Source organism: Hylobates moloch, unplaced genomic scaffold, assembly GCF_009828535.3.
Source record: "Hylobates moloch isolate HMO894 unplaced genomic scaffold, HMol_V3 SCAFFOLD_1, whole genome shotgun sequence".
Lineage (NCBI taxonomy): Eukaryota > Metazoa > Chordata > Mammalia > Primates > Hylobatidae > Hylobates > Hylobates moloch.
Genome location: NW_026652276.1, coordinates 211,807,083 through 211,879,171, shown reverse-complemented (window position 1 = coordinate 211,879,171; position 72,089 = coordinate 211,807,083). Strand labels below are relative to the sequence as shown.

Genomic DNA, 72,089 nt, shown 5'->3' with positions numbered 1-72,089 from the left:
GCAGCTTTCACCTCCTGGGCTCAAGCCATTCTCCTCCCTCACCCTCCCAGGTAGTTAGGACTAAAGGCATTTGTCACCACACCTGGCTAATTTTTTATTTTTTGTAGAGGCAGGGGTCTTGCTATGTTGCAGGCCGGTCTCAAACTCCTAGGCTCAAGTGATCCTCCTGCCTTGGCCTCCCAAAGTGCTGGGATTACAGGTGTGAATTCTTTCTAATAAGTTAATCAGGCTTCAAAATGGGGGACTAGGATTTGGCGGCCTTTGCCCTATACTCAGAATCCGGATGATTCTTCCTAAGAAACATCATCCTTCTCCCTCATGGCTGAGGAATCTTGGAGGCACCAAGAATTTAGTTTGAATTTTGCCATTTTATTTCCCCTCTAATTTGCTCAAATATAAGAAAGAACTGGCAAAACAAGCAAAGAAGATTTTATTTTGAAAATTAGACCCTATGTACAAACAGCGTCAAATCAAGAGTAGCCAGCAGACATCTTATTTCTTAGTGTGTTTGCTTTTGTTCCTGCTGCAGCCATCCTGGTTGGGTGATACGTGAATGTTTTTCAGTTGGAAGTAGATTCATATTCTGTATCATGGAACACAGACCACTTCTTACTGCCACTTTAAAACTTGTCAGATGAGGCTGGGTGTGGTGGCTCACGCCTATAATCCCAGCACTTTGGGAAGCCGAGGTGGGTAGATCACTTGAGGTCAGGAGTTGGAGACCAGCCTGGCCAATATGGCGAAACCCTGTCTCTCCTAAAAATACACATACACAAAAAATTAGCAGAGCATGGTGGCACACACCTGTAATCCCAGCTACTCGGGAGACGGAGGTGGGAGAATCGCTTGAACCCGGGAGGCAGAGGTTGCAGTGAGCCAAGATTGCACCCCTGCACTCCAGTCTGGGCAACAGAATGAGACTCCGCCCCCGCCCCCCCAAAAAAAGAAAGAAAATGGGCTAGGGCCATGCACGGTGGCTCGTGCCTGTAATCCCAGCACTTTGGGAGGCCAAGGCAGGAGGATTGCCTGAGCCCGGGAGTTTGAGACCAGCCTGGCCAACATGGCAAAACCTCTCTGCTAAAAATACCAAAAAAAAAAAAAAAAAAAATTAGCCAAGCATGGTGGCGTGTGCCTGTAGTCCTAGCTACTTGGGAGGCTAGGCAGGAGAATCGTTTGAACCTGGGAGGCGGAGGTTGCAGTGAGCCGAGATCACACCACTGCAACTCCAGCCTGGGTGACAGAGCGAGACTACATCTCAAAAACAAACAAACAAAAAAGTGTCAGATGCACATGCACACGTATGTTTATTGTGGCACTATTCACAATAGCAAAGAGTTGGAACCAACCCAAATGTCCAACAACAATAGACTGGATTAAGAAAATGTGGCACATATACACCATGGAATACTATGCAGCCATAAAAAATGATGAGTTCATGTCCTTTGTAGGGACATGGATGAAACTGGAAAACATCATTCTCAGTAAACTATCGCAAGGACAAAAAACCAAACACCACATGTTCTCACTCATAGGTGGGAATTGAACAATGAGAACTCATGGACACAGGAAGGGGAACATCACACTCCAGGGACTGTTGTGGGGTGGGGGGAGGGGGGAGGGACAGCATTAGGAGATATACCTAATGCTAAACGACGAGTTAATGGGTGCAGGAAATCAACATGGCACATGGATACATATGTAACAAACCTGCACATTGTGCACATGTACCCTAAAACCTGAAGTATAATAAAAAATAAAAAAATAAAAAAACCTCACTCAAAAAAGTGTCAGATGAAGTCAATATGCAATCTGTGCATGGCCAATTTGCTGCACCATCCTGCCTTTTTTCCATTTTATAAATACAGCATTTTATAGAAAAGATCTGCTAAAATCAGTTTTAAGATCTGATTTATGAATTGATATTAGACCACAAGATGTCTGCTAATGTTTCTAAAACTATATGTTGAAGCTATTTTTTTTTTTTTAAGTCTCATGAAATAAAGACCTTCCTTCACTCCTCCTAGACTATGGTGATCTCATGATAGCGAAGGTCCACTGTGTTTCTCTCTGTAGTAACACAACAAAACGGGGCTGGCAGTTCACATGCACATGACCCTGCCACCCACAGTATGGAGGCTGCAGGCTCCTTCTTTAGGCCTTGCCCCTACGGCAGCCCGGGTTGGCCTTGGTGTCCAAAGAGTCCAGAAACCATTCTGTTGTCCCTCAGGGCAGTAGTCCAGAATAGAAAGTGGGACTAAAGGAACCAGGCTGCTGGGGAGGTGAGTTTGGGAGTGTGCTGATAGGCCCCACGTTGGGGAAGAATGGGGAGACAGCAAGGACGGCCGGGATGTGCCGGTGCTGACTCGGTGCCCTGTGCAGCAGCAGAGCCCAGCTCTGTGGCTCGGGTGTTGGTTCCTGTGTCGGAGGGAGAGGTGCTGATATGCCTGATGGTGATCATTCTGAATAGTAATGAGCGTTGTTAGCAATGGCTCTGTAGTTCCCAGATGTATTCACCTACATGTCATGCCCCTGAGAAGCCCCAGTCAAATGGCCCTTGATGGAAGTGACCACAGAGCCCAAACATGTCATGTCTTGAAGTAGGTTGTTGCCTTGGGTGTTAGAGTGTGAGAAAATGAACAAATGATAAAATAAAACTTCCCAGCCATCTCGGTGGCTCACGCCTGTAATCCCAGCACTTTGGGAGGCCAAGGCGGGTGGATCACCTGAGGTTGGGAGTTCGAGACCAGCCTGAGCAACATGGAGAAACCCCGTCTCTACTAAAAACACAAAATTAGCCGGGTGTGGTGGAGAATCGCTTGAACCCAGGAGTTGGAGGTTGCAGTGAGCCGAGATTGCACCACTACACTCCAGTCTGGGCAACAAGCATGAAACTCCGTCTAAAATCAATCAATCAATCAATCAATCAATCTTCCCTTATTGGTACTAATTAGTAATTAAGATAAAGGCTTGTCTGAATTAGGGAAAGTTTGGAGACTCACTTCACTTTCTGGTATTCAGCATTCTAACATAAAGGCTTATAAAGTGTTGCTGGGTAGTTTTGCCAGTAGAGGCCCCTGTGCTTGTTTTAATGATACAGAGTTATTCCAAACTGCAGTGAAATGTTGTGGACACATTTTCTGCAGGCGTCTCAGTAACTTTGAAAGATGGTTTTTAATATAAAAACTTAGACTTTATTTACACTGCTAAATACGGACATATATATGAGTAAAAGCAAAATATTGGGACTGTTTCTAAACAGCTAAATAACAATAAATGGATTGTAAACATACATAAAATAACCTTAATGAAGGCCACAGTAATTCATGTCTGTGTAGAATAAGTTCATTCAAATCAACATTCCTCTCAGTATCAGAGTTCCTTCTATAGTATGCATAGCAGATGAAAATTTAGGCATCGTCATCTCTCTCTTTACCCGCCTCCCCTCTTCTTCCTTCCTCCCATCATCCAGTGCGTGCTGTGTCCAGGTCACTATAGTCAGCGCTGAGGATACACGGGGAAATAGCACGTGATCCTGCCCTCAGAGACCCAATAGTCTAGGTATTTACAGCAGAGGGAGATGGTGCAGGGGAGAAGTACGCTGAGCGGGCGAGAAGCAGGCTGGCCACTCTGCTTGGAGGAGAGAGAGCACAAGATTCACAGAGGAGGTTGGGTTTTCAAGTTTGCAGGGATGGCCCAGAAATGAAAAGCGTTGTAGGCACAGCCCACGTGATGCTTGCAGTTGTGAAGCTGTCTGGGGAGTGGCATCCGGCTTGGCATGTTTGCAGTGTACAGTACTGGAGAGGAACAGGGTGGCAGGTGGAGACTATCTCAGGAATGATGGGAGCTCCTAACTTTGCAAAAAGAAAAGTTCTGTGTCCGAGAAGTGTATTTTGTTAGAAAGTTTGTCTGTATCACACAACACAGGCCACTTCTTACTGCCACTTTAAAACCTGTCAGATGACGTGGGGCACAGTAGCTCACACCTGTAATCCCAGCACTTGGGGAGGCCGGGGCGGGCGGATCACCTCAGGTCAGGAGTTCGAAACCCGCCTGGTCAACGTGGTGAAACCCATCTCCACTAAAAATACAAAAATTAGCCAGGCTTGGTGGCATGCCCCTATAATACCAGCTACTTGGGAGGCTGAGGCAGGAAAATCGCTTGAACCCAGGAGGTGGAGGTTGCAGTGAGCTGAGATTGCGACACTGCACTCCAGTCCAGGCGACAGGGCAAGACTCCATCTCAAAAAGAAAAACAATAACAACAACAAAAGAAGGTATTTTCTTATACTGTGCCCAAGTCCATCTCCGTTTCCTTTTATTATTATTATTTGAGATGGAGTCTTGCTCTGTTACCCAAGCTGGAGTGCGGTGGCACGATCTCGGCTCACTGCAACCTCTGCCCCCCAAGTTCAAGTGATTCTCCTGCCTCAGCCTCCCAAATAGCTGGGACGACAGGCGCCTGCCACCACACCCAGCTAATGTTTGTATTTTCAGTTGAGACAGGGTTTCGCCATGTTGGCCAGGCTGGTCTCAAACTCCTGACCTCACATCATCCGCCCGCCTCGGCTTCCCAAAGTGCTGGGATTACAGGTGTCAGCCACTGTGCCCAGCCTCTCCTTTTCTATTTTACCTTTGGATTCAAGCCACAGGAGCCACACAGAATGAGTAGGCCTGCTCTCTGCCACATGCCTTTGTATGTAGGTGGGGTTATGCTTCTTCAAATCTTGCCCCAAGCTGTGTATACCTTTGTTTTTCCTCCTTAATAGATGTTGGCTAATAGTTTTTTTCTTTGCATAACTCAATGGTAATTCTTGTTGGTCCTTTCAGAGTCTATAAACAATTGATTGTGATCTCCCTGATTTATCTTATAGATCTCCAAGCAGTTGTTGCCACTATAGCCTCTTGTCTGTTGGCTTCCTTTCTGCCAGGTCCCTCCCTCTGTGGTTTTACAGGATTCCCAAGGTATAAGAACAATCATGGGTGTTAGACCAGCCTCTCCTTTGCTTACTGACTTACACTCGGCCTTTTTTCACTACACTTCTTCTTTTGGTCATCTTAGGATTTCAGAGAAACAAAAAAAGTAGGTCATGCTCACAAATATGCTGGGGATCCTTTTGTTTTGTTTTGTTTTGTTTTGTTTTTGAGACAGTCTCACTCTGTTGCCCAGGCTGGAGTGCAGTGGCACAATCACGGCTCACTGCAGCCTCCATCTCCCAGGCTCAGGTGATCCTTTGCTGGGGATCCTTATCCTAGAGAAGCAGTATTTTTTTTTTTTTAAAAAAGACCTCACCACTATTATACTTCAGAAGCAAACTAAGAAAGAAACACATGTCTGGAAAATGTTAATAAAAATGAATTAGGATGAACTAAAATAGCTCAGAAGAGTGGAAAGACGTACATTATAGCACAGGCGATATTGTCACAAGAGTTATCTGTATAAGAATCTGCTTTTTAACAGGACTTGCAGGCAGCTCATGTGCACCTCAGAGTTTAAAAAGCTCTGCTCTAGTGGACAATTGATGCTCCCCGAGTCACCATGAGTGACTGCTCTGTTGGTACCTCTGTTCGAGAGAAGCTAAACAAATATGCCTTATCAGCCATAAGAGTCAAATGTTGAGAATCACAGTTTAATTTTGTTTATAGCTACAGACCAGGCCAAGTCATCATGTTTGACTAAACAGCAATGTTCTGATTAGGGGAGGACGTGGCTTTGTCTCCCAAACAGATGAGATTCTTGGTGGCTTGATGACAGCATGAAGAGCTGCTCTCCTGCCCTGGAGTAGGATGGTTTCCATGACGACAGTTCTGCGCACTGAGCTTCCCCTACCCTTTTTTTTTTTTTTAACTCCCGTGTTAATCAACAATGCAGAGACTAAAAAGGGTACTTTATTTCACTTTTTAAGAATTTTACCATATCTAAATTTTACTTTACATTATGTTATCATCATGGGTGTCTCTGAGAGAAAAGTCTTTGTGCAGAAGAGTGTGGTTTTGTGAGTGATGGGCCAAACATTTCTTCATTAATCTCAAACTGGCACAGCTGAAATACTTCAGGGTAAGACCATACTGACGTAAGCTTGGTTTTAAGAATACAGTACTTCTGTTTGGTGTTTGTCCTGCTGTATATCAATAGATCTTCAATGGAAAACCTTTTGTTACATAGAGTCATTAACTACCATGGTGGTCATGTGTATAGAATGATCTTTCTCCTCACCTAGGGAAGAAGTCTTTTATTTTCACAGATTTAAAATGCTAATATATGGTGGTGACAGTATAAGAAGCACTTGTATGTTAAGTTCTTTTATAATGTGATGCAAAGATTTGGTTTGCTTGACCTTTTGCACTCTCTATAATGATCATCTATTCTCTTTTTTTTTTTTTGACGGGTTCTCGCTCTGTTGCCCAGGCTGGAGTGTAGTGGCGCAATCTCAGCTCATTGCAGTGGTGGAGTGTAGTGGCGCAATCTCAGCTCATTGCAGTGGTGCGATCTCAGCTCATTGCAGCCTCTGCCTCCGGGGTTCAAGCAATTCTTCCACCTCAGCCTCCTGAGCAGCTGGGATTACAGAGGCACACCACCACATCCGGCTAATTTTTGCATTTTTAGTTGAAACAGGGTTTCACCATGTTGGCCAGGCTGGTCTCGAGCTCCTGACCTCAGATGATCCACCTGCCTCAGCCTCCCAAAGTCCTGGCATTACAGGCGTGAGCCAACACACTCAGCCTGATCATCTATTACTTCTGTAGCAGATTAAAACCCACTAAATTTTCTTTTGTAAAAGTACTAATTAAAACAAAAAACATGATTAGTGAGAAGAGCATTAAGATCACTAAGATCAGCCCTTAGGGAAGAGAGAGTTAGCTCCAGGGCCTTTGCTTCAAGCTCTGTGAAGACCCCAACAACTCTGTGGAAGCACCTGTGCTGCTGCACCTAGTCCAAGCCCTTGTCCTCTCGTATCTGCATTGTCCCAGTAGCCCAGTCACTGGCCTAGCTGCCTCCTTGCCTTCTTTTCAGTTTATTCTCAACACAGCCAGATCATGTCCCTGCCCCTCTGCAGCATTCCACGGGGCAGGATGCTGCATGCATCACCTCAGTTGCATTCCATGGCTCTCAGAATCAAAGCCAACAGTCTTTAGTGCTGGACTATGAAACCCCTCACTCACCTCTATGATCTCACCTCCTATTACTGTTCCCTCATGTGCCCCAAGACAGGCCATGCTTCAGCCTCAGGCCCTTTGCACTTGCTGGTCCCTCTGTCTGGAACTGCCCTTCCAGAGATGTCTGCATGGTTCTCCACATTCTTCAGATCTTTGCTCATACGGCAATTTCTCAGGGAGGCTTTCCTTGAACACCCTATTTAAGTGTTGACTCCCACCTCCCACCCCCAACACACACACACATTCTCTGTCACCCTGTCTTGCTTTACTTTTCTTCATACCACGTATTGTCATCTGATGGGTTTTATCTTTTACTTTAGTATGGTCAGTCTCCTTCCAGAATGTTATCTCCTTGAAAAGGCCTTTTGTCTTGTTCAGTGCCTATCCCCACCACGTAGAACGAGGTGCACACTATTTGCAGTGCACACTATTTTGAAAGGATGAATGAAATTGACCCTCTCTAACCCCATAACTAGATATGAATTTAGAGCCAAATGTATTGTGGGGTTTCTTCCCACCAGTTTTGTTCTCATCCCTATCACATAAGAAGACAAATGTTAGAACATCTTGTAAAAATTAACCACAGCTGTGAGCCATTTAAAACACTCTATGTAGTGAGTTAGGAAATGCCCATTAATTGTTGGTTTGTTAGGCAAATGGGAGAGCACCACACTCAGTGCACACCGGGTCTCCTGTGTGCCAAGCATGCACAGCATGCCCTGGCGATCGGAGGAGGGGCAGGGGGTGGGGCCTCCTTCTAGGATCTTCACACTGCCTTGCTGTTGACCCCCTGGTTGTGGTGGCATCCCGCAACAAACCCAGGATCTCACGCACCCTCCTCTGAGAGCCACTGCTTTGGTCTGTGTGTGTATGTGTATCCACTCGCCAGGGTTGTTTCATCAGGGACTTCCTTTGGCTGAAATTTGTTTTCGTTTTTGTTTATAGTGTTTCTTGGTAACCCACTGCCGTGAGTCTTCTCTGCTGGGTTGCTACCCAAATGTGTCTTGAACTTTGTGCTATTTCTTTTTTAATATCTGAAGATTTATTTTTGCCATGGAAGTGTAGGAAACAAAAATAAAGTGAATGTAGACAATGCCCATCTAATTACTGTGACCCAGGGGTGGGGGTGCACAATGTGGGGGATGGAGCCCCTTCAGCAGAGCCCCGTGTCTGTCTGGCAGAATTATCCCTGTTTTTGGCAGTGGATACAACAGATTCTGAAAGCCCGAAGCCACCATTCATTCAAGAACATATCTGTTGAGTAGTCACTACCAGGAAACACGCTAGTAAAATGAGCTCAGTGTCCACCCTCATGGAGCTTCTTACAGTCTAGTGAGAGAGAGAGATCTAAATTAAATAATTGCATAATGCATAGTTACGTGTAGTTACAAACTGTTCAGGTGCTCTGGTGGAGAACGTCAAGGTGTCCTGGGAGCTTAGCATAGGGGAATTTGTCCTAGTCATGGGATCATGTAACTGGAGTGAGGATGTACAGGTTCCTGGGTAGGCATGTATGTCGGGGGAGGGAGGGCAGAATATGTGCATTAATTTTCAAGGACAGAAAATAAGATGTGCAAAATCTCTGAGGTGTTGAGGGATCTTGTTTATTCATAGGAGTGAAAGGAGACCAGCGTGGCTGAAGTGAGAGGATGACAAGGGAGAGTGGTGCATGGAGGGAGCAGGGCCCCAACAGGGCCAAGAGTCATCCCCTGTGTTTATCATAGACCAATGCAGAGCACTAAAGCGGGGGTATAGGTAGGACTGAGCCACAGTCTGTTTTCTATTTTAAAAGGTTTCTTTTGTGCCAGGCGTGGTGGCTCATACCTGTAGCCTAGCATCTCGGGAGGCTGAGGCAGGAGGATCACTTGAGGCCAGGAGTTCCGGGCCAGCCTGGGCAACATAGCAAGACCTTGTCTCTACGAAAAATAAAAAATGAGTGGACATGGTAGTGCACACCTGTACGTTATCTCAGCAACTTGGGAGGCTGAGGTGGGAAGATCGCTTGAGCCCTGGAGTTTGAGGCTATAGTGAGCTATGATTGTAGTACTGTACTCCAGCCTGACTAACAGAGTGAGATCCTGTCTCCAAAACAAACAAACAAAGGGTTTACTCTGGACACATTGTGCATAATGAATTGGAAGGGAGGAAGCGTGGAGGCTGGGAAAACAGCAAGAAGTGTTTTGTGTTTGTCCAGGAGAAAGAACAATGGCAGCTTGGACTAGCATGGTGGTGGTGGAGAAGGTAGGATAATGCTTGGCTAGAGAGATCGTTTTGGAGGCCATTGGCATCTAGGTGGTGACTGCTCCGATATGCTCACTGAGCAATCTGCCGTTAATTTGGCCTAATCTTTGCCTGCCTGTGAGGTGCCTATAACTTGGATTTACTGGCTTCCAAACTGGATGGAGCAAGTGTCCTGGATATCTGACAATTACATTTTTCACTATAAGTGAATACTTGGCCATTTTGGCTTTATCAGTCTCTTGTGAGCTTTGTTAACATGAATCGGTATTAATCAACGTGATCATCTCTGGCAACTTAGAGAGACTTTTGGAGCCAGAGATTTCAGAGACAGAACCTAGACACTCATGAGTTCCCAAAGGTAAATGTCACCTGCCAGAGACTATGAACAATCACCTTTTCTGGGGAATAACCTCTTTTTTTAACAAATGCTTTCCATTATCATTTTTTAAAAATTTTAAGTAAATCTTTAAAACCAGATCCACCAATTGTTTGTATCTTTGGAACAGCAATTATTTCACCTAGTGAAGGAAACGTACTGCCCACCCGAAAAAGAACTTCAGAGGGAGTGTGGTTTGAAACGTCGTATCAAATGTAGAAGGATTCAAAGTCCGGGAGAGTCTTACTCTAATTTCTTTCCCTGTGCATCTAACTTTTTATTGTGTCACCTTAATTTCTTTTGAAGCCACAAGTTATTTGTTTTTCAGATCTCTTATTATCTGTGTATGTAGTAATTATGTCTTCTTAAGATTCTGTTTAGGAACTCAGTAAAATTAGGCAGCTGAAATAATTGGCTAAAGTTCAATGAAGCCCTTTTGGCACTCTGAGTTTGGAAAATAGCAAATAATAATGTAAAACATTTTGTGTGCATTTGTACCTACTCACTAACGATATTCTCCTATTTTGCAGGAGGAAAATGGAAGAAATGGAGATACTTTTAGTGAAACAGAATAAACCACTCAACAGGTAACTGAGATTAGCAGTTTCTATATACATTTATTAAATAAGTTAATATTTGTAAATGCCTAGAATAGTACATGGCACATAGTAAATAGTATGTAGGAGTTTGCTGTTATTAAGTTCTTTTAAATGTACGTAAGCCCCAAATAAACCAATTATACAAACCAAAAATACCCAACAAAAGCAAACTCTCCTCCTAAAGCAAGTGCCAACATCATTGGTAAGTTCTGACATGGCCTCTGTATAGTCTGTTATCCTGGCTCTGAGAAACGTAACTTAAAACCTCTTTGAAACGTCTTAATCTTTGAGCACCCTAAGTCCTTGAGCACCCATTCATTTTTGTCTTTGACCTTCTAAGTGTCAGATTGGTTTCCAGTTTGAAACGAAACAAACTTCTTTGAAATTCTTGAAGATGTAGTTCAAGGGGAGTATAGCGTAGCTTCCAGGTGGCTACTGAAATGGCTGACAGTTACTAAAGATGGTGAGGATAGAGTGAAAAGCAGCAGCACTCCCATTTTCTGATAATGGCAGGTGATAACCTTGGAATAAGAAGCTCCAAACTATCATGCCTGCTTAGGCACTAACTTCCTGTAATTGTAATAAAACTGTTGGCATTGCTGAGACCTACTGACATCTTCAGCAAACTTAATAAGGGGCATATTACGTGTCCAGTTCTCTGCTTGGTGATGGGATTTGATGTTGAATGGATTATCTTTTTCTCACTCCACTCCCATCTCTCTGGATCTTCACCAATTCCTGCCCAGATAGATGCTGTAGGTCCTGCCATCCGCCTCGTCCCCAGCCTTGCTGTCTCTCCTGCCAGCTCCCCTTCAGCCCCTCAGCATCTGTTCATTCAGGGTGGGAAAAGATGCCAGGGATGGGGCTGAGAGCTGCATCTGGTAGTTAGACTTTTTCTCATGGAATTCATGTTGCATATTCCTCGGCCCTGACTTCTGCTTCATAATTTACATAGTTTATTTTAAATATGATGTTGTATGTTTTACCATGTCTTCCTTCGGGGATTTTGGGATATTACCTTTGACAGTTATGTTTCTGTTTTGGAGGTCTTGCAGCTGGCATTATTAGCTTGAGGGAGAGGTGGGGCACTGGGGGTGCACTGAATATCTCCATGGTTTTCAGACCTTTTTATTAGAACCCCCAGGAGGAAATACCTGTTACCTTAGGGCCCAGCACACATATTTGTACATGTGTGTATGTGGTTTCCTGAAGTAAGACCTTTACTATATGCAAGCTGGGATAGTTTTTTTAATTCTATCACTTTTTCTTTTCCCTTTTTCTCTCTTTTTATTCATCATAACCAGCAAAGTGGATTTCTTAACCTGCTAGTCGGTTGTTCTTTGACAAGCTTGCAGTATTTCAGTGCTATGGTAGGGACGTGTGGTTTCTTGCCCTTCTCCCCGTATTCTTCAGTAACTTCTACACCTTTTTTTTACCCCTAAAAATGCCTCAAACCTGCCTTAACTTTATTCTTTATGGGCCGAGCTCTCTCCTTCCTTTTGTAATAAGCTTCTGTTTCTGTTTTTTCACGTACTGTTCCCTCCTCAACTTTCTGTCTGAACTTGAGCATTCTTCTCCTCCTGATCAATACCTAAGAATCCTTTTGTTTACCGTTTTGAATAAGATCAATCCTTCTGTGCTGTTAGATACCTGGTTATCTCTTGGTTGGTGCCATGGGTTGTAGAGAGACATCTGCTGGCCCAAGTGTAGTGTTGCATTGTTTTTCTGTGCTGAAGTTCATCACCTTGTCATTTTTTAGTATCTTAAACTTTCATAGTGTGCAAGTGAGCTTGTATATTGGAATGTGTTGAAGTCATCTACCTAATCTCTTCAAGCATTTTTAGCATTTATCTCAACATCTAATTAATTGAAATGTAGTCATACATTATAACCCAGTTTAAGGAGCTGCAGTCTAGTAGGGGAAAAGGATTTCATGGTAAAACCTGAGTCCTCACCTTCATGTATTTTTTAATGAGACTGCAAAATGACAGTTAAGGTTTGGATCCATTTAAAACTTTTGGAAATGATAATTCACTCTTCCAAGATAAATGAGAACTGAATTTTTTTATTTGTATAAATTTGAAAGGTACAAGTGCAGTTTTGTTACATGGATATATTGTGTAGTAGTGAAGCCTGAGCTTTTAGTGTAACCATCACCTGAATAGTGTACATTGTACCCATTAAGTAATTTCTCATGCCTTACCCACCTCCCACTCTCTCACCCTTCCAAGTCTCCAGTGATTGTTATTCCACACTCTATGTCCACGTGCACACATATTTAGCACCACTTATCATTGAGAACATGTAGTATTTGACTTCTCACTTCTGAATTTTTTCGCTTAAAATAATGACCTCTAGTTCCATCCATGTTGCAGTAGAAGACATTATTTCATTTTTATGGCTGAGTAGTATTCCATTGTATATATCACCACATTTTCTTCATCCAGTCATCAGTTGATGGACACTTAGGTGGATTCCATAACTTTGCTCTAGTGGATAGTGCTGTGATAAACATATGAGTGCAGGTATCTTTTTATATAATGATTTAATTTGGGGGTGATATATACCCAGTAGTGGGATGGCTGTATCAAATGGTAGAAGAACTTAATTTTTAACTGGTGTAGGTTTGCAGCTTGGTTTCTTATGTGAGAGGTATGGTTGGTGCTAGCTATAAAGCTAGTGCTGGAAAAAGACAAAATCTGAAATCTATTGTGTCTTTACTTTGAAACTCTAGTTAGATTATCACAGTGATTCTGTATCATCCTTGTCTTAGCAAAATTGTCACTGATTTCAGATGCAAGTTTATAAAGGAATTGCAATTATGTACATACATCTAAGATTTCACCATAAATATGACAAATTTTAAAGATTATAATATGCAAAATTGTTCTTTTAAACAAAACCAAACCAATATTGACCTGTCTTTGAGGGCTATTTCTAAAGCTAACAGGCAATAAACAAGATATTGTATCCCAATTTCCTGCTTTGAAAAGATCTCATTGGAGTAGCTGGTGGTTGTAGAAGTTTCTAAATGTTTTGTTATGGAAGCCAAGCTGAAGTTGCTCATTTGATTCTTTGACTATGTCCTGATTTCAATTATGATTAATGAAGCCTTTCTGTATCCTTAAATAGAGCAGATTCACCAAAAATTTAGCCGAATATTAGTATTATAGATTAACATTTTCCTATATTTTACAATTATTTTTAATTATTTACAGTTATTTTTAAAGCACATAGCACAATTCGGATTACTTTGTTTTGTAGTATCTAGAGTTTGAAAGGATTGTGAGAAGATAATAAAGCAGACTTGAAGGCTGGTGGTTGCCGCAGTGTATCTGTCAAAATTATTTGAAAAAGTCACTCTCTAGGATTTCATTTTGATTTCTTTTTTAATTTTCTAAGATTATTTTTAATGATCCATAATGTGTTTTTTTTCATTAGATAAATAGAACCCACACAATAATAAAAATTTTCTGATGTTTTCTTGTTAGCCTTACATTAGAGGACATGAATCCTGCTTTGGACATCTGTTCCTCAAATACGTTCATTCTTCTTTGACTCACCATTTACTTTGAAGGATAATTAAACCAGTCCAGTATTCTTTTTTTTTTTTGAGATGGAGTCTCGCACTGTTGCCTGGGCTGGAGTGCAATGGCACAATCTTGGCTCACTGCAACCTTCGCTTCCCGGGTTCAAGCAATTCTCTTGCCTCAGCCTCCCGAGTAGCTGGCATTACAGCTGCCCACCACCACACCCAGCTAATTTTTTGTATTTTTAGTAGAGATGGGGTTTCACCATCTTGGCCAGGCTGGTCTCGAACTCCTGACCCCGTGATCTGCCTGCCTCAGCTTCCAAAGTGCTGGGATTACAGGTGTGAGTCACCACACCTGGCCAACCAGTCCAGTATTCTACAGTCTTGTGCATTTATAGCATTTGGGTTAGGAAACAATTAGTGTATCATCTCTTCCTAGAAAAGGGTCTAGAAAGGCCCAAGGTGATGCAGTAGTACTTTCCTGGCAGTCACATCATTTCGAAGCAGCTGAAAGCCAGTCCTAGGAAAATGACCGAGGGGTTAGACTAGTAGTAGGTGATCTAGAGCCCTGTATAAATTGAGGAAAAACAAAAAAGAGAATAATCATAGAGAGCTAATTAAAAATCCTGTCTTGGAAAAACTAAATAAGCAGCTCCTGTATAAGAGCCACAAAGACATACTCTTTCTGTCTTTCCCAAGGTAGCAACGTGCTATGTAGCTCGACATCACCAGTGTCCTGAAATTGCTCCAACGTTGATCTTGTATTTGCCATTGAACTGAGTTCATTCTCTTTCCTTTTGCCTTTTGAAACACCCTACTACTTGTTCTCATGCCTCTCTGATTATTTCTTCCAAGTAATTTTATAAGCTACACTGAAACTTGGGTTAGCAATGGGTATTTTTTCCCCCCATTTTGTTCTTGGTTGATGAACTCAGAGTAATATCTCAGCATAGGCAGAGTCAGGTGCTTGGGAAGTGGTATTAAAGAGATTTCAGATAAATACTTCAAAGCCACTACATTGGAATCCCCAATTTAAAAAAAGTTAAATCATAAAACGAGTCTTTAACTAGATTTTGGTGGTTGTCATTTGGAAGAAATTCTAAGAGTGAATTCCAGCCTGTTTCCTGATTTCCTGTTGTCCTTATTTACTCCTAGTACATGGTACATGACTGGAATCCAGTAGAAAAGCCCCAGAATGTGTATTTTAGTCCCTACAGCCAACAGTTTTGAGAATGTACAGAAAAGGAGGCTAAATCCTTGCCCCTGCTGTGGCTTCAGTTCATACGCTTTTGTCTCTTCTCTGTTCCATTTCAAAAGCTAAAGCTACGTGTCACAGGACAAGATTGTAGTGGCTTCAGAGAATGGTAGGCTTGAGAAAAAGACTATTGATGATTCAAGGGGATAAATTATGGTAGAAATTTAAACAGTATTTGGGGACATAAAATACTGTTTTTGAGTTTAGTAACCCCGAACAAGAAGAAAAACATGTATTTAAAAATATATATTTTATATTTTTCCCATTTTTTTCTGGCCATTTTTCTTTATTCATTTTCGAGAGGGAAATGGAAGTAAAAACAGAAACTATTATTTCTTTTTTCAAGACACCCAAGTTATCATGAAAAGTGTAAGAGGTCACCATCAGGTAGCTAAGCACTTCTTTTAAACGTATGAATAAAGGAAAACACAAGATGTTAAACACACACAGTAAGTGTGTTATGGTTGCTAGTTTTGAACTTCAGTGCTTAACAATGTCAAAGTGTTCCTGTGTTGCTATGAAATAATGTACCAATACATACAGAGTAGCTACTATTGTTGCCACATACAAAGAAAAGACGGCACACTCAGTAAATTATTTTAGTTGTGTTTCTTATAGTTAAGGAATGTTGATCTGTTTTATGTTTTTGTGGTGTAACTTACGTGGCAAAGAAAACAATCATGTTAATAACATTTTGTGAATATTTCCCATATGCCAAGCATTGGCTGAAAAACATACGGGTGAGTACTACAGGTACTATCATTCCAGTTTTATAGAACGTGCATGCTATAAGAAAGACAAAGTTATATTAGTGTATGAATGAACACCATTACCTACCCCTGTTGGGAATCAGTGATGATAATCTCATTAGAATATTGTGCTAATTGGCTGCAAATAATATGTCAGCAATATTTACAGCTTTAAGAAGCTTTTGGTTTTACATGGTTGATTAGCAGGGATGGCATTACACGGAAAATACAACTAGGTTATAGTAGTATTAAAAATAACTCAGGTTTTTCTAAGTTTGAAACATTAATATTTTTGATGTTAAAAGTTTTTAAGAAAACACTTGCAATTTACAGTGCATTGTTTAGTCCTCAGAGATAGAATAGTGTAATTTTAAAAAAACCAAAGTAGGGCTGGGTGTGGTGGCTCAAACCTGTAATCCCACCACTTTGGGAGGCTGAGGCGGGTGGATCACCTGAGGTCAGAAGTTCAAGATCAGCCTGGCCAACATGGTGAACCCCTTTGTATTTTGTAAAAATACAAAAATTAGCCAGGCATAGTGGCCTGCGCCTGTAATCCCAGCTCAGGAGACTGAGGCAGGAGAATCGCATGAACCTGGGAGGCAGAGGTTGCAGTGAGCTGAGACTGCGCCACTGCACTCCAGCCTGGGTGGCAGAGTGTCTCAAAAAAAAAAGTAGCATTCCCATTTGAAATGTGTATAATCAACATAATACACCCACATCAGTATTTCAGGTATGCCTACACCAATGATTGGGAAAAAATATATACAGAAGTGGAGTTGCTGGATCATATGGTAGCAATTTTTTATTTCTGGAAGAACCTCCATGCTGTTTTCCGTAACAGCTGCATTTTACATTCTCACCAATAGCGTAAAAGGGTTCCAATTTCTCCATATCCCACCACTATTTATCTTTTGTTTTTGTTTTTCTAATAGGCATCCTAAAAGGTGTGAGGCGATATGTTAAGATTTTGATTTGCATTTCTCTTAAGATTAGTGACGTTGAGCACCTTTTCATATACCGGATGGCCATTTGTATGCTTTTTTAAGAATGTCTATTCTGCTGGGCATGGTGACTCACGCCTGTAATCCCAGCACTTTGGGAGGCCAAGGCAGGGTGGATCACTTGAGGTCAGGAGTTCAAGACCAGCCTGGCCAACGTGGTGAAACAACGTCTCTACTGAAATACAAAAATTAGCCGGGCATAGTGGGGCACACTTGTAATCCCAGCTACTTGGGAGGCTGAGGCAGGAGAATCACTTGAACCCAGGAGGCGGAGGTTGCAGTGAGCAGAGGTTGCACCATTGCACTCCTGCCTGGGTGACAAGAGCGAAACTTCGTCTCAGAAACAACAACAACAACAACAAAAGTCTATTCAAGGCCGGGTGCGGTGGCTCATGCCTGTAATCCCAACACTTTGGGAGGCCGAGGTGGGTGTATCACTTGAGGCCAGGAGTTCAAGACTAGCCTGGGCAATATAGCAAAACCCTATCTCTACGAAAAATACAAAAATTAGCTGGGCATGGTGGCACACAACTGTGATTCCGACTACTCAGGAGGCTGGGGCACAAGAATCACTTGAACCTGGGAAGCGGAGGTTGCAATGAGCTGAGATTGCACCACTGCACTCCAGCCTGGGTGAGACCTTGTCTCAAAAAAAAAAAAAAAAAAAAAAAGTCTATTCATTTAAAAATGTCTTTGCCCATTTTTAAATCAAATTCTTTTGTTGTTGTTGTTTGGCTTGTTTGCTGTCGAGTTGTAGGAGTTCATTATATATTTTAGATATTAACTCTTTACCAGATATGTGGTTTGCTAATATTTTCTCCCATTCTGTAGGTTGCCTTTCACTTTGTTGATTTTTCTTCCTTTGCTGTACAGAGCTTTTCAGCTTGATGTCATCCCACTTGTGTATTTTTGTGTATTTTTGCTTTCATTGCCTGTGCTTCGGTGTCATATTCATGAAATCATTGCCTAGACCAGTGTCAGGAAACTTTCCCCTATGTTTTCTCCTAGGAGTTTTATAGATTCAGGTCTTACGTTTAAATCATTAATCCAGCCAGGCACGGTGGCTCACGCCTGTAATCCCAGCACTTTGGCAGGCCAAGGTGGGTGGATCACTTGAGTTTAGGAGTTCGAGACCAGCCTAGCCAATATGGTGAAACTCTATCTCTACTAAAAATACAAAAAAATAAAATAAAATAAAATAGCTGGACACAGTAGCAGCCGCCTGTGATCCCAGCTACTCAGGAGGCTGAGGCATGAGAATTGCTTGAATCTGGGAGTTGGAGGTTTCAGTGAGCCGAGATCACGCCAGTGCACTCTAGACTGGGTGATAGTGAGACTGTATCTCCAAAAAAAAAAAAAAAAAAAATCATTAATCCATTTTGAGTTGGTTTTCTGTATGGTGTAAGATAAGGTCTTACAAGAAGACCTGTATTATAACAAGAAGAAGCTTGTTATAAATAACCCCGTCTCAGGTATTTCTTTACAGTAGTGCAAGAACAGACTAATACAACGTCATGTGACGTAGTTGTGGCTCACAGTTCTGGAGGCTATACAGGAAGCATAGTGGCTTCTGCTTCTGGGGAGGCCTCAGGAAACTTACAATTGTGGCAGAAGTCAAAGGGAAAGCAGGCATGTCTTACATGGTCGGAGCAGAAGAAAGAGCAGTGGGGACAGAGGAGTGCCACAGGCTGTTAAATGACCAGACCTCATGAGAACTCAGTCACTATTACGAGAACGGCACCAAAGGGAAATCCACCCCCGTGATCCAGTCACCTCCCACCAGATCCTGCCTCCAACATTGTGGATTACATTTCAACATGAGATTTGGATGGAGACACAGATCCAAACCGTATCATTCCACCCCTGGCCCCTCCCAAATCTCATGTCCTTCTCACTTTGCAAAACCCAATCATGCCTTCCCAACAGTTCCTCAAAGTCTTGACTTTTTTCCAGCATGACCTCAAAAATCCAAAGTCTCATCTGAGACAAGGCAAGTCCCTTCTGCTTATGAGCCTGGAAAATAACAAACAAGTTAGTTATTTTCAAGATACAATGGAGGTACAGGCATTGAGTAAATACTTCCATTCCAAAAGGGAGAAATTGGCCAAAAGAAAGGAGCTACAGGCCCCATGCAAGTCTGAAACCCAGCAGGGCAGTCATTAAATCTTAAAGCTCCAGAATAATCTCCTTTGACTCTAAGTCTCACATTCAGGACACAGTGATGCAAGGGGTAGGCTCACAAGGCCTTGGGCAGCTCTGCCCCTGTGGCTTTGCAGGATTCAGCCCCTGTGGCTGCTCTGAAGGGCTGGTGTTGAATGTGTATGGCTTTTCCAGGTGCGGAGTGCAAGCTGCCAGTGGATCTACCATTCTGGGGTCTGGAGGACAGTGGCCCTCTTCTCACCGCTCCACTAGGCAGTGCTCCAGTGGGGACACTGTGTAGGGGCTCCAATCTTACATTTTCCCTCCACACTGCCCTAATGGAGGCTCTCCATAAGGGCTCTGTCCCTGCAGCAGACTTCTGCCTGGACATCCAGGCTTTTCTATATATCCTCTGAAATCTAGGCGGAGGCTCCTGAGCCTCATTCACTCTTGCACTCTGTGTACCCACAGGCTTAACCCCACATGGAAGCTGCCAAGGCTTATGGCTTACATCCTCTGGAGCAGTGGCCTGAGCTATACCTGGGCCCCTTTGAGCCATGGCTAGAGCTGGAGCTGCTGGGATGCAGAGAGCAGTTCTCATGGCTGTGCAGGGCAGCTGGGCCCGACCCACGAAACCGTTCAGTCTTCCTAGGCCTCTGGGCCTGTGATGAGAGGGGCTGCCATGAAGTTCTCTGAAATACTGTCGAGGCCTTTTCCCCATTGTCTTGGCTATCAGCACTTACCTTTCTTTTAGCTTGAATTGCTCTCCTGAAAATGGGCTTTTCTTTTCTGCCACATGGCCAGGATGCAAATTTTCCAAACTTTGGAAACTCTGCTTTTCTTTTATAAAAAAGTTCAAATTACAGGTCATTTCTTTGCTTACACACGTGAGCAGCCAGGCCATGTCTTGAATACTTCACTGCTTAGAAATTTCTTCCATCAGATACCCTAAATCATCACTTTGAAGTTCAAAGTTCCACAGATCCATAGAGCAAGGACACATTGCAGCCAGGCTGTTTGCTAAAGCATAGCTTTACTCTAATTCTCAGTAGGTTTCCCATATTCACCTGAGACCTCCTCAGCCTGGACTTCATTGTCCATATCACTATCAGCACTTTGGTCACAACAATTCAAGTCTCTAGGAAGTTCCAAACTTTTCCCTCATCTTCCTGTTTTCTTCTGAGCCCTCCAAACTGTTCCAACTCTGCCTGTTACCCAGTTTCAAAGCTGCTTCCACATTTTCAGGTATCATTATAGCAATGCCCCTTTTCTTGGTACTAGTTTTCTGTGTTAGTCCATTCTTGAATTGCTATAAAGAAATATCTGAGTCTGGGTAATTTATAAAGAAAAGAGGTTTAATTGGCTCACAGTTCTACAGGCTGTACAGGAAGCATAGCGGCTTCTGCTTCTTGGAAGGCCTTAGGAAACTTACAATCATGGCAGAAGTCAGAATGAAAACAGGCACATCTTACATGGCCAAGATATGGAGCGAGAGTTGGGGAGGGAGGTGCCACACACTTTTAAATGAGCAGATCTCACCAGAACTCACTCACTATCATGAGAACAGCACTAAGAGGGAAATGTGCCCCCATGATTGAGTCACCTCCCACCAAGCATCACCTCTAACATTTAGGATTACAGTTTGACATGAGATTTGGGGATACAGATCCAAACCATAACAAAATCCAATTTGATTATGTTGCATGTGGATATTCACTTTTCTGAGCACCATTTGTGGAAGAGATTATCCTTCCCTGATGTGTATTTTTGGTACCCTTGCCAAAGATCAGTTAACTGTTTATCTGTGGGTTTATTTCTGGGCTCTATATTCTGTTCCATTGGTTTATAAATCTGTTTTAATGCCATTGCTGTACTGTTAAAGTTACTGTAAATTTGTAATACATTTAGAAATCAGGAAGTATGATGCCTCCAAATTTGTTCTTTCTCAAGTTTGTGTTTGACTATTTGGAGTCCTTTGTTGTTCCATATGAATTTTAGGATTTTTTTTAAAATTTTTGTAGAAAATACCATTAGGATTTTAGTAGGGATTGCATTGTGTCTGCAGATTGCTTTGGATAGTATGGATATTTTACCAGTAGTAGGTCTTTCAATCCATGAACATGGGCTTTCTTCCCCTTTATTTGTGTGTTCTTCAATTTCTTTTATTAATCTTATATAGTTCTCAGTGTAGAAATATTTTATCTCTTTGGTTAAGTTTATTCCTAAGCATTTTATTCTTTTTGATGCTATTGCACATGGGACCCAGCAATCTCACTTCCGAGTATATATCCAAACACATGCAAACGTATGTTTATTGTGGCACTACTCACAATAGCAAAGACTTGGAACCAACCCAAATGTCCAACAATGATAGACTGGATTAAGAAAATGTGGCACATATACAGCATAGAATACTATGCAGCCATAAAAAATGATGAGTTCATGTCCTTTGTAGGGACATGGATGAAGCTGGAAACCATCATTCTCAGCAAACTATTGCAAGGACAAAAAAACCAAACACCGCATATTCTCACTCATAGGTGGGAACTGAGCAATGAGAACACTTGGACACAGGAAGGGGAACATCGCACACTGGGGCCTGTTGTGGGTGAGGGGAGGGGGGAGGGATAGCATTAGGAGATATACCTAATGTAAATGACGAGTTAATGGGTGCAGCACACCAACATGGCACATGTATATATATGTAACAAACCTGCACGTTGTGCACATATACCCTAGAACTTAAAGTATAGTAAAAAAATAAAATAATTGAAATCAGGATCTTGAAGAGATGTTAACATTCTCACATTCATTGAGCATTATTTGCAATAACCAAGATATGGAAACAACCTAAACATTCATTGATGGATGAATGGATAAAGAAAATGTGGTATATACATACAGTGGAACACTATTCAGCATTAAAAAAAGGACATCTGCCGCATGTGACAATGTGAATGAGCCTGGAGGCTTTCTGCTAAGTGAAATAAGCCTGTCTCAAGGACAAACACTGCATGATTCCACTTCTGTGAGACATCAAAAATAAACTCATAGAAACAAAATAGAATGATGGTTGCCAGGGGCTTGGAAGAGAGGGAAATGAGGAGTTGCTGTTCAATGAGTGTATATTTTCAGTTATACAAGATGAATAAGTTCTAGAAGTTTGCTGTACAACACTGTGCCTGTAGTTAACAATACTGTATTGTGTATTTAAAATTTTGTTGAGAGGGCAGATCTCATAATAAGTGTTCTTACCACAATAAAATAAAATGCTCTGTAAAAATAATAATAATTGGAAAAAATAAATGCAGCATCTCTGGTGGAGGGAGCAAATAAATACATACCCATAATCAATTTTCAGTTTACTACCTTAATGAATGGGAACATTAGCGTGGGTAATCAAAAGCTTTCTTTTCATTGTAAGTTATTTTATTGTTTAGTTTTTTTGCTTTAGATTCTTTGTTTTTGAGAGTGAATAGCTGCTGGCATTGGATTTGGAATAGCTTAGTATGCATTTGTAAAAGAGAGGAATCTCCTTATAATTTAAGGTATGTTCTAAATACTGCCCCCAAATTAAAGTTAATACATATTTAATTTTATTTCCATTGTAAATTGAAATTCATAAGCCGATTCTTAAAACTATAAACTCCGGGACAGAGCAAGCAGTTAACACTTGAATCTGTCTTGGCAAGTTCTCCTGTCTTCCCTCTTTCACTATTTCCAGCGCCCCCCACCTCCTTTTTTTTTTTTTTTTTGAAGACAAAGGCTCACTCTGTCACCCATGCTGGAGGGCAGTGGCACCATCATGACTCAGCTCACTGCAGCCTCAACCACCTAGGCTCGGGTGATCCTCCCAGCTCAGCCTCCGAAGTAGCTGGGGTTACAGATACGCATCACCATGCCCGACTGATTTCTTTGTATTTTTTGTAGAGACAGGGCTTTGCCATGTTGTGCAGACTGGTCTCAAACTCCTGGACTCAAACCATCCGCCCGCCTTGGCCTCTCTAAGTGCTGGGCTTACAGGTGTGAGCCAGCACACGCCCTTCACCCTCCGTTTAAAGTGAAATTTGTGTAAGACTTAGATCAAGGATATTTGGAGGAGAAGATAAAGTCACAAAATAATTAACCATTTAAATTTGGAGAAGGGAGGAAGGTTAGAGGACATCTACCTTAATATTTTCAATTTACAGACGAGGCAGCTGAGTCTCCAAGCTGATGAGAATTGCACAAGGCCACAGAGCTATTAAAGAGGAAACCTTTTACTGACAAATGAGTAGTACTTATTCAACACATTTCATAATTTTGAAAAATGAATGTTAAACCTCAATCTTTTTTGTTTTTAAATACCCAACTTGGAAAGTATTTGTCTTAGGAAAATGTAGTGGAAAGCAAAACCTACTCATACCCAGTTCACACTATTTTTCCACTCTGCTAGATTGAGGGCAGCCTGCCATGTGTACAGATAGGAAAGGAAGAGAGAGGCCCACTCTTTGCCTCAATGACAATGAAGGTTTTATGGGATAATTTTTAAAACTGCAACTACTTCCTTCTCTAACAGTAGCTGCTCCCTGAGAAGTTCCCTGTCCTTCTCAGCTGAGCGTACCTTTATTCAACTCAGAGAACAACTCCCCTAATTCCTATATTCTAGGGAGGCCTCTGCCAGATTGCTTTAACAAACAAAATGCTATTCTCCACATTATTTTCTCCTGAGTAGATACAGTTTTCATATTAACCATGAGCATATGACATTAGTGCATGACACTAGCTCAGGCTGCAATTCTACCCTTGATTCCCATCCCCTGCCCCATAGGCCATTCAGCTTCCCAATTAAAAAAAAAAATTCTCATTCCCACAACCAGACACTACTCTCTTCTGATGATCTTAAAAATGAATCCTCTTGGTCCCAGGTGCAGCTAATGAAACAGGGTAAATGGGGCAGGGAAAATGAACATCATCACCCAAAAAAGTCCCAGCATGTTAATACCACTTGCAAAATGTGTCATATTAATTAAGTGCAGACATTACTACTCTTTTATCCAAAAGCTGTATATTTCTTAGAAGCTGATAGACTAGATAGGTACATACTTGAATCATCCTTTTATTTTTTTTTTAAACTACAGAGAATCTGTCCCAGCCCATGTCAAAAGTATTGGTTTTAAACACAAATAATACTTGGTAGAAATAAACGGTTTAATCTGTTTATTGAAAGAAATTACCTAAATATACCTAAAAATAACTTACAGTTTTACAGTGATGAATAGTAAAATGATATTTCCTGCTTCTTGAATGACATTGACACTGGCATGTAGACAGTATTATTCAACGAGAAATTTTATTTTCACAACACTCCGCTTTAACTGTATTTTCTAAAGGAATATTAAACTTCCATTGTCTTCATTTTAGTAAGTTATTTGGAGAATGTATATACAAGCAAATTATGGTAAAGCCTTTTCACAGTCTACTTACTCCTCAGATTTTGTCTTTTTTTTTTTTTTTGACATGGAGTCTTGCTGTCACCTGGGCTGGAGTGCAGTGGCATGATCTCGGCTCACTGCAACCTCTGCCTCCCGGGTTCAAGTGATTCTCCTGCCTCAGCCTCCCGAGTAGCTGGGATTACAGGCATGCGCCGCCACGCCCGGCTAATTTTTGCATTTTTAGTAGAGACGGGGTTTTACCATGTTGGCCAGACTGGTCTCAAACCCCTAATCTCACGTGATCCACCCACCCTGGCCTCCCAAAGTGCTGGGATTACAGGCGTGAGCCACTGCACCTGGCCAGATTTTGTCCTGATTATCTGCATATTTCATTGTATTTTTAAATAATACCAAATTATTCTAATAAATTTAATTCTCCACATCACAATGTGCTGTCCGTCATGATACATTAATTTTTAAAGATTTTTAAAAAATGTTTGAAAGATGCTATGTTTGGCCACAAGGCATTTTCATTAGCAAAATATCAAATTATGTGGCCAATCAATAATATCAAATTATGTGGCCATCAAATTATGTTGGCAGATGAAGACCTAAATATTATTTGGCCTTCAGTTGCAGGATTTATTTGCACTGGCCATTTTAACTCACATATGAGAGACACAGTGCTTATTGTGTTTACCCAGCACTTAAATGACATTTAAAAAGTAAGGTTCTTACTCATGGACCCAATTCCTAGGAAAGGTAACCACGCCACCAAAAATAGTGTTGATTTTTACTGATTTTACTATCTGTCTAGGCCCTATCTATAGGACTTATTATATAACCTGAAGACAAGGGTGAATAGATTAGAAGAATAAGAAATTTTTTGGCACATATCTTTTCATATTTTTTCTGAAACACATTGGTACACTTGCCACAGTGTACATTATGCCTGAGATTTATTTGGGTTCTATTCAAAACCAATGAGAAGAAAAGAACAAGTGGGTGCCAAGAAAGAGGCACCCCTAGGAGCTCTGTCTAGCCAGACTAGCAGCAATCGCCCTTGTGACAGGATTCACTGGTTTGGGGGAGATAAGACCTGAAAGATGTGTTAGAAATGATTGGCTCATATGAAAGGTTTAAGAACCAACACCCGAGAATGAGTTCCTTTTAACTTTGAAATAAATAAGAGTTAGATTCAGTACAGAAAAGTGGAAACCCACTCAATTGTATTCTTACATGTTTTCTAGAGAAGGAAGAAAGAGATGGAGTTTGAATGAATTTGCTAAGAACTGTGTTCAGAATGCATTAGAGTATCAAAGTGGAAAAGAGGCTATCTGTAGCATAGACTATGGACTATACTTGAGCAGCAGGAGAAATGAGGACAGACAGCAAAGTACAGGCGGTAATGTTTCCTTTATGTGTTTTTTCCCTTCTTTTCTCTCCAGTGTGAGTCTTACTCTCCATTATGGTTGGTTGTGGCATTAACTGTTAAGGGTACGATACAGTTGGGATTAGGATTCTGGACCCAGACTTCCTGGGTTCAGATACTGGCTCTGCCTCTTAGGCAACTGACTTAATTTCTTAGATTCTTTATCTGGAAAACAGGGATAATATTAGTATCTACCTCCATGGGATTATTAAGGGGATAAAATGAGTTAATGATGTATAAAATACTTAAAATACTACCAGCACATAATAAGCACTCAATATGTGTTAACTATTATTATATGACTGTATTTCATGGATTTTTTTTTTATTTTCTCAAATTTTATCCTCTCCCCATAACCCCTCATGTGGGGAGAGTAGAGACCACACTGGGTGAATGAGTGAATAATGACTTGCATGATATCTTTAGAATTGTTGATTATTAATGTAAATGCATCTTGATTTGTGGGTTGGTTTCCAAGTTAAGGACATAGAAGCATAGCACTGATTAAAATTAAATTCACACAAGATCCACTCACCTAATTTCAAACATGATTTTTAATCTTCTTTTTTTTTGAGACGGAATCTTGCTCTGTCGCCCAGGCTGGAGTGCAGTGGCGCGATCTTGGCTCACTGCAAGCTCCGCCTCCCAGGTTCATGCCATTCTCCTGCCTCAGCCTCCCAAGTAGCTGGGACTACAGGCACCCGCCACCACGCCGAGCTATTTTTTTGTATTTTTAGTAGAGACGGGGTTTCACCGTGTTAGCCAGGATGGTCTCAATCTCCTGATCTCGTGATCCGCCCACCTCGGCCTCCCAAAGTGCTGGGATTACGGGCATGAGCCACTGCGCCCGGCCTTTAATCTTCTTTTCTAATAGACCATTTTTTCCTGGGACTCACAGAAAGGATTATGTTTTACATCATGGAAAAGTACATGCAACACATACACATACATGAAACTATTTTATGAAAAAATAGTTGTCCCACTGAGTGTGAACTGTTATTTTCTGTTTTATTCTAGTCTGTTTCATCTTCATAAAAATGCTGCTTTCAGTGCACTGGATTTATTTTACAACCCACTAATGGATTACCTTACAGTTTGAAAAACATTGCATTAGACCAGTTTGACTGTTGTCAAGAACCAAAAAAGGTACCCTTGATTATAACAAAACCCTTCCTGTTCATTCCCTTCCCTAACTTCGCCTGCTACTGGAACTGGAATTCACCAGTCTTACACACACACACACACACACACTCTCACACTCACACTTTAACATGTCACCAGCCTATTTAGTAAGGACATAGTTTGTGTTGTCATTTAAAAGACCATATTTATAATATTAAATGCATAAAACTCATTAATATAAGATAGGGTCCAATGATCATTTTCAGTAAACTGTTTAAAGTTAAGCTATGTTAATAGTAAAGGATTTTTCAGATTCTGATATCTTGACATCTACACCCCTCTTCTCCTCCACAGTTAAGTAAGGAATTAAGAGTGTCATGCAGGAAAATGATTTTATTGTAAGAACGGAGCCCTAGAGGCCGTCTTGCTTTATACCGAGCTGTCCATGGGCTCTGGCTTGGTCCTTCTTGGCCAGCACCATGTTTGGGAGCTAACTCCTCCTGCTCATGCTCTGCAACCATGAAGCTGAACACACACCACCACTGAACTCTTGACTTCGGGCTCTCATCAGTGGAGTCACCAGCCAGACCAAATAACTATCTCTTTGAAAGACTGACCACTAAATTCTTACCACGTTTGCCACACAAGGCCTTCCCAGTTCATACACGCTGGCTTTGCACACATCCCATTCATGCACATGGCTGGTCACACACATCGCCTGCCTTTGGTCAGCCTCTTGTCCTCTGCTTCACAGAGCAGCCAGGTTGTACTGGCTCAGTCATATATCCAGTCCAGCACCTTTTCCATCTAAGTTGGGAAAACTTTCAATATTGTGTTCTTTTCTCTTCCTGCCTTTTTTTGAGGTTGTCTTGTTAATTCCATACGTACTTTTTATCACATTTCTTCCATATTTCAAGTAAATCTGTTTTTCTAAGCTTTTTTTCTTTCTTCCCACTTTGAGAGCCCCCAGTGGTATTAGTAATTTTGGAGAGCCCCCAGTGGTATTAGTCATAGCGGATGAGCTTAAGAGTAGTGATACAGCCTGGTGCTGTAGTACATGCCTGTAGACCCAGCTACTTGGGAGCCTGAGGCTGGAGGACTACCTGAGCCCAAGAGTTCAAGTCCAGCCCAGGTAACATAGCATGAACCTATCTCTTTTTTTTTTTTTTAAGATGGAGTTTCACTCTTGTTGCCCAGCCTGGAGTGCAATGGTGCAATCTTGGCTCACCGCAACCTCTGCCTCCCGGGTTCAAGCGATTCTCCTGCCTCAGCCTCCCAAGTAGCTGGGATTACAGCCATGTACCACCCTGCCCGGCTAATTTTGTATTTTTAGTAGACACAGGGTTTCTCCTTGTTGGTCAGGTTGCTGTCGAACTCCTGACCTCAGATGATCCACCCGCCTCGGCCTCCCAAAGTGCTGGGATTACAGGTGTGAGCCACTGTGCCCAGCGACCCCATCTCTTTAAAAAAAAAAGAGAGAGAGAGAATAGTGATATAATCGTATCAAGGGAAAAGCACATGATACATTCAGGGGTATAAAGTAAGGCATAATAACCAGTGCCATCAACTTCCAAAGCTCTTGAGAGGCTCAGTTGGCTTCCTCCTGACTAAACCTTCTTATATTTGCATACAGATAAAATCATTCTTAGTTATTATTTTATACTTTATTAGTATTGCAATACAAATATATATTTTATTTGAATATATAATATTACATATAGGATACATGATATGAAATAAGTTTTGTGAAATGACCTGGGTACTATCATTAGCAGCAATATTCCTAAGGGAAAAGTAGCCTCAGTCCTAAACCACAAATATATAGATACATTTTGGGAGCATAAGTAAGTATTTGAGGACTACTTTAATGTCATTATTTCTCTCTCCCTCTTTTTCTTTTTGAGACGAAGTCTTGCTCTGTCGCCCAGGCTTGAGTGCAGTGGTACAATCTCCACTCACTGCAACGTCTGCCTCCTGGGTTCGAGCAATTCTCCTGCCTCAGCCTCCCAAGTAGCTGGGATTACAGGCACCCGCCACCACGCCCAGCTAATTTTTGTATTTTTAGTAGAGACGAGGTTTCACCATGTTGGCCAGACTGGTTTCGAACTCCCGACCTCAGGTGGTCCGCCCGCCTCAACCTCCCAAAGTGCTGGGATGTTATTATTTCTCTTAACCATGCTTCTGTTTTCGGAAAGAGGTTGACTATTTTAAGATACTGTGAGTCCTACTACAGTGCTTCCATAATTATTTTGTCAATAATAAAACGGAAATCATAGGAAATTGAAAGTATTCTGAAAGCAAGGATATGGTTAAACATGGATTTTGAAGACAGTTCACTTTTATTCCTTCTATGTACATGCTTCTGACACTTGCTTGGATATAAAGTTCCCTTCTTTTAAACACTGTTTATTCTGTGGGACTGTTGATTACAGAACATTGGGACCTTCCCTGATTCAAGTTAGTCCCAGGTGACCCAGGATAGCTGCTTCACTCTGGACATTTTTTTCTCTTACATACATTTGAAATGTGATGGCTTTGCCAAATGAGACACATTATCTTTTTTAAAACTGAGAAACAGCTCGACACGGTGGCTCACGCCTGTAATCCCAGAGCATTTTGGGAGGTCGAGGTGGGCAGATCACCTAAGGTCAGGAGTTCGAGACCAGCCTGGCCAACATGCTGAAACCCCCTTTCTACTCAAAATTCAAAAATTAACTGGGCGTGGTGACGGGCACCTGTAATCCCAGCTACTCAGGAGGCTGAGCAGGAGAATTGCTTGTACCCAGGAGGCAGAGGTTGCAGTGAGCTGAGATCGTGCTATAACACTCTAGCCTGAGCAACAGAGCACACGACTCTGTCTGAAAAAAACAAACAAACAAAAACCCAACTGAGAAATAACACTCAGAAAAAGAAAAGATTATTAAACTTTTGTTAGCAGAAGTTTAGAAGTACATATTGCCTCTTCATGAAGGAATTTCAGTCTTTGTTCTCTGTGCTGACCTGATATTATTAATATAATTTTCTTGATAATGATTACCTGGCAGCACTTTAAATTCATTTCCCATTTTAGAGCTCAGGTATACACACACACACACACACACACAGTGTACAAATATATATATATATATTTGCTTGAGTGTTAATATATAGTCCAAAGCTTACTGTCCCCAGTAGCAAACTAATGGTGACTAGTGGAAGTGAAATTTGGTAAGGGATCTTAATCATCAAGATGATATTCTCATTCATTTAAACTTTATATCTCCACAAAATTTTGTGTTTCTAAAATGACCTTGAACTTGCAAATATATTAAGGGTATTGTTTCCCAAGGGGTACAGATGGAAATTATAATTTTCATGTCAGGGTCCGCACTGGCCAAATATGTCCCAGAATTCCTAAGCTCAGTGTTGCAAGTAGCATTTCAAATATGACTGGACATGACTTTGAAAATGTTTCAGTGTATTCCCCACTTTGAGACACAAAGGCATCCATAAAATGATAAAGTATTAATTTAAAAAATCATCAACGTCTGAGAAAACAGAAAACAGCCTTTGGGGTTTGGCGGCATTGCCTCTGTAGCCACCCTGGGGATGAGTTGAGAAAGTGGGCCCAAATAAGGAAGGCCTGTGGGCCCTGCAGCCCACCCACCACAGCAGCGAGCATGTGAGGATATTGAGCCTTCACCCAAGATTTCATTTAGGGGAATAGAAGGGGTTTTAGTGCTAACACAATTTGAGAAACACTGCCCCAAAAGATCTGCATTTACCTATTAGGCAAAACACTTGGAATACCAAATGTACCAGATCCGCTCATAGTAGTAAGTCAGAAGTCAGCTTCCTTCCCCTTTGTGTTAGGATGCCACCATGCGTAATCATCCTGAAACAAAGGTGCAGGGGAGGATTTGGAAAACTTGTTCCTAAATAAGCTGTTTTCTAAGTTGAGCTCCCCTTCTCTAGAAAGTTTCCTTAGGAACTTTATGCATATTGGAGACAAAGATAAAACCCTTTTTATTAAAGTAAAAAACAATGTTGATAGTTGTTGGTGATGTCCAAATAATATTTTCAAGTCATATTATAATGATGGGGTTTCCCCCAGTACTTTGGATTGAAATAAACGGGTTAGAAAGGAGAACAGATGACAGGAGTCTTCTTTGAAATTTCTGAAAGGCCACACAATCTTAGGTTGAATAAAGAAGGAATAAGGATAGGAAATACAGGGCTGGGTGTGGTGGCTCTTGCCTGTAATCCAAACACTTTGGGAGGTCGAGGCAGGTGGAACACCTGAAGTCAGCAGTTTGAGACCAGCCTGGCCAACATGGTGAAACCCCATCTCTACTAAAAACATAAAATCAGCCAGGTGTGGTGATGGGAGCCTGTAATCCCAGCTATTTTGGAGGCTGAGGCAGGAGAATTGCTTGAACCTGGGAGGTAGAGGTTGCAGTGAGCCGAGATCGTGCCACCGCACTCCAGCCTGGGCAATAGAGTGAGACTCCGTCTCAAAAAAAAAAAAAAAAAAAAGGAAATATGGAAAGATGATTTCTTTTAAATACATTTCCAACAGTATTTCTCTGTTTCCTTTTTAAGAAATCCTTTCTGTTCATAGGGCAGTTGGGGTAGAGATGGACACACTTAGCCAGCATGGCTTCTTCCGTGGAGGATGCACTGTGTGTCCCTGCTGTGAGATGTAGACACCTGAGTTTGTGTGTTCAGATACTTTCGAAAAAGTTTTATTGATGAAACTTCTTTGGCAAAGAAAACTGCATATAAAGTTGTTGATGCAGTGTCTGGAACATAGTAATGATCGATGCAGGAGGAAGATAAGGAGGAAGGTCCCTGGAGAGTCTCCCACCAGCCTGTGCACTGGGAGGAGGGGGTGGAGCCTCGGGAAGTTCTCACCCTTTGCAGCTAGGAGCCTGGCCTCTCCTGTTCCTGGGTGGTGACTTGGGATTCAATCTGTGAGATGGGGGCCTGTTCATAAAAACCCTTCTTGCTTTGCTGAGAGTCTTTTTCCTTTTTGCCCAATAGATTCTGTAACCCCTCACCCTTCAAAGGGTCTGTGTATGTAACTTTTCCTGGTCATGTGACAAGAACCCAGTTTTTTCTACAATAGTAAGGAGTCAGTGAGCATTAGTATTCTTTCTCTTTTTCTTCCTCTTCTCTTTGGCAGTATATTTTTTGTTTTCCAGCTGTAGCATCTGTTAGTGTAATATTCATATTTGCCCTCAAGTACTGCATTTTCCAGGTTTCTGCAGCTTGAACTTTTCTGTCTTGGTGGAGTGAAGCAGAGGTGGGTAGGGAGGGGAGATCAAGTGAACCCAGCCTGGCTCTCCTTTTATTTCCCTGGAGTTAGAAGCCCCAAGTTGTCCTGAGGAGGCTTTGCTGTTCTTGTCACTCCTGACTTCAGCAGGAATCAAGGACAAAATAATTGAATGGTAAAGGAAGATGGAAGCAGCTATAATCAGCTGTTCAGTTCCAGTAACAGGAAAAGTAGTCCTCAAACTTTAGAGGACATAAGAATGACCTAGGCTGCCAGTTAAAATTCATTTTCCTGGGCTCCTCCCCAGAGATTCTGAGTCCAAACTTAGGTAATTCTTAGTTTTTAAGTTTTGGTTGATCACTAGTATAGCATAAAGATTAATATATTTTTAAGAGTTTTTACCACTCCTTGGTAAAGTTTGCTACCCTCAGGGAGCCCCAAAATTATGGCTTAGAATTCTTGGCTTAAAAAATGAGCCACACCATCCCCACACCTATGTATGACTCTCAGGCAGTCATGTAACATGAACAAGCTTTGGCAGTGGTGTGAGACTTATTTGTAAATTGCCAGTGTCAACATAATTCTTTTCTCATTGGCATTGCCTAGTTAAGGAGTCAAGTCTCACTGTGGTTTGTTCTCTCTGTGGTTTCCGTAGGGTTGGGGAGAATGCTACAGAAAAACGAACCCTTTCTAGTTTTGACTGTCTAGGGAGTAAAAAAAAAAGCCTGTCATCTTTCTGAATTAGGATATAAGACGCCTGCCCTGAAGGTGGCAAATCAGACTTCCACACGCATTGCCTTCATTTAGCCAATAGCCCGCTCTGAATGTGTATATTACGATGTGCAGTTTCATTCATCAAGGGGATTTCGGGCTCCAGCAGCACGCAGCCTCGAGTCTTGAGTGACTCCTGGGCTTTGGCTCAGCAGTAACTCCTCCATAAAAACAAGTGTGTGCATCTGGCTGTTAGAAGAATTCATGCTCATCCAGGTAAGGATAAACTGGAGAAATTATTCCTTTTTTTCCCATTGGGTGGTTTTGAGGTTTTAGAAAAATTGATCCTCTCTTTGAGAAGAGTTCAGAACTATTTATCTGAAGTTTTTCCATCCAAACTGCTTTATTGTATTATCCACTGTCTTACCCTTTTCATGTGAAATCTACCCTCTTCAAAACATAGTTTCATTTTCAAATTTTAAAAGATTCCATTTTTCTTTCCGTGCATGAAACTTTAAAAATTAAATCACCACAGTTGCTACTGGCTTAGAAGTGGGGTCTTATATTTTTAGGAAGTATACTTTAAAAGTTAGGCAGAGGGGAAATCTACGTTTGCATTTGATTTATGAAACAATGACTGTTACATTAAAGGGGGGATTTTCAGACATACTACTTGATCTGCTCTGACAAGCTATGAGCTCTCTCTCTCTGCCACTTTTCTCCCGATCTGTGTTCTAATGGTGGAATCAGCTCATCTTGTTTCCTTAGGCATGTGGTTTAGTCTGTGTACATTCAGTGCAGTGGCATTTTTCTTGAAGAAGTGACTAAGGCTTCTTGGATGAATTCTGTCTTTGAAAGAGGTGGTAGAATTGCATCAGAAAGGCATTTACAGTAAATGGCTACCCCCCCTTCCTGTAATGACCGCATGTGAAAGAATGCATTAATTCTTGTTTTGAGGAAATGAGAGTTGTAGAGTTCTATGAAAAACTCCCTTTTTTATCATTAGTTAGCCAGGTTTGAATGTTCACATTTTAAAAATCAGGCTCATTTTGTGCTATCTAAATAAAAGTCACAAAGATACAGCTTTCCACTCCATGTTCTATATGGAGTAACCAATCATCCTGAACTCAAAAAGAGGAAATTATGTTGAATATGGCTATAGTTAATGGCATAAGCCTAAACTAAATTAATTTCTTCATAGTCTTTTTTTATATTAAGTTACTGTGCTTCCTGTGTTGCTGATTTGTCCATCAGGATTAGAGGGAATTTATGAGAGTGTTCTGGTGGTACAATGAAGGATTTTTCTTTTTCTTTTTTTTTTTTTTTTTTTTGAGATGGAGTCTCACCTTTGCGTGATCTCGGCTCACTGCAACCTCCGCATCCTGGGTTCAAGCAATTCTCCTGCTGCAGCCTCGCGAGTAGCTGGGATTACAGGCCTATACCACCACGCCCAGATAGTTTTGGTATTTTTGGTAGAGACGGGGCCTCCCCATGTTGGCCAGGCTGGTCTCAAACTCCTGACCTCAGATGATCCACCGGCCTCGGCCTCCCAAAGTGCTGGGATTACAGGCATGAGCCACCTCGCCCAGCCTAATGAAGGATATTTCATGAGTGAGAGCCAGAGACCTTAATGTCCTGCAGTAGAAAAGATATAAAAAATTGCCCTATAGTACACATGACTTTCAGTTGTCCTGTTGGACATTCATATAGGGAAAGATCAGTTTATACTTTTCTGAACCTAGACTTAACTCTTTTTTCATAAAAATGCAAAATAATTTTTGCATACTTTTAATATACACAGAATAGATTCATTTTCATTCTCTGGTCCACCTATACTACTACTTTCATTTTCCTGCACTTTTAGTATGGAAAGCTTCTAATCTGACTTCTCTTAAATACAAGCTTGTTCTTTATAAGTAAGTTACAAGCATCTATTTGATTACATAGTTAATTGCACCTGAAAATTATTTATATAATGAAATGTGAAGTATTTTTTTATTATAAATTGCTTCTTTTAGATTATCTTTTATGTTACATTTAGGATATTCATGTTTTAAAGCTGCATGTACAGTAGTTAATATTATCAACAATTTGATTTTAGAGTAGTAAATGGGACATGACAGAATTTTTTTGTCATATAAAGAGGGCTGTGAGACTAATGGGTAGGGTTTTGAACCAATGAGCCAATCCCTGCCTCAACGTTTAAGGAAGGAGGGTATGCAAATTACCCAGATAGGAGGGATGCTTACCTTCTTCATGAAGCTCCCCAGGGAAGATTTCACGCGTACCTTATTAATTTGTACTAGTATTTCGAAATCTTCATATTAAGCTAGTTCTTCTGTATTCATATTTTCTAGGAGTCTTCATATGTCACTCTAAAAACATGACCGGGCCAGGTGCAGTGGCTCATGCCTGTAATCCCAGAACTTTGGGAGGCTGAGGCAGGTGGATCACTGAGGTCAGGAGTTCAAGACCAGCCTGGCCAACATGGTGAAACCCCGTTTCTACTAAAAATACAAAAATTAGCTGGGCATGGTGGCAGGTGCCTGTAATCCCAGCTACTCGGGAGGCTGAGGCAGGAGAATCACTTGAACCCGGGAGGTGGAAGTTGTAGTGAGCTGAAATTGTGCCATTGCACTACAGCCTGGGTGACAGAACAAGACTCTGTCTCAAAAAAAAAACCAAAACAAACAAAAAAAGAACATGGCCAGGCACAGTGGCTCACGCCTGTAATCCCAGCATTTTGGGAGGCCATGGTGGGCGGATCACTTGAAGTCAGGAGTTCAAGACCAGCCTGGCCAACATAGTAAAACCTTGTCTCTACTAAAAATATAAAAATTAGCCGCGTGTGATGGCACACTCCTGTAATCCCAGCTACTTGGGAGGCTGAGGCAGGAGAATTGCATGAACCTGGGAGACACAGGTTTCAGTGAGCTGAGATTGCACCACTGCACTCCAGCCTGGGTGACAGAGTGAGACTCTGTCTCAAAAAAACAAAACGAAAACAAAAAAAACTATGACTTTTGATTACTCCCCTTCTATAGAAAAGATGAGCAGGTATTGAGAGAAGTAAACTTCTGTAAACTTGCAGAGGAGTTAAAAACAGACTCAGGTTTTCTTGAACAGTGGACATGGTGGCACTGTCCCTTTGTCATGAACATAGTACACATATGCCATTACAAACTGTTGACAGTACTGTAAAATATAATACATTCTAGGTAAGGTATTGTCTATATGGTAGATTAAATCAGAAATACAAAGGCTGGGTGCGGTGGCTCACGCCTGTAATCCCAACACTTTGGGAGTCTGAGGTGGGTGGAGCACTTGAGGTCAGGAGTTTGAGACCAGCCTGGCCAACATGGCAAAAACCCATTCCTACTAAAAATACAAAAATTAGCTGCATGTGATGGTGCACACCTGTAATCCTAGCTACTTGGGAGACTGAGAAAGGAAAATTGCTTGAACCTGGGAGGCGGAGGTTGCAGTGAGCTGAGATCACGCTACTGCACTCCAGCCTGGGTGACAGAATGAGACCGTGTCTCAGAAAAAAAAAAAGAAAAAAAAGGAAAAAAGAAATACAAGTGTGAGGTTAAGTTACTCAAGCATGTGCACACATAGTGTTCCCTATTGTTATTTGAGGCTTGCATTTTTAATTTCATAGAGCTTTTTCTTGTAGTTCTTGTTTTTTTTTTGTTGTTGTTTTTATGTTGATGTGATTCTCAAATATTTCCCGGAATACTAATAAATTGGGTTTTTTTTTAGTTTTTTTAGAAAAAAAATCTTCTTTTTCTTAAATATTCTGTTTCTTTTTTGTTGTTTATCTTGGTTTTTCTCTTTCATGTTGCAGACTTTTAAAATATCTTTATTTTTGATTGTCTATTCTTTTTAAAAATGAAGTGGCATTACAGCTGCCTAGAAGTTCTGCATGACAGCATCTGCCTCTAGCAGGCTTCAGCCTGGGTACACAGAGCCATCCTGAGCCCTCTTGCTGGCGAACTGCTAGATGTCAGAATGAGGAGGGCTTGACTATGGGGTTCTCTTAACCACACTAGCTATTTAGTCCTCACCAGATGTTTGTTTAATTTTTTTTAGAGAATTATCTCCCTTTTCTTACTTTTGCTCTGAAGTGGGGAAGCTATAAGGTTTTTTCTTACAAAGACAGGAAGTAGTCATGAAAAGAATAATTGTTGATTTCCAGACTTTTCAATTACTCTTCTACCTTTCTTGTCACTTCTGTCACATACAGTTCTTACTTTTTCTGAGTCTGGAGCCTCTTTGGGGTCCAACTGAATAAAATCAACTATTCACTGCCTTGGCAGTACCTGCTCAGAACTCTCTGGGCTGTAAGCTGCCTCTGCTCAGCTTCATCGCTTGGTGCTCTCCCCACATCCTTCTGGCTTCCTGACATTTGGTGAAATCTCTCAGGCCCCTGAAACTTGTTGTTGTTGTTGTTGTTGGTGTACATACCCCTTTTATAACTGTAGTGGGGTCTTCCAGGCGCCCTGACCGCCATCATGAAAGGAGAAGTACTTTCATTTGTTGATTTGTCAGAAGTATATCTGAACAAGTAAATCGGAAATACCTTTAGCCCGGCATTTAGCCAGGGAAAAGATTAGATGGAGCACGATGACTGCAGTGGGTACTGGGGTTTGGGAAAACGAACTCTTACAATTACTGGGTTGGGAGGAAACAGTGGGCTGACATTATTATACAAAGATACGCTTCCAGCCAGTAAAGACATAGCCATTAATCATAGAGCCCCATAAGAGGATCTTTTAGCTTTGTTGCTAGAAGAACGTTGCATCTTGTAAAACATCCAACTTAGTCATTTAAAAAAATCTTTAAGTAGTGGTACTTGTTCCTGATCTTAATACAAATTAAATGTGGATATGCTTGCTTGATTTCTTCCCTGCCCTTTAGCATAAGAGCTTCTGAGAGAATTTCCTATTCTTCCCTTCTGTACCATTTATTTCTTGGGCTATAGACCCTCATACTCCCTCCTCTTTTTCTTATAAGAAGCAATTCACATTCTCCTTTCCCATCTCCTTTGTGGAAAAAAGCTCCAAACCCTTATTAATTATCCCTTTGTCATGTTCGTCAGGTCAGTCCTGAAAGTGTCAGCAGACACTGTGAAGATGGGAAAAGTAAGATGTTGACTAATTAGTTCTTTAACTTTTGTGACACAAGTGGTATCTGTTTGTGTCAGAAGAAAGCCTGAATTGATGTTTCCATCTCACACTTCCCTCATTTTACTTAGGAAGCAGCTTCTTTGTGAAAAATCCCTGGAGATCTTTCCCAGAGGTGTTCTACAGTTAGGGCCAATTACTGCAACATGATGGAGGCTTTAGGTTCTTCTCAGGCCCAGCCTCGTTTCTAGCACAATACTAGGAGGCTAAAATCTACCTCTAAAATTTGCAAAGTAATACTGATGGATGTTAGCTATTTTTAATGTAGCTGCTTAGAGACAATTGAAGATAGTAAAGGTCATAAGGGCCTTCTCCTATCTGACCTCTGTACCCCTGTAAGTTGTTTACCAGCTTAGGGCCTCCTGTACAGTTCTAGATCAAAGGGCAGGTCCTGTGAGGCCATGCCCTTGGAAGCAGAGATGGAGAGTAGTGAAATGTACTTAGCTCTGAGGGTGTGAGCTCCCAGGCAAGCAGAACACACTTGGGATTTTATTTCTGATATTGACCAGAACATCTATCAGCCTATGCCAAACACCCCCTTTCCAAACCTTGTTTCTCCCACCTATTTCGCATAACTTCCTAGAGATGAAGAATGTTTCTGAGTGCGGATTGTCAGATGTCTGCTGAAAAATGGTGGGCCTAAAAAAGACACTCTGTGACTGCAAGAATGTAGAACACTCCCACACTCGTTCTGGGACCTGGCCTATTGGTTGGCTATTACTGTTGAATGAGAGGAGAACCAGCAAATTCTTTCTTTTCCCCTGGAGGAAATACCTTGTATGGATGGTCCCCCAGAGAAGATACAGCCATGGCTAGTTGTGAACTGAAGTAATCCAGATACAGGCACCATTTGATGGGATCTAAGTGTGCAAATCAAATCGCATTCTTCAGGAGGACATGGGGATGTCAAAACAATTAATGAAATCCTACCATCTCTCCATTTTAATTGATGTAAAATTTACATGCATTGAAATGCACAGACATTCGGTGTGCTCCTGTTCCCAGACCCCAGTTAAGAGAGAGAACGTTTCCGTCACCAGGTTTCCTCTTGCCCCATTCAGTCATTCCCCATCCTCACTGGCAAAAACTTTCTGCTTTCTATCATTGCAGTCTTGTTCTTGAGCTTCCTCTAAATGGAATCATGCAGTATACACTCTTCTGCGTCTGGCTTTTTTTTTACCCAACAATTTTATATAGCTGTCATTCTTCCTTTATTGCTGGGTAGTATTCCATTGTATGAATAGACCCAACTTTAAACTGTGTTCTCTTGTTGACCGACATTTTGATTTTTTCCCCATTTTTGGCTATTATAAATATTAAGCTGCTGTGAATGAGTTTTCTCTGACTCTCACTCTTTTTTCTTTTCTTTCTTTTTTTATTTTTTATTTTGAGACAGTCCCACTGTGTCACCCAGGCTGAGCTGCAGTGGGGCAATCTCAGCTCACTGCAACCTCCGCTTCCCAGGCTTAAGTGATTCTCCTGCCTCAGCCTTCTCAGTAGCTGGGACTTACAGACACGCACCACCACACCTGGCTAATTTTTAAAATTTTAGTAGAGATGGGGTTTCACCATGTTGGCCAGGCTAGTCTCAAACTCCTGACCTCAAATGATCCACCAGCCTCGGCCTCTCAAAGTGCTGGGATTACAGGCGTGAGCCACCACACCTGGCCCACTCTCACTCTTTTTTAGGTTTAATTGCTACACCATACAGTAGGTGTATGTTTACCTCTGTAAGAAACTGCCAAGTCATTTCCCAAAGTAATTGTACCATTTTACACTCCAACAAGCAATTTATGAAAGTTCCAGGTGACCCAGTATCTTAACATTGTATATTGCTGGTTTTTCTACTTATAGCCGTTCTCTTGGATATGAAGTAGTATCTCATTGTGGTTTTCAATCTGCATTTTCTTGATGAATCACATATACTTATTGGCCATTTGTGTATATTCTCTTTTGAAGTGTCTGTTCAAGTATTTTGCGTCTTTTTTCTTTTGCCTGTTTTAAAATTGGGTTGTCTTTCTTATTATTTTGGTTGGTAGGAATGTTACACATATTCTGAATAAAATATTCTTGTCAGAAGTTTATAATGCAAATATTCTGCCAGTCTGTGGTCTACCTGCTGTTTTTTAAAAGTGTGTTTTGATGAGCAAAAGGTTTTAATTTTGAAATAATTTCATTGATCAAAAATGTTTTTCCTTTGTGAGGCCAAGGCAGGGGAGGATCGCTTGAGCCCAGGAGTTTGAGAGCAGCCTGGGTAACACAGCAAGACCTCAACTCTCTACAAAAAAAAAATATATTTTTAAAAATTAAAAAAAAAGTTTCTATATTATCTATATTTTTTGTTTCCTGAGTAATCTTTGCTTCCCCAGGATTGTACAGATATTTCTCTGTGCTTTCTGTTAGAAGACTTATAGCTTTAGCTTTTATGCTTTAGTTTATGATCTATCTCCAGTTGATTTTTGTATATGGGGTTAAGTAGAAGTCAAGGTTCATATTTTTGCATACCTTTTCCCAGTTGTTCTAACATGGATTGTTAGAGAGACTTTCCTTTTTCCATTGAATTGCTTTGGTGCCTTTCTTGAGAATCAGTTTTCCATATATGTGTGGGTCTATTTCAAAGGAACTTAAAGAATGTTTGTATAGACCACATGCGGCATGTACTCAAGTCTAGGAAATAACAGTTCACATTGGTCAACCCTCAAGTGACTGGCATACTCTAACTTCTATATCATGAAACATTTATGTCAACGATCACTGATGGAAGCTGTATGTGGTGGGAGGCATTTTTAGCTTGTTTTATGAAGCTAACCCTGCTGAAGCCTCCAGAAGTTCCAACATTCCCATGTTAAATGTGATGTTCTTATCTGCACAGAAATAGACCATAAAAAGTGAGATCTAGCCTGAGCCTGCAGGCGACTTCAAGAAGAACAAAATTAACTTCACTTTTCTTATCTGAAAAGTTGGATATGTGTGGATTCAAAAATGAGTGATTTGGAACTCATTATAATGAAATGTGGGCCAGACAAAAAATAAATACTCTTAAGAAAGACGTTTTTCATAATGTAAAGATGCTTGTAAAGGAAAAAATTGTTTTAATAACAAGTATATTGTATGCAAAAGTAGATCTGATTTTAAGCAAGCCTTGTCTATGAGTCGAATCTCTGCTTGGAAAGGTTTTGTAAACGGTTTGGTGGAGCATATTTATTTGAATATAGAACTTTATTTCTTTTAAAAGACTCCTTGATTTGGAAACCAAAGGCTGAATAGAGTAGTAAAGGCACCCAAATGATTCTGTTAGAACGGTAGAATAAATGGTGATGCTCTCTTTTGACACCCTACATTTTAGGACTTTGAATTTGGTGCTTTCATGGTGTGGTGGTGTAGGGAAGTGATTAGTGCAGGACTCTGAGGCTGGGCTGCCTGGATTGGAATACCAGCTCTGCTACTGAACACAGGCTTGTGTCCCTCCCTAAATGGGGAGAATAAGAGTACCTGCCTCATGGTTTGGGTTAAAGTATGCAAAAGGTTTAGAGCTGTGCCTGGTTCACAGTGTGCACTATGTAACTGCTGGCTGGTAATAATATATTAACTTTATAATAAACGAACACCAAAAAAGGAATTAGTAAAGGAAAAACATATAAAGCAAAAGTGCATTCCACTCTCCTGTGATTCAGCTGTCTCACTCTTCATAATAGACTCCCCAGTTGGCAGAATCAGTCACGTTTTGTTATTAATTCCCATTCTCTCAAAAGGACACAGAATTAAAGTGTTTTCTTTTGAGCTCCTTGGGAGATGCGTGCTCTGAAAATACCCAGGGATGCTTCATATTCATTACCAGAATTATTTGTCCCTATCTGCAAAAGGACTTTGCAAGGAAAGACGCATTTCAAGTTTACGTCGTCCTCTCCACTCATTTGAAATACCACCTTCCCAAGCCTGTGTTTGGACTTGTATCTTTGTGCTCAGCTCCTGGCCCCTGTTTCTGCTTTCTCTAGCAGTTTCCTGGCAAAAGCGGGAATGAGAGCCGAGCCTGGGAGAAGTGGCCAGGACAGGCCTCTCCCCACTCAGCTTCCCACCACCACCCGGGCAACCAGGAAGAGCCTGGACTGTGATCACCTGCCCACATTTAGTAGGGTTGACAGCACCAGAAACAGAATCTGGTTCAGACCAAACATGAAGATCTGTTACTAATGATGTAATTTCCGTCAAAATCCCTCATTTGGGTTGCACAGACAGACTGGGTTTGACCGTAGAATGAAGAGGGATTGTGCTGCATGTTGTCATAGGGGGGCCATCATGTTCTGTGTAGACCATTGTCTTTGTTGTACATATGCGGTGAAGGCCTACAGAAAATTGATGTCACTTACTACAGCTGACTTCCCGGATCTCACTGTGTGGAAGATGCAACTTCTCACAAGGCCCTGCTCAGCGTAGTCACAGTTTTGTTTATGTTCTTAGTGTTGTGTGATAGATGCCACACACGCATAGAGGACTGGGATGTGGCGCCCATGACTTGGCAGGCAGGAGAAACACACTTGAGGAGGCAGTTTTCCACTCTCCAGCGGCTGCCATGCCATCCCAGTGCCCCTGCATCTCCCAGCAGTTCTGCACACACTGCCCACTCTCCACCTCCTGCGTCTCACTACTTACTCTCAGTAATTGGCCATCCCTCTGGTGTCACAGAGGGAAGAGAGGCCAGAAGGTGGACTCACTTAGGTTCTCGCTGTGAATCAGCACTCCTCATCTGCACCTGCCTGGCTTTCCTTGCCTCCTGTTTCAGTGGAAGGGGAGTCCTTCCTCGTGTCCAAGGCCCTGAACCCCATGCCCTTCCCTCTCACCTTCTCAAAGACTTTCTCTCTCTGACCGTGTACTTTTTATTCCCCACTGACTTTGTCCTGCGAGCACTGAAACCTACTTAAGTCTTTCCCATTTTAAACAACACAGGCCTTTAGTATCACCCTGCCTTTCGCTACCTCTCCATTCACTTCTCCTGCCAGGGCCAGGCTTTTGGAAGAATTGTCTCTACTTATTCCCTCCCTGTCCTCACTCCTGCCCACCCCTCAGGCTGCTCCAGTCTGGCTTTTGCACCGGTGACCAAGCGGATTCCGCTCTAGCCAAAGCCAATAGTCGCCCTCCTCTCTTTCCCGTGGGCCACGTTCGTCAGATGCATTTGGATTCTTGTCTTCCCCAGCCTCTCAGTGGTGAGCAGGGTTTGACTCGTTCTCCTCCCTGGCCTTTGAAGACTCACCCTACCCTTCTTGCTTTTCCTTCTCATTGCCCTTTTCAGGTTCTTTCTATCAGTCTCTAAGCTCCTTACTAATATTCCAGTGCCCACTAGGTATCTGCACTTGGATATCTTGTTGGCACCTCATATCCAAGAGGTTCCAAATTGATCCAAATACCCAAGCTTGAAACCTGTGACTTACTGATCCTTTCTCCTACCTTCAGAATCCAGTAAGAAGGCAAATCTGGTCAAAATTCTACCTATCAACAATTTTCAAACCCATCTACTTTATCTGTCATGTCCTTCTTCTTGGTCACCATGACCTTTTATCTGTGTTAATGGATTAGCAACTCTCTCCCTGCTAAATTTTCCCTAATCCATTCTCTGACTGCCTTCAGGGCGATGCATCTAAAAGCATCCTCATCTTTCTCCTTCCCTGCTTTAATTCTTACCCGTTTGTTAAATGTCCTGTACCCAGATTGATGGGGGCCTCTGCAGAGCATGTGTTCCAGCTTGTGCATAACCAGGTCATCACAGCACTAACAAGTTCATGGGGAGTTGGAGAAGAGAATTGTTTCCCACTCCACAGAACTTTATGTAAATCAACCACTCCTGCCCAGAGCTTTTGGTCATGGGCTTTGTATCCCTTCCATCCTTCCTCAGTCTCTCCCATCTGTAGTAACCCTACCCTATTTCTCCCTCTTTACTTATTCAGAGCATCTCAGTTCTTTCCTGAATGTTCTGATCCTTAAGTTTCATTCCTGTCTTGTCTTTGTTTGGGTTTCCCTAGAAGCAGATTTTGAAAAAGCATGCAATCTGGTCTGACTTCACTACTTAAGAGCTGTGAGACCTCTCTGTGCCTCAATTTCCTCATCAGTAAGATTCTACTTTATAGGATTGTAGGGAAGATTAAATTAATTCATGCATAGAAAGTTTTAAAGCCTTATCTGACCGATAATGGTGGTCAATAAAGTTTGCTATGATAACAGTGATTACTATTATTATTAAAAATATCACTACCTCCGGGTTGCCATCCTCAGCCAATCTAGCTAGACCAGATTAGCGCCCCCTCTTATGTGTACTAATAGCATTGTATGCCTCCTTTACATTGTAATTGCCAGTTTGCTACAGGAAGGATGATGAAATATTGTTCATCATCTAGCACCTAGCCCAGTGCCTGGCAGAGTTATACAAGATGTACTCAAGTATTTTTTGAACAAAATTAATGAATAAAATGACTTGTGGAAAGAGCATTCCAATTACGCTTGCTTTCTTACCTTTAAATAGCCACCTCTTTAAAAAAATAAAACACGGCCAAGCGTGGTGGCTCATGCCTGTAATCCCAGCACTTTGGAAGGCCAAGGTAGGCGGATCACCTGAAGTCAGGAGTTCGAGACCAGCCTGGCTAACATGGTGAAATCCTGTCTCTCCTAAAAATACAAAAATTAGCTGGGCATGGTGGCACGTGCCTGTAATCCCAGCTACTCAGGAGGCTGAGGCAGGAGAATTGCTTGAACCAAGGAGGCAGAGGTTGCAGTGAGCCGAGATTGCACCATTGCATTCCAGCCTGTTCAATAAGAGCGAAACTCCATCTCAAAATAAATAAATACATTAAATTAAATAAAACACAAACAAAATAGAACTCTTCTCCAGGGGCTTGTCTTTAAATCTGGCATTCTCAGTGACCTTGGGGAAGCCTTTCTAGACATCTGAGTCCTGGAACAGTTCTATCTGAGAGCCTCTGTCCAGCTCTAGAATTCTTTAAATCTGTGGTAATAGCGTGAAATGGGTATCGAGTACATTTTAAGGACACTCAGAGTTTCCCTTATGCTTATGTTTTTTCCTGTTAGTTGATGAGAAAATGTCATCATTGTTGCTTGGATTTGTAGGTTCTTTCCTAGTTGTGGGGAATTTTTCCAAGCTGGCTATTATGAGAGGGTCTCAAAAAAAACCACAAAGAAGTTTGGTATATTATGTTCAAATTACACACAGTATCCCTTCTTATTTTCACTTTTGATCTGGATTTTCACTTCTGAGCTGACTTCTATAATTTATATTTAAAGAATTTAGTCTCAGAAATAAGGTCATTTGATGCTTGCATCATTGACACTCCTTAAACCTTTCTTGCATGCCAAATCGGAAACTTATTCAGGACTTCTAATTCTGATGGTTTCTTTCTTTCTTTCATATATTTATAGAGGAAATATATATATACACACACATATACACAGATAAGACTATATCTATATGTAAATACAGATACTTAAAATATATACGTGTATATTTTAATTGTGGTAAAATATATAACAGAAAAATTACCATCTTAACCATGTTTAAGTACACAGCTCATTGGCATTAAATACTTTCACGTTGTTGTGCACCCATCACCATCATCCATCTCTGGAATCTTTTCATTTTGCAAAACAGAAACTCTGTCCTCATTAAACAACAACTCCCCATTCCCTCCTCCCCCCAGCTCCCCTGCAACCACCATCGTACTTTCTGTTTCTTTGAATTTGACTATTCTATGTACCTCAAATAAGTGAAACCCTACAGCATTTGTCCTTTTGTGACTGGCTTATTTCACTTAGCACAGTGTCCTCAAGGTTCATCTAATGTTGTAGGATTACAACAACATTGTAGCATTGACCTGATTTCTTTGCTTTTTAAGGCCGAATAATATTCCGCCGTGTAGATATGCCACATTTTATGTATTCATGTGATGGACACGGGTTGATGGACACAGGTTGCTCTCACGTTTTGGCTGTTGTGAATAATGCTGTTAGGGACGTGGGTGTTACAAATACCTGTTTTAGTTCCTGCTTTCAGTTCCTTTGGATCAAATAAGTTATTGATCCTTCTCTATTGACGCTTCTGTTTTCATGGACTCTTGCCTTACTCTTTTGATCATTTACTGTTCCTCCCCCCATCGACCTTTGGGCCATTTTTCTGGTAATGTCCCTACTATCAAGGTTCTCATACTTCAGTTGGACCGTCACAGAACTGCTGCCTGGAGAAAACAGTTTGACAGCTAAAAAAAAATATGATTCATTACCACCTCCTACACACACACCAATTCCTACTGTTTTCTGAAGGTATACCAGTGGTTCCTAAATTAAAAAAAATAAATCTCTTGGTCACAGGGCAAATTTTTGTAGCTATTGATACTCTGTATTTTGAAATTTAACTGTTGATAATAGCAGCTTCTTGATGTATTAGTCCTCTAATTGTGATACTGTTATCTGTTTCTTATTATGAAAACAATATATAACAATCGTAGAAAATTTGTAAGGTGTAGAAAAGTATTACACACAATGGCACTACCTAAAAGCAACAACTATTAACATTCTGATGCATAGGCTTCCAGTCTCTTTCATGTAAATTTCTACATAGTAAAGATCACATTGTTTTGCACCTTCTTCTTTGCATTTAATAATAAATATAAGAATTTCTGGCTGGGTGTGGTAGTTCATACCTGAGTAGCTGGGAGATTGAGATGGGAGGATAGTTTGAGCCCAGGAGTTCGAGGTTACAGTGAACTACGATTGTACCATTGCACTCCCCCTGAAGACCCCATCTCAAAAAAAAAAAAATTTCCTGTTAAAAAGTATTTGCAAATACTTTCATGATTTTATAAAGCTGAGAAATATTTAGAGGGTGGTAATTAGCATAAATAGAATTTTTCCAATTATAAAAACAATATATTACAGAAAATGCCAACCATCTCCAGATTATAAAGAAGTAATAAAAAATCTAATGTCTCTGTCTGCCCTTTTTAAGCTTTTTAAATGTATCCTAATCCGGTCTCTAGACCAGCTTGTCCCTCCCTTCTTCTTCACTTTCTTTGTTACCTGGCAACATTAGTATCATGTTTACATATGATTTTATATTCAGCATTTGCACCCAACATTATATTTTGTCATTTCCAGTATCATGAAGCATTCTCCAAAAATCATGATTTAAGCGTATGAATTTTTACTGTGATCTGTTTAGTCACATGCTCCATTCCATCTTTGGATGTTTAGGTTGTTCCCGATTTTATGCTTTTGCTAAGTATGTCCTTGTATAGTTATCTTCCTATGTATCTATGACTATTTCCTTAGGAGATATTTATAAACATCTTAGAAGTCAAAACAGTTTTAAGGCTGAAAAAATACATGTATTGCTGATTTCCTCAAATGGTTGTCTCATCTCACTTCATGAGCTTTCCCTTTTTTGTCGTCCATGTTTGTGATTGGTGAAATGAATTTCGGTGTTTCCTTATGAAATCGAGCATTTTTTTCATATTAATTGGACTTTTATATTTTTGTGTGAATTATCTGTTAATTACATTTTACCTTTTACATTCAAATACTATAAAGAATATTATCCTGTTACAGTTATTTTATTTTTTGCTTACCTTTTTATTTATTTAGAGACAAGGCCTCCGTCTGTCACCCGGGCTGGAATGCAGTGATGCAACCATAGCTCACTGCAGCCTGGAACTCCTGGGCTCAAGTGATCCTCTAACCCTAACCTTTGCGAGGACCACACATATGTGCCACCATGCTTTGCTAGTTTTTAAATTTTTCTGTAGGAACAGGATCTCACTATGTTGCCCAGGCTGGTCCCCAAGACTTGAGCAATCCTCCTGCCTCAGCCTCCCAGAGTGGTGGGATTACAGGTGTGAGCCAACACACCTGGCCTTTTTTTGCTTACCTTTCAATTCTGCTTGCTGTTTTTTGACATACAGGGGTTTTACATTTTGTCGCAGTTGGATTACCTTGCGTTTTGTTACTTTTTTCATTGCTTCTATAAAGCTAAATCTTCTTTTCCCATTCCGAATTCAGAAATAATTTTCTACTAATTTAGTTTTCTTCCTTTTTTTTCCTTTTATATTTAATTCTTTAATCTCTACAGAATTAATTCTGGTGAATCTTATGAAGTAGGAGTTAATTTTACTTTTTCTAGAATATTATCTGGTTCTTGTGTTTATTCAGAATCCCAGTATAGCTGTGACATGAACCAAAACAAGTGATTTTTCTTATTTTAGTGCCTTGATTTTCCCATTAGGAAAAATGAGGAAGCTGTGAGTACCAGTGGAAGGAACGAGCCAGGAAGAAGGACTGGAACCATCTCAGAAGCCATGCCCCTCAGCCTGGAACTTGCCCTGTCTCCTCGCAGATGAGGTAGGAGGCTCAGCACGGGTTGGTAGGAGCAGCCCACAGCAGCAGTGAGGGTCAGTGGGCCTGTGAGTTAAGAATAAGGTGGCACAGAGCGAGGATCTCTGGATCCTGACTGTCTGACTTTTCCATGACTAGGATAAGTAGCCAAGGCCTGGCTAGTTGGAGAGTTACTTGAACCTCGGGTGACAGTTGTAAGGCAGCACATAGTGAAAAAGAGTCCTAGCCTGGGAAAGTCCAAAATCTTGGGTCTGGTTTCAGTTCACTCACCTATCTCTGTGACATAGCAAAGTCTCTTAACTTCTCTAATTTTCTGATTAGTAGTATAGTTTCAGGAATGAAATAAAAATGGTCCTGATTACTCAGAGATTCATTTACTGATTACTCTTTTTGTGATCTGAATAAAGAGTATAACATCTCTCAAAAGGTAACAATTTGATGTTTCAGGAAATTAGAGAAGTTAAGAGACTTTGCTGTATTTATTATACAGATAGTTGACTGACAGCTGAGCCCGGACCCAAGATTCATTTATAAAATGAAGGAGTTGAGAAGTACATACTCTGAGGTTTATCCTAAATAAACTAAAGTCTAGGCAAGTGGCTGAGCTAGGTTTGCCATGAATCAATCTGCTGAGTATATTTCTTGGTAACTAGTTCATCTTTCCTTAATTCAGTCAACAAATATAATATCAGGTTTACTAAGATGATGACAGATGTCATGTAATACTCCATCTGGAAGATTGTGTGCTTCTCAGCTTCCCTAACTTTACAATCTACCTTAAGCTTCCCTTCTGAAAGGTTTCTGTCTTTCTTAACAGTCTCTTCTTTCCGCCAGCTACCTCTTGTGTTTAAGAATTAAAGGAAGATGAGCTAGGAATCAAGAAATATGCAGAACTGATTCCTGTCACTGGCGCCACCCTACCACTTGCCCAGAGCTGTGGTATAAATTTTTTTAATAGGCTGAAATAAAAATATGAGTAGTATTTTGGTATTAAGCATTAAATTGATAAAAGTAAAGGCTATGAGATATACCTGCTCTCAACCATGTTAATTTTTTTATTGGTATTAATAAATTATTACTTATTAACATATTAACAAGAATTGCATTGAGAAAGCATCCACAGGCCAAATCTTTTGAATTTCAAATGTTTATATTAATACGTTGTATTCTAGAAAAGTAGAATTGTCTTAAGTAGCTTTGTAATATAAAGTCATCTATCAGCCCATTACACCTATTAGAATGTTTTAACCTTTATCTCCCACGTTTTTGTTTCTAGACTGAATGTACTTGGTCTTGTATTTGTGGCATAACTTACGGAACACATAAGAAATGATACAGATACTATTTAATGATGACCTAGTACAAGCTTAGATAGCTAAGGTGAAAGTTTCTATGGCCTTAACATTTTTCTCTTGAAGAATGTATTTGCTGTAATAAAATACAGTGGCTACTTGAAATCTATAAACTTATGTGAGGTCTGGATAAATCTGAGCAACTTTCTTCTTTGTGCTCCAGGAACCCACGCACTATATATGTAAATAAAGCTTAAGTAAACATCACTGCAATCTGTGTTTTGTTTGATTATATTACGTATTGCCTGATCTTTAAATAATGATGAAAAATAGCCTTTAACATAAACCATGAATGGATATGAACTTCAGGGAAACAGTTTCTTGGATAATTAAACTTTAATTTCTCACCGTCCATTCCTTGGATCTCGTAATATTTTTTTAAAACAGTCCTGGGGATTTATTTTTAAGGCGTCCAAATGAATTATTAGTTCTCAAAAGCCATAGTATATTCATGGGTCGATATATCCCCAAAACACTATTTTTAAACTGCTTAGTTTATTTTTCTTAGCGTGTTCATCTGCTGCATAATTTTCTTTGCTATGGGTCACATGATTCCTCCCGTCCATAACTCACGCACTTAAAATTCTCACTTCCTGATTGAGCCATCAGATTACGTAAAATGTAAATCAGCCTGAATACCTAGGAACAGGAATTTTAAGGGAGAAAATGCCGTTTTCTTTTTCTGTGTCATTATTAACCCTTAAATATCAGAGTGAGTGTCTGCTCACTTATTTGTATTTGGAAACGAGATACTGTTAGGGGTTTTTCTTGCCCCTTCCCTTTCAGATTGAATCAGACTTTGCTGCTTTCCTTATACAGAATAATGTACCAACTAGATAGACGGTGGGAGTGGTATTGTTGCAGGAATGAAACCAAAAGGGTTCCGATGATTGAGAGAGATTCATTTATTTTTTAACTCTTCTCATGATCTGATTGAAGAGTACAGCATCTATCAAAAGGTAACAATCTAATATTTCAGAATTGCAAGTGGCCATTTAGCCTTTCTGCTGCCTGATATAAATGAAAGTAATTCCTAGCAGGCAGGATGACACTTGTTTTATCACGAATCTGACAATCCAGCACATTTTCTCAAGGCAATTTTGAAGTTGTCATAGTAACAGCATGGCATTTAGAGGGTCTTTTTAGTAGTTCTTTAGCTAGAGTTAATTGTATTAACTCTGGATGTTTTTCTTTTTACTCCTCTTTGACAAACAAGGGCTATAATTGCTCAAATATATATTTTGTGTTCTATATTTTTTGGTGACTATAGTTTAAGGACGTGATGTTTTTAAGTGGTTTCAGTAAAGGTTATCAATTGATTTCAGACACATTGAACTTGGGTTTTTAATTTCTCTGTAAAATTGCACTATCATTGTAGGACCAGGATTTAGTTTTATTTAAGAAGTGAATCTGGGGAGATATTTGCACAAGTTGAATTGTGGCTTGCTTCCAGTGGTTGCAACTATCCGTTGCTTTGATTTTGGTGTATTTAGAAAAAGAACTGGGGAATGCAGAAAGGGAAATGTGTCAGGCTTATAGGAGAAAATTGTTTCTTTAAAAATGCAACAGGCAGGCACACCACCAAAAGCATGTTCCATAAAAGAAAACAAATAAATTTGATTTTGTGAAACTTAAGAATGCAGTGCTCTTTGAAACTCTAAAATATACTTAAATAAATTCTCCCCTAGGAAGATTTGTGGGAACTTTTTATTGGTGGAAAGTAGGTTGGAACTTCTAGTATTAATAGTAAAACTCTGTGGCAGAAATTCTTGCCAATATGGCAGTTGGTGAGAAAGGAATCCCGTTTCGTGGGCAGGGAGGGGGTCAGAAGAAAGAATTGTCTGTACTAGGTCTGGATGCTGGGACTTAAAAAGTATCAGATATACAATGCTTTTGTTTTCTTGTATAAGTGAACAGAGAGATGTGACACTTCTAAAAGGTCTCGTGACTTTTGTGGGTTTAATGCTAATGCCACTATCCTTACTGTTCTGTGAGTATTTGTTCAGCCACGGGTGATTCAAGAGAGTTGGGGTATCAGCGTGTGCAGCCAACAGCAGTCCAGGTGCTAATGCACCACCGGTGATGTCAGGAGTTATGAGACAGCGGTTTCAAAACACTGCAGTAAACAAGGTCAAAGTGTCCCGTTTCGCTGGAAGGTGGTTTGTTTTTATGAGCTGGACAGTACATGGATGAAGTAATTTTTCAAAACAAACTTTAAATTTATACATGTGGTTTTTTTTTTCTTCTTCTTCGGATTAAAATAAATTGGCCCGTTGAGATTAAATAATAGTTATGTTTTTAAGCAGAATTATATTTCATATGTTTTTCCAGTCTTTTATTGATTTTCTGTTTTTCACAGAAGAAATAAAAATAACTTCTGATGTAGGGATTCTTAAATGCAGTTTGAGAGAGCAAGATAGGACCCAGTACTTTCAAAATATGGCAAGTGCAAGTCACAATCCCTAGTAAGATATTCCTTCTCATTTTGTGCCTTTGACTCTTATTTAGACAGACGTTTAAGTATAAGAAAGCTAATGGCGCAGATTTCTGCTGACTGTGTGGCTCTCGTCTTAATGCATTTTCCAACCTTGAACCTGAGAATGCCAGAGGATTGAGTCTCTGGACGTTCATCTGAGCAGATATCTGCTGGCCGCCTGGTTCCTGAGCTAACAAGTGGGTGTCCCGAGCTTGTGTGTGTAGTCACAACAGTGGAGGTGCCACGTGGCACCCAGAGGTCAACTGGGGCTACCGCGGGGCTTCCCGATCCTCACAAGTGTGTCTTCAGTGTCTGAGATGAACTGGGAACTTGGGGCATCTTTAGAAGCGCAGACATTTGGAGCTCCACGGCAAACCTGGATGTAAGCACTCACACAGCTTTTAAAGTGAAAGCAGGGACCTTGAGGAAGGAATTGCCGTCATCTCATTGCCGACCTGCTTACTGTGCTGGGAAACAAAGTAAGTTCTGTTTGTTTCTTTGTTAGTCAGTCTCTCCTGCGTGTTTTTTCTTGCTAATGTTATTAGACACTCAATATCCGGCAAATGCCAAGTTTTTTCCCCTTCATTGAGAAGTAGGATATAGTTTATTCAATAGCTGATTGCTTCTTTTATCTTTTCCCTCTTCCCATATCTAGTGTGCCGGCTTGCTGTTTAGAGATAGGAAGAGATTGAAATTTATTATCAAGGAGAAAACAAAAAGTGTTTTGTTTTGTTTTGTTTCTAAATGGTCCAAGAACTTTGCCATTAGGTAAATGACTACGACACAGACAAGGCGTTTTGCATGGTGTGACCAGGAGTACCTCTAGCAAAACAGTCCCAGTTCCTCGCCCTGATTTCCATTTGGAAGCAGGCAGAATGGGTTTCCCCAGGACCGGTGTTAAGGCAGAGGGTCCTTGTGCAGGAATTGTGCAGAAACTAGGTGGGAAGGTGTCACAGACAAGAGGCTGCAATTTAAAAACGCATCAGGAAATGGAAAAGAGCTGCGAGAATATCAATTATTTAATGATGTTGATAAAAACAAATTTAATATAAAAATGAGATACAATGTATAGAGACCTAACCCCGTCAACAGCAACTAAACTTTTCTTTCATGTTAGAAAGTCTTGTGCCATGTAGATTTATGGAAAATGTGCTCAATTGCCTCTAGAAAATAATGAAGAGGCTTCGTCACCTCCATAGAAGATCCTCTGACACTAGCCTAATTCTGACACGTGGCTCCTGTTTTCCATTTTGTTTGTTTTTTTTATGCTGATCCTCTCTCCAGAGATGTGATGTGGATTGATTAACTTGTAATACAAAGTTCTATGGTTTCTGAAAATGCAGAGCAAATAGAGATGAAGAGTGGTTTGTGATTTGTTATTAAATGATCTTCCCTTCTACATTTAGGACTGATTTTTACTGTAGATTTTTTTTTTTTTTTTTTGTCAACTTGAACAGCAATACCTTGAAGGTAAAAGGTGGGAGCACGTCTGGAGTGTGGAACTGGAAAGCAGAAACCAGGGGTGTTACTTCTATGTCTAGTATGGAATGTTGTGAATTTAAGTTAGAGCTTCTGTGTCCTGGGAATTCCTATTTTATCTCAAAGTGGTGCTGATAGGACTGGAGGTAGCTGCATTTCATTTGAAACATTCCAGCCTCTTTATAGGAATATCTGTGAATTTTTAATTCAGCAAACATCTTTAAGTGTCTCCTTTATGTATAGCGTGGTCAGAGCTGTAATTGTTTCACCATTAAATTTATGGAAATTCAGTTTGTAAATGAAAAATTAAGAACAGTTTGAAAGAAGGGCGAATGAGCAGAGTATTGCCATCAAAACAGTCTTGTTAAAGATAGTGCCAAGTGAGCAGGACTGTCCCTTCTAAGCTGCCCCTCCTAATTAAAGGGAAAGGTGGCTGCCATCTGTCTTCTTTCATTCAAGGCAGTAGGGGGTCTAGGGTGGAAGGAAGCAACCCCCCCTTTATTTTTCTCCCACTCTTTTTTATAGTCAGCTTTCTCCCTAGTCAGTGACCCAGAAGGTCATTGATGATCTGTCTATCTCAGAATGAATAGTAGCATAAGCACGCTTGGCACTTGCAAAAAAAAAGAAAGTTTATAACATGCACTGATCCATTTAAAGTTCTGCTTGAATTATGTCTGAGAGTATTGTAATCTCTGTGTTGGTGTCTCTGCCCTGTTTGTTACCAAGGGCACTACTGGCAGGAAAAGTGGGGAGTTTTACTTTTATTGATTTTGCTTTTTCATGAAAAAATGTTTACACTCCACTGGGCATAATCAGAAGATGGCAGCACATGGCTATGTACAGGAGATGTGGGGATGTACAGGAATATTATTCTTATCAAAATCAAGGACACCTGTTAATGATGATACATATATGTCATCTCAGGGGAAACCATGAACAAGCATGGCAACAGATGTCCAAGTTACTCAGTGGCCTGCTGCAGCTTTTTGGACCAGTTATTGAAATAATTCACATTGTTTAGCTTTTGTTAAGCAATAAGGCTTTTAGCCTTTTTCTTGTAAGAATACGTTGCAGGAGAATTTAGTTAGTTTGGGGTCATGTCTTAATTGCTTTGGAAATGTAGAATGGTCCTCCAACAAAATGACTGCATTTTCTTGCCTCAGTTTCCACCTCTGTAAATAGAAATATCTGCTGCTTTTATAAATACATAAGAGAAAATGAAGTATTTTCCATCTTTCATAAGAACTGTATTATAACTGAAAAATTCTCAAATCTTCAGTTATGTTTATTTTCAATTTTTATATACTTAAGCAGGGTGTTAACAGTCTTCTGCAGAGATTCAGTTGTTACAAGCCTTGTTTAGTTCCCAAGTAGCAGGTATGGACTTCTCAGAACATACTGGTTTTTAGAACTCTCTTTGTGACACAGAAGTGTGGTATTTCTTAAACCCGTAACAATATATTTGGAGAGCTCAAATGTGAAAGTCATGTTGTAATTTCATTTAGAGCTTTTTTTTTTTTTTTTTTTCCAAATTTGTCACCAACTTGCAACGAGCTTTCTTGGAAACATAGACGTGTTTATGTTGTTGAGTCTTGAGATGAACATGTGTGGGCTTCTGAAGACACTGATGCCCGGTTTGTATGATTGGATGATACCTGAAAAGTGGGTCACTTCCTAGTCAGTGAAGTGTACACAGGGCTGAACAGGCAGGGGTTTTTGGCTTTTTCCATGTTTTTGTTTTTGGTGTGTATGTGTGTGTGTGTACTAATTTTAGATACTCAGCTAGGTATACTTGACTGGCTATCCTTTTTAGCATGTGATTTAAATTAATTTGGTTTTACCCATCAGTATTTATTTTAAGACTAAATAAACACATTAAATGAAGCACTTAAGAACTTTCTATCTTCTTTTGACTATCCACAGCGGTGGGAAATCTCTGTCCTTTGAGGGTAGGAGGGAGCCAGTAGTTAGGTCTCATGAATATGGTAGGTGATCAAACCACTGATTCAAGTCATTGTTTCATGTTATAAACATGGACGGAGCCAGCTACTACATTTCAGTAGAAGGTACTGTAGATTCAAAAGTGAACATGGGTCTGGCATTTCAGAAAGACACAGGTTAGTGAGATAAATGACTATAAAAAGAGGTAGCACTGTAGACTGATGTCCTATAACAGAGGTGCATGTGTGTTGTTAGAGCCCAGAGGGGGTCAAAATAAAAAGACAGGGCACGGTGGCTCATACCTGTGATCCCAGCACTTTGGGAGGCTGAGGTGAGAGGATCACTTGAGGCCAGGAGTTCGAGACCAGCCTGGGCAACATAGATGCCCATCTCTACAAAAAAAATAAAATAAAATAAAAAAATAAGCCACACATGGTGGCATGCATCTATAGTCCTAGCTACTTGGGAGGCTGAGGCAGGAGGATCCCTTGAGCCCTGGAGTTGAAGGCTACAGTAAGCTATGATCACACCACTGCACTCTAGCCTGAATGACAGAACAAGATCCCATCTCTGAAAAAATGGATGAGTGAATTAATTAAATTTCAAAAGAGAGATTTAATGGAAAAATGAGAATTGTTGTGTACATGATTTATGAAGTGGCTTACATAATATAATTTTGGACATGAAAGCCCTGAAAAACAGCTTCTTATTTTAAGGATGAACAGACTGGGATTTATTTCTGAAATTCTATAATTCTCAGTCAGTTGTAAGGCTTTCATTATATAATAGACTTTTTTTTTAACCAACGGAAGTTGGACCTCTTCAAAATGTGAGATCCAAAAAGGTTTTGGATATTGTTTGAATAACTCTCTTCTCCAAAGAAGACTGTTTTTGAAAAACGATTCTTTCTGACATGTTAAAATTGAATATTTTTGACACACCAAATGCACCAAAGCATTAGATGTCATGTTTATTGCCGAGAGTAGCTATATAGCTTGTGGGAGACAGTTAACGTGAAGCTTTCTTGCATCTGGAAGTATGGGGAGAGAGAAGGCTTCTTCATATCCCCTTTCATGTTATATTCTACAGGGAAAGAATTTCTATCCTGTAGACATTAGGTGACTCCCTTGCAGATAATTTCATTTAACAATGATTTCTGGGTGTTGCTCTATGCCAGGCACTGTTCTAGGAGCTGATGCCAAGGCTCAGCTGATGGGCTACAGACAGGAAGGCCTGTGCTCCTCAGTGGCACTCTGTAGGTAGATACAGAGCCACCATCTACTGGGTGCTTCTCCTGAGTGTGACAGTGTAGGCTGGGACACAATGCTACCCTTCAAGGAGCTTGAAGCTAAGGTTCTGTGCACAGATAAAATTAGAATAAATGCAGAGATGCTATAACAAGATGTCTTAGAAAAAAGAAAAACAAAGAATAAATGCAGAGAGAAAGAGAAATGTATAAAAGGTAGAGAGATAAACACACCACAAGTTCATAGAAAAGAAAGGTTGTGTGTTTATCTGTGGCTGGGATGATCGAGAAATGCTTCATGGATAAAAAGCCTTTGAGCCAGACATTGAAAGAAAGGTAATGTTGGACTTGAGGTCGTGGAGTATCCTCGTTGAAGGAAACATGAGCAAAGGCATAGGTAGGGATGGGAAATGCCGGGGTGCAGAGTGGGCAGGAATCGATTCGTAGTTGCCGGGCAATGGTGTGTGTAAACGACTAAGGAGAAGATCAGGTAGCAAAGGTCCTTGGAGGCCAGAACCCAGAGGGCCTTGAATGGCACGTGACTAAATGATTTAAACTTAAGTTACTGGGGAGCAATGGAAGAATTTGAGTGGCTAGAGTCCCCGTCCTGAAGAGGCCTTGTCGGGGATCAGCATGTGGGTGCCTCTGGACTGTGAAATAGCCAGAGCTAGGAAGCCTTTTAGAGCTGCTGTGGTGGTCCAGGAGGGAGGTGGGGAGGGCCTGGGTGAGGGGAAGGGCACTAGATGGAGAAACTGAATTTATGAGATGGGATTTAGAAACTGCCTAGATAATAGGGGCTGGCCGATGGGAAGCAAAAATGCCCCCAGAGCTTTGAACCCAGGTGCCATTCATTATTTCTCTGCCATCTGCCAGGCATTGCATAGCTATTATCTCATTTAATCTCCTCCTAATCTTGTGGGTTGGTATTTTCATCCTTAATTCAGAGACGAGAAAACTAAGGCTCAGAGAAAGTTAGCAATTGGTCTAAAATTGTACAGTTATAACAAGATCTAGAACAGGAACTTCAGTATAGGCCTCCCTGACCCCCAAGCCTGTGTTCTTTCTACTGTACTAGGCTTGGAAGACGGCGTACGTGAGAGCAAAGACAAGCCCTGTCCACTCTGTGCATATTCAGTGTAGGTGCTGGTGAGATTCCCGCCTTTAGGTGTCCATCAAGTGATTGGAGACATGCAGCCGAATCTCAAGGACATTGGGAGGATTGAGGGTCAAGGCTTAAGAACCATCTGCATCCTCGTTTATTTATTCGGCAGCTATTTGTTGTGTCTTCGTGGACCAGCTTGGCCGCATGAATGCTGTGGCCAACAAGAGAGGTTTGTCCTTCACGGAGCTGCCAGGCTGGGAGGGAGCCCTGATGGCGTGGCTTAGGTGTAAGGCAGGAGGTGCGCACGTTGGCTATAGGAACTTACTGACCTAACCTTGTCAGGTCAGGGAAGCTCTCTAGAGGCAGATGTGTTTCTCAACATGAGACTCAAATGATGAGGACCCAGATAAAAAGTGGGAAAATGGCATATCCTAGGCCGTGGAAGTAGTGCGTACTCAGGCAGAGCAAGATAGGAACACTGTCTTTAAACCAAAAAACCACATGTGGCTGGAATGGAGGGAAGAGCAAGGAGATTAGGCTAGACAGGTGAGCAGGAACCAGAACAAGAAATGCCTTGGAAGCTGTGAGACGCCTGGAATTCACCTGTGAAGAAAAGAGCAGCCTCATCTGAATTCCTTGCCTCGATCACGGTCTAGACTGTGGAGTCTAGAGGTTTTTTCCTTCGGTGTGGGCATCACTTCTTCTGAAAGGATGATGTAATGGCTAATTGTATGTATCAGCTTGGCGAGGCCGCAGTACCCAGATACTTGGTCAAGCACCAGTCTAGATGTCGCTGTGCAGGTATTTTTTTAGATGAGGTTTAACATTTATATCAGTAGAATGAGTGAAGCAGATTATCCTTTGTAATGTATGTAGGCCTCACATATCATCAGTTGAAGGCCTTAAGAGAAAAAGATTGAAGACCCTAAAGAAGAAGGAACTCTGTCTCCAGACTCCCTTCAGACTCAAGCCTGTAACACTGGCCTGGCGCAGTGGCTCAGGCCTGTAATCCCAGCACTTTGGGAGGCTGAGATGGGCGGATCACTTGAGATCAGGAGTTCAAGACCAGCCTGGCCAATATGGCAAAAACCCGTCTCTATTAAAAACACAAAAATTAGCTGGGCATGGTGGTAGGCGCCTGTAGTCCCAGCTACTTGGGAGGCTGCGGTATGAGAATCACTTGAACCCAGGAGGCAGAGGTTGCAGTGAGCTGAAATCGTGCAACTGTACTCTAGCCTGGGCAACAGAATGAGACTCTTTCTCAAAAAAAAAAAAAAAAAAGACCGCAACAGCAACTCTTCCCTTGGTCACCAGCATGCCCTGAAGACTGTGGATTTGTCAGTCCCTGTAATTGCATGAGCCAGTTCCTTAAGGTAAATATCAGTATCAGACCCCACCCCCACCACTCTCTCTCTCAATCTCAATCTCTCTCCCTCAATCTCAATCTCCCTCTCAACCGCCCTCTCCCTCTTCCTCTCTCCCTATTGGTTCTATTTCTCTGGAGAACCCTGACTAATGCAGATAGGAAGATAAAGAGATTTAAATTGTTCGGCTCCCATTGATATTAGCAGAAAGCTGCATCAGGCTTCTCTAGATGTTCTTGGTGTATGTGTATATTGCTTTTTGTATAGATGAGAATAGTGAAGTATAGAAGGGATGTGATGTACCCACAGTCATGCAGAAAGTTGATGGGAGAGCCAGGGAGAAAACTCAAGTTTCAAACCTCTGGTGAAGTTCAGTTGCTTTCTTGCTATTTGGCCCTCATGTTTTTATTAGCAAGATAATAAAGTTACTGAGTTTGCCATGCGTAATTATTGGTAACGTTTATGGAATGTTCTCTGTATGTCAGGTGCTGTTTTAGTTGCCCTACAGGTGTTAGTGATTTTAATCCTTACAACTACCTAATGAGATAGGGAATAATATTATCCCATTTTACAGATTTTAAGCAATGAGTCCAGTGAGCGATGTGGTCATTGCTGCACAGCTAGTGAGTGACAGAGCTGGTCTGAAGACTCAGGCAGCCTGGCTGCAGAGGTTGTGCTATTGACCACTCCACCATTTCTCAGCTTAATGTGCTGAGCACAGCTTTTCATCTTTCCCTTTGGAGCCATTGTCCAGAATATTTATTATGGTAGTGTGCTCTTAGTAGGGCTTGTATTGAAAGAGAAAATGCTTATAAGTTATTTTTCAAGAGGCCATCCAATAATGCTTCTCAGCTCCTTGAAAAACAGAAAACATTCCCATTACAGCAACACTGTAGACCACCTGCTGGAGTATATTTTTAGCAACTAGACTTTGCCGTCTAGCCTAGTGACACTGGTGGGCATCCGATTTGCCCAGGGTCATACAGGAGTGTGATAAAGTGGTGATATGAGTTGGCTCCTGGTTCAGCATTTTGGGGTGTGTTCTGGGGGAGAAAATAGCAAACCTCTTTGTGTGTGTCCCTTGGTTCTTTGAGAGAACAATCATCATAACTCCCATTTATTAGGTCTGTTGTGTGCTAGATGCTGTTGTAAGTGCTTTATAAGCATTGTCTCATGGAATCTTCTCAACAGCCCCGAAAGGCTGGCATTACCATCCCATTTTACATATAAAGGAAGCAGTGATTAGGGAGTTAAGTCACATTTCCAAAGCAAGTAGCAGAACCAAGGATTAAACCTCATCTGAATGACTCCAAGCCAGTGCTCTTGGTCACTTGGCTATGTCTATACTGGGTGTATATACTGGAGCTCACCATTCTTCCCCATAGACTACGAACTCCATGAGGGACTTTCTTCATTGATTCACCACCATACTTCAGCACCTGCCAAGTACACTACCTGACACATAGTAGGTGCTTAATGCATATACAGTCATGCGTCATTTAACAGTGGGGATAGGCAGTTTTGTCACTATGTGAACATCATAGAGTGTATATACATAAACCTAGATGGTATAGCCTACTACATCCCTAGGCGATATGATATGGCTCTATTGCTCCTAGGCCACAAACCTGTGCAGTGTACAGTACGACTGTACTGAATACACTGTAACACAATGGTAAGTGCTCATGTATCTAAACATACCTAAACATAGAAAAAGAAAAGCCCTGCAGTGTGTTACAGTGTCTACAGTGTCACTAGGCAATAGCAATTTTCAGCTCCACGTAATCTAACGGGCCCACCGTCATGGATGTGGTACGCCATTGACTGAAATGTTATGCTGCACATGACTGTATATTGAGCAAATAACAGACTCATTGTGTTCTCTGTGATTGCTTCCGAATGGCGAGAGGGCCAGGGCCAAAGAACATAGACCTGTGAGTGCGTTATGGACTCATGTGGGTTTAGCCTTCACGATATATATGAATATATCATAATGTGTATATCTAGTGTGTGAATATATATCATAACTTATCCACTTTATGGATATCATAATTTACCCATTTTAGTGATTCCAGGACATTTTATCTATCTATGCTTTTTTTTTTTTTTTTTTTTTTTTTTGCAATGGAGTCTCACTCTGTCACCCAGGCTGGAGTGCAAGTGGCACAATCTTGGGTCACTGCAGCCTCTGCCTCCCCAGTTCAAGCGATTCTCCTGCCTCAGCCTCCTGAGTAGCTAGGACTACACAGGCACATGCTCCCACACCTGGCTAATCTTTGTATTTTTACTAGAGATGGGGTTTCACCATGTTGCTGGTCTCGAACTCCTGACCTCAAGTGATCTGCCTGCCTCAGCCTCCCAAAGTGCTGAGATTACAGGCATGAGCCACCACAACTGCCCTCTAGCTATGCTTTAAGACAGGCCTATCAGCCCAGACTGGAGTCATGTAATACATGGCTCTGTCAGTAGCTCTCCTTCCCACAAAGAAGTCTTGATAATCTTACACTCATCCCTGCCATTAGCATTCAGGACCAATCTTTTATAGCCTATACTCCACACTGGTCTAGGACAGCACCTAAATAATACTCATGCTATAAAAAATTCATCAAGTTATATATTTTTTAAAAACATCCCTAAAATTATCTTTTTCCTTTACTAAAAAGAATTTCAGGATCCCCTCTCTCTCATTGCCTCTCTTCACACACACCTACCTTAGTTTGTCACCTATTTCGTAAACATATCTTTAAAAAAAAGAAAGAAATGGCAGTACATGAAAAACTGCTTCGTAAACAGAAACCATATTATTTATATTTGTAGCATTTTTTTCCCCTTGAGGTTAATTTCCTTTGCTTCCCATAACTGGAAGCCAATGTTTCAGTGCCATTATATAAGCTTGTTTTTCCTCTTGGAAATAGTAAATTATAAGAGGTTTGACCCAAAAATATACATCAAAATTAGGCAGTATTTGGTGTTTAGCCTCCATCTGCCTTGTCTTCTTGTCTTTAGTTGTGCAAGTAGATGCTGATGATTCTGGCAGAGCTAAAGTAAATCATGTGAATTTATTTTTTTTCCCCTCACAAAACAGATGGCATGGTCTAGCTCTGGGCTTGTATGTTTCATGAAGTACTTGGGTCTGAGTGCATATTTCTTTTGTGAGCCAAGGTTTATGCCTTCTTTTATAATTTTCTTTCACCGAAAATTACCTGGAGAGCTAGAAACTCCGTTTTTGTCAGTGTAAGAAGCTTTAGAATCTATATCCAGACCAAGGCCATGGAACAATGTAGATTCACTCGGTAAAAACTCACTAGCAGCCTTCTTTGTACTAGTCTGTCACCTTTGCTTGGCTTTGAGAAGCTTCAAACTAGGGCAGTTTATGTTTGGGAATGACCAAATAGTGAGACAGACATAGGCAAGGATGTAATTTTTAAAAATTTAAGTGGGGAATGGTGGAGCATGAATCAAAACAGAAGGTAGTCTTACCTTCTTGGAACTATAAAATAAATACATTTGAAAAAGGTGCCCTCTCAACCTTCTGAAAGTCAGAATTTTTGCTGCCACCCCTCATTTTGAATCTCTATTCTGCATTTTTTATTCTTTTTTTAGGAAGGAGGAAGAAAAATTTCTCCTGAAGAATTCATTGGAAATTAAAATTAACTTGCGCATTTTGTATTCTTTGGAATGTGATGAAGACTGATTTGAAAGGGCAGTGCTGGATTTGGTCAGGCATAGGAAAGGAAGACATGCAGTTGTCCTGCCTAGCTCATCCCCGCCACGATGGAGAAGTGGGGTTGCTTTCATTGTACTTTTTTTCATTTCTTTTCTTGCCAAACCCAGTGGCTTCTGTTATAACATGTGGCAGCTTCTCCCTTGGAGACTGACTCAGTCCAAGTTACCATAATATTTAGGACCAGCTACAAAGACGTTTCTTCCCCTAAACCCGTGCCAAATCTAAATCAAACTATCTTCCCCTCCTTAGCCGTTCAAATAGCTCCAGCTCTTCTATAAAAATACGAGAAATACACAGGCCTCTTTTTGTTTTATTCCTGTTCAAACAGATAAACAAACAAGGCACATCATGCCTAGGTTGCTTTGAGCTCGATCACTTCCTCCTAAAACAGTCTTATACTATGTTGATTTTAAGAATTGCAACTTAGGTGTTCTAGAAGATATTCTGAGAGCATATTCTAGAACATATTCTGAGAGCATAGTCATAGGCTGTGGTCTCAGAATATGTTTGCTTCCTTCTAGAACATCTAAGTTCTAGAAATTGCGTACAATAAACTGCCGTCAATGCTGCTGGAGGAAGGAAGGGTAACTCTGACATCACTGGCCTTCGACAGGTGTGGCTCTGAGCTTCTGGGCCTCAGAAGCCCTGACCTCTAGAGGCTGGGGGCCAGCGGGGCAGGGAGGTGATCTCATCGTGGATGGCCACAGATCATCCACCTGCCAAACAGTTAACCCTGAACAAGTCACATCAATTTATTTTGCTTTTAAAAAAGAAAGTCTGCAAAATAGAAAAAAAAAAAAAGATTCTTCATAAATAAATTTGTTCTGATCTGTAAATACCCTGGTCATTTCCCCCTTGGCATTTGATACACATAGTATAGGCATATTTTAGTCATCCTTGCTCAAGTAATTATATTCCATAACCAACTTTATTAGCATAAATTAACTTCCTCATATTTTTAGCAAGAGTTACTCTCCTTCATTGCTTAGCTTATTGTTTTGAAATACGAATTACTTTCAGCACAGTTCATTTCTGTGGATAGCATTTCTGTCTTTTTAATTTGTAATTATTTGATATATACAAGAGGTGGTATGTAACATACAAGTAAACTCTAAAGCACAATTTTAAAGGTGCTCCAGTGAATCACCATCCAGCTTAAGAATTGGCTCATTACAAATACTTGAAGATCTCTCTAAGCATCTTTTTCCTAGCATTTTCCTGCTTTCCCACTATTTTGAAATTTGTATTTATAATTATCCTGATTTTTAAACAAACATATATATTTTTATCACAGTGTAATGAGTAAGTGTGTGTTGCTAAAGGTATTTTGAGACATATAAAAATAGTATCGGACTATGCATGGTCTTTTTGGAACTTGAGATTTTCCTCCATATTATATTTGCAAAATTCATCCATGTTTTCAGGTATAGCTACAGTTCCTTCATATTGCCAGAATATTCTAGTGTGTGAATATATCATAATTTATCCACTATCTTGTTTATTGAAGGGGGGTGGGAAACAAGGAGCTCTTTTTTTAGACATGCTGAGTCTGAGATCTCTATTAGAAATCCATTGGAAATGATGAGCAGGCAGGTGGATGCTGTTATTCAGGAGAGATGTCTGAGATGGAACTAACAGCGTGTAGATGGCATCTAAAGCATTGTCTTCCCAACTGTTCTTAGAACGATGGGCCATTTAGCCCATCAACTGAGATTTTTGTGTTAACAGTTTTTTTTTTTTAATTTCTTAAAGGTCTATCTGGTATTTTTTGTTTGTTTGCTTTTTCCCAAATCTGCCTGGTCACTTCGTTCAAGTGTGACTTGTAAAGGGAGTAAACGAGGAGGGTATGAGCTTCAAAGCAAATGGGGGGAATTATTTTGCCAGCTCTCATGGAGTTTCTTGAGATACAAATGAAATGCTATATGTAAATTTGCTTTGTAAACTGAAAAAAGTTATGTACTTAATTATTATATTTGATGATGGCACCTTGTTGGGTTCTGGTTAATACCTCATATTCACTGAGTGCTTACTTTATGTGTATTAACACATCTCATCTTTATAACAATCCGTGAGAAGTAGGTACTGTAGATTCATATTTTACAGAGGAAAGTACAGCTTATAAATGGTAGACCCAGGATTTGAATTCATAGAGTCTGCTTCTAGAAGCTGTGTTCTTAGCTCCAGTGCTATGCTGTCATACTGATTTCCTGCCTGTCTTCTCCTTCCTTCCTTCTCCCCTCCCTCCCTTCCTTCCTTCTCTCCTTCCTTTCCTTCCTTTTTTTTTTTTTTTTTTTTTGAGACAAGGTCTCACTCTGTCACCCAGGCTGGGGTGCAGTGGCATGACAATAGCTCACCGTAGCCTTGACCTCCTGGGCTCAAGTGATCCTCCTGCCTCAACTTCCTGAGTAGCTGGGACTACAGGCACATTCCACCATGCCTGGCTAATTTTTACATGTTTTGTAGAGATGTGGTCTCCCTATGTTACCCAGGCTAGTCTCAAACTCCTGGACTCAAGTGATCCTCCCACCTCGGCCTCCCAAATTGCTGAGATTACAGGTGTGAGCCACCACACCTGGCCATACTGTCCTTCTTTAAATGACAGGTTTCTTCCCACTCCTTCAGCTTCAAGAGTACAAACATTTTAGGGTCACATTTCAGCATGTCCACCTTGAACCCAGCTACAAAAATCCTACCCCAGGCAGTGGGCCCCCAGCAAAGGGCTGTGTGTGCTGACCTAGTTTCACCACCGAACCCAGTCCCAGACCTCACAGGGCACTGCTCACCTGCCAGGTGCCCACTCTGTGCTTGCTGAAAATGGTGTCTTCTTGATTTCAGTTATTTGCCTGAAGCCACCCAATAAGTCAGTAGTGGGCCAGAGAATAGAAACCAAGTCTCCTGCCTTTCAAGTGTCACATTTGTTTTGTGTTAATAAGCTATATACCTCCAGGGGATCTGGCAGAAATTTGAAAGTGCTTAATTTTACTGCAATAAATACTTAAGAATCCTTTTTAAAGCAAAGAAGTCAAGCCCCCGCCAGGGAAAACACAATCTGCTCTGAGGGCCTTTGACAAACTGACATGGGCACTAGGACTAGGTCATGGATCATTGGCCCTAGATTCTGTCTCCCACTGAGCATCCCAAAGGGGTTGAGACCTCTGCTGGACCTGGAAATGTTCCCACAAATGAAACTGGAATGCATGATGTCCTGGATTCAGCGGGTCACAGCTGACTGCCATCAGGAGGTGTGACGGAGAAGCTTCCATTTCTGCGACCCTGTGGTGATACAGGTCAGGACCCAGGCGAATTAGTTCAGCCATCTGAATTGGTACCTCTCTGCTTTTCTCGCTGAGTGACAGGTGCCTTGCAGTTGGCTTCAGATGTTTGTGAATGTGCTGTGTTTCCTAAAGTCATGTCAGTCAGGAAGAAGATATAGGTATTCAGGAGGAGGGAGAAGAAAATGTGAATTAGAAACAACTTGAGGATGGAGGAGAGTACAGGGAAGGATGGGTTACCTTTGTCATCAGAAGAACACCAGGCAGATTTTAGTCCCTCAGCTAATAATACTATTTGAAAAATTGATGGAGAAATGTAACTGGAAGGTTTCAGCAAGACAAAAGCTGCATCTCCAAGGCTGGACTCAGTGTGTTCAGGTGGGAACTGGGTGTGAGTGTAATTGTCAGAGGGGAGGGTTGTCACAGGGCGTGCACGATATGAAGAGTCACAAGGGGACGCATTATTTCCGCGAGTTCTCACCGTTCCCAGGGCAGCCACAGATGGTAGTGGATTATGTCTGTCTCTGCCTTGACAGAAGGGCAGTAGGCAGTTGTGGCAAGAAAAACGGACCAAATGAGGGCTGCACTCAGCAGGTTAAATGTGCTGTCTGTTAGTGTTCCTAGGTGAGGTGCTTCAAAACTAGAATGCTCTGCTGGGACTTTTATTTCCCTTAGAAATAAAAGGCCAGGTGCGGTGGCTCATGCCTATAATCCCAGCACGTTGGGAGGCCAAGGCGGGCAGATCGCCTGAGGTCAGGAGTTCAAGACCAGCCTGGCCAACATGGCAAAACCCCATCTACTAAAAATACAAAAATTAGCTGGGTGTGGTGGTGGGCGCCTGTAATCCCAGCTACTCAGGAGGCTGAGGCAGGAGAATCACTTAAACCTGGGAGATGGAGGTTGCAGCGAGCTGAGATCGTGCCCCACTGTACTTCAGCCTGGGCAACAGAGTGAGACTCCATCTCCAAAAAAAAAAAAAAAAGCAGGTTCTTTGTTCACACTTTCTGTGCGCTGCTGCAAGTGACTTTGGTGCCGTTTTCCTGCAGCCTGTGTTGGTGCCTGGGACTTTTTCGACAGCAAGGCAGGCCGTGCACGAGGCCTATAGGACCCAGAGCTGCCTCCCAATGCTGACAGCCCTGCACTGTGTGAGCTTGGGTAAGCCAGTTCAGCTCGCTTCACCTCAGGTTCCTTGTTCCTATGTGGACGGGTTGCTTGTTTGGAGGATTAATAATGACGGGGAATATAAAGTGTGGTTGGTTTTGCTGGGGAAAGAGGAGGGAAGTGGAGACCTAGGCAGGTGATGTCACCTCTCTGATGAACTCCAAGGTCTCTGTCAACACCGGTGCCCTTGTCCTGACATTGCGGGGTTTGTGGCATGATTGGAGAGACCTCATGTGGTCTCTGGGCAGCCCTTGTTAGTGCCCCCTCACTAGCTGGGAGATCCAGAGTTTCATGAGAACCCTCCCTCAGTGACAAAATCCGCCTTCCTCGCTGTCAGGCTCAGGTTGTCCTGTGGCCCCGCTGAGCCTGCTCCATTATTCATTAATGAACTTGTAAAATGAGAAGTATTGTTTTACCAGAAGCTACATGTTTATGTGGGTGGTAAAAATGAGAAGAGTTGCTTGAGAACTGGCTCTCCTTTCCATGAGTATATACAAGGTTCAAATCTGGGCTTTGTGGTTATAAGACATGTTGAGTGAATAAAAATGAAGGAAATGCTGGGCATTTATCACAATTTTTTTTTTTTTTTGAGACAGTGTCTTACTCTGTCACCCGGGCTGGAGTACAGTGGCACGATCTCGGCTCACTGCAGCCTCCACCTCCCAGGTTCAAGTGATTCTCGTGCCTCAGCCTTCTGAGTAGCCGGGATCACAGGCGTGGGTCACCACACCTGGCTAATTTTTGTATTTTTTGTAGAGACAAGCTTTCGCCATGTTGGTCAGGCTGGTCTCGAACTCCTGGCCTCAAGTGATCCATCCGCCTTGGCCTCCCAAAGTGCTAGGCTTACAGGCATGAGTTGCTGCGCCTGGCCTTTCACAATTCTTAAACTGTTGACTTACAGAAACATAGACCTGTATGAACACACAGATCACTTGAGGGGTCTGTCTCAGAACTACCTGCTTTCATGAGTGATGTACAGATAAAACGTGGAAGATCTAGAAACTAGTCATTCCTAATCTCTGCCATAAGTAAACATTTTAGTTTAATGTTAAAAGGTCACTCAGGGTTATTATGAGATTTGATGAGATCATGGCTACAAGGAACCTTTAACTGTATGAATGAAAAATCTAATGAAACTGCAAAGTCACTCCTATTTACTAAAACCAGTGTAGTGGCTGTTTCTGCCTCTTTTCTTTCCCTCCTCCCTTCCCTTTTCTTCTCTGTTCTTTCTGTCACCTTCCTCTCACTTTCCTCTCCCTTCTACCTTATTTTTTTCTTCCTTTCCTTCTCCTTCCTCTCCCTCTTTCTGGCATTAGCAGCTTTTTTGTTTGTTTGTTTGTTTTTGTTTTGAGACCAAATCTCTCTCTGTCGCCCAGGCTGGAGTGCAGTAGCCCAATCTCGGCTCACTGCAACCTCCACCTCCCGGGTTCAAGCCATTCTCCTGCCTCAGCCTCCCGAGTAGCTGGGATTACAGACACCCGCACCACGCCCAGCTAATTTTTGTATTTTTAGTAGAGATGGGGTTTCACCATGTTGGCCAGGCTGGTCTCGAACTCCTGACCTCAGGTGATCCGCCCACCTCAGCCTCCCAAAGTGCTGGGATTACAGGCTTGAGCCCCCATGCTCAGCCCCGGCATTAGCAGTTTTTACACAAGAAGAGCATAGGCATGAATCCTGCCTTCGTGGCACTTACACGAGAGCAGAGGAATCTGGCAGCAAATAAGCACACAAAGGCAGCTGCAGGGTATGATGTGCCGTGACGTAAAGGGACAAACACAGTGAGAGTCTAACTAAAGCCTGGCATGTGTTAATCCTGTGTACCTATTGAGAAACTAGGGTTCATGAAGAGTGCTTCTGTTGCTACCTGTTAGAAGTAGCTTTGTAAGCATAAAGATTGTAGTTTTGTGAAGCTATCTAGTATAGATCACTCTGGAAGGTTAGCATTATAGAGTTTTTTCATAGAAAGGATGGACAGATAGAAGTTTTTCCTAACAAGCACAAGTGGCAGTCTTTGAAAACTAATTTTTCATGTGTACGTTGTAGGATTGGAAGATAACTGTGGTTGAGTGTGATAAACTGAAACTTTTTAAAAAATGTATTATTTTTTACAAGTTAAGTTAGAGCCAGATATGCTGATATGCTGATTCTCTACCATTTTCAAAAGAGGAATTGGAAAAGGGAGAGCTTGTTTATGTGGTATTCACAATAGCGTCTGCTCCTGAAGAAAATTTTTGGAAAAATCTCATGAGTGTCCTCAGACTAAAAACAGAGATCCAGTTCGCTGTTCGTGCAGGACTCAGGAGGCGAGCGAGCATGTGATACCAGGAAAGGTCCCATCCCTGCCCTGCTGGAGAGCCCTCAGTGACGAGGTGGCGAGTTCAGGCTTCACTTCAGAGCATGGATACTGCTGCATAGGTGCTGGAAGGGTGCTGCATGGGTGCTGGAAGCTGCTTGGCATAGTGCATGTCCTGTTTCCTGCCACTTGGAAAGAGGACTGTGAAAGTCAGGTCTTCCCAGTCCTTACCAGTAAAGCAAGCAATGAATGCCTTCAGTCCAGGTAATATGTCCAGGCTTTAAATTCTCCGGATCTGTCTTTGGATGCCCTGGGAACAAGTCTTGTCTCTTCTTAGGCCGTTCTGACTAAAAGCAGCCAGGACTTTTAAACTGACTAATTTTTAAAGATTTCCAAATAGAGGAGAAAATTAAAGCAAAAATTTATGAAAGCTGAAAATGATCTTTCCAACTTTTCTCACTCAGAGTAGAACACTGGAGCATTGAAAGTTTGTTCATGTTTGTGATCACATATTTAAAAAATTGTAAAATAAAGACCTTATTTTAATATTAAAAGTTCACTTCAACACCATCATTTCTACGAGGTTCTAGGTCTTTTGTGAACAAATTAAATACAGTGCTTTCTTTATAACATGAATTAAATCTAGATCCCAATGATATTTGGCACCTTCTAAATCCCAGATGGCCACTGCGTTTGCCTTGAAGTGAAGACGTGTGTAGAGTTTTAATCACATGTTTTATTTTTTCTCTTTTAAATATCGCCTTTTCAATAGTTGCTTGTTAATGAATGACTGATTGTTTACTGCAGTTTATAATCAGGAATTTGAACATTAAAAAATTCTAATCAGGATACAGGTTAAAAAACACTTTCCCTCTCATTCTCTCTTTCCTTATGCTAGAACAATAAAAATAAATTGTCCTCCCCTTGGAAACATAATAGTTTAAGAAATTTTATCATTCTCTTCTTGAAAACTTAAGTTTAATAAAACAGTTCAGAGGAAACTTAATTATAGTTCTTATACTACAAAAAGCTCCTATAAAAACAGGGGTAGGGCCACAATAAATTTCACCTCTTTAGCATAACCACCACTTGAAAAAGAAAGATGTAGTTAAAAAATTATTTTTGCTTTATCTTCTCCATTGTTTAATGCCTGAACATACTTGGATTTTTTAACAGCAGGAACAAGACACAAGACTTTGTTAGCTACCCAGGTAAGATCATTTGAGTCCAAAGACCAAATTCTAGAACAGACCGCAGATCCCTGTTAAGGACATGGGTTGTCAGGACAGCCTGGAGGCAGAGGGGTAGATTCTGTTGTAGGTGTCGTAAGTGACATTTTGGATCAGATTTTTAACTCTCTTTTGTTTTTGAAAGTGAGTAAATATTCATAGCAGATTATTCTCATGAAACAAGACTGACAGTATGACCTCAGGGAAAGAGTGCTTTGGGGGGAACTGCGTATTTAATTAAGCAAAAAAAGAGCTGATAAAAGGGGCTGAGTGTCTCAGAGCTGTTGTTTCTTCTGCTGAATTTTTCCAAATAGGAGCACAGAAGTCCTGAGAACACTGCCTCTCTATATGTTGTGCTTGGTCCACACACTGCCAACAAATGTGCATACACACACACGCACACACCTCAAAGACAACCCCTCCAGCCTATGGGTTTCCTGAATTAGCTTTCCCAAAGTACCTTGAGCACTATGGGTTCAGACTGGAGTTTGGGTTTGGTGACAGCTGTCAGTGCTCCAAAGGCAGAGGACTGAACTTAGGGCAAATCTGTGGCAACAGAAAGCTCTTTTCTGTTCCGTGCAAGTCGTGGATGATGCTTTCAGATCCTGTCTGCAAATTGCCCAGCATCGCATTGATAATGGAAACAAATGATCTGACACTCACATAGCTAAATATAATTTAGAATTTTGATGTGAGGTTGAAACATGAAAGATCATGCTTTTCAAACTGCTGTGATGACTTACACAGACAATTCATTTTAGATAATGGTGAGTTAAGCCTGGCAGGCTCTGAGCGTTTTTCACTCATTTGTTCAAACACCTGCAGTTGGGTAGTAATGCACATGTTTAATTGCTTAAACTTATAAAATCCCTAAAAGGATGTTTTTCTCCTAGAA

The 72,089-nt window shown here is 41.2% G+C and overlaps 1 long non-coding RNA gene across 1 annotated transcript; it reads left to right on the top strand.

The window, feature by feature from the left end:
* The first annotated feature begins 32,596 nt into the window (after positions 1–32,596).
* On the top strand, positions 32,597–50,117 carry LOC116814368 (uncharacterized). Its single transcript, XR_004371235.2, has 2 exons — positions 32,597–33,256; positions 48,443–50,117. It is a non-coding gene; the product is annotated as an uncharacterized LOC116814368 (long non-coding RNA).
* Positions 50,118–72,089: the final 21,972 nt, after the last annotated feature.